This window comes from Amblyomma maculatum, chromosome 7, assembly GCF_055883805.1.
Source record: "Amblyomma maculatum isolate TAMU_Amacu chromosome 7, ASM5588380v1, whole genome shotgun sequence".
In the NCBI taxonomy this organism is placed as follows: domain Eukaryota; kingdom Metazoa; phylum Arthropoda; class Arachnida; order Ixodida; family Ixodidae; genus Amblyomma; species Amblyomma maculatum.
Genome location: NC_139350.1, coordinates 51,878,227 through 51,939,174, shown reverse-complemented (window position 1 = coordinate 51,939,174; position 60,948 = coordinate 51,878,227). Strand labels below are relative to the sequence as shown.

The following is a 60,948-nucleotide window of genomic DNA, read 5'->3' as shown; positions in this document are numbered from 1 at the left end:
TAAGCATGCCAACTACGTCCATTGCCATATTCTGTTACCATTAAGAATTCCAATAGGAGAACATTTTGCCAGCTAGCAAAACCAATTGGGCAAGCTGTTGACAATTGGAACCCACAAATTCCATTTGGCTCCAGTTAAAACCAGCTGGAATTCCAACTGGAACCAATGAACTTTTTCAGCTGGGGAGCGCTTTGCGATACGCCTCCGCGACAATGCTGCAATGCGTGAGCGACGAACGGCACATGCAGATGCTGTTAACCGCCGCTTCTGCGTCCCCATGCTTCACCTATCACTTCAAACTACGTTTAACCGAAGCCAACGTCTCTAACAACTTTGACCGAAGCTAAACCACAGCCAGTTTTTTATCCAATACACTGGTTGCATGTTTATTTGTTTACGCAGTACGATGCGCCATACTGGGGAACGCTTCAAGGCCATGTTGTTGGCACAGCGTAGGGCCGGCGTCTCTCATTTAATGTATCTGCTTTTTCCCAATTATGCTTCGTCACACGGTGACTCTTCGCCAGCGTCAAATAAACGTAAGTCTCGGCTGTCCGAAGGTTGTTGCCAGGAGGTGCGTAACAGGAGCGCTGTGCTAGCGCGTTTGAGCTATAGTGACTATGAAATTGGTACTATATAGCGCGTTGCACAATTAGAGGCGCGATGTAGAATGCTTCTCACAGCTAAACTGTGGAATCCTCGCAGTTAAAAATTTGCACAGAAAGGGCATTTTGTCGCTAGTATTTTTGAATACGAAATTTGTTTGGGGTACTTGCCTGATTCGATCAAAAGAAGTCAAATGTTCCTATCTTAAGCGGGAAACGCATGTGAGCGAAAAAGTGAGCGAAGCGACAAGGCGGCGCGGCGAAAGCGATCATGGTTCGCTCCGTCGCCTACTGGGGAAGACGCATGCACGCGACAGCGCGAACCGAGCGAAACGGCGACAACGCTCTGTGTAGGTTGTGTGGCTGGCATTTGGCTGGCATAGTGGCTTAGTACACCGCAAAACTATTGCCAAATCTAACAACAGTCATAACGATTGCAAGAATTACCGTTATTTTGCGACAACATGGCAAAGTAAAATGTATTTACAGCAAACCGTATCGAATGTGTGTGAACTTGCACTGTAATCGGCACGAATAGTCACGTGACCCCTTGGTGTTCTATTGTTGTTTCGGTTGCGATTAGACGCTCTTTGAATGCTTGGCTATCCACCATTGTTCGTACAAAGCGAAATGTTTACGCGGTAGTGCACAATCACAATGCAACACAGCAAAATAAAGAAAGCGCGCAAAATGAGCGGCAGTGACGTACGCTCACTTCCGGGCGAACGAGCGAAATTTTCTATTTCGGCAGATCCGAGCGACGAGCCAAGCGACACATGCATTTCTGTTCGCGCGACGCGTGCCGCCGTCGCGTTCGCGTTCGCGTGAGTTTTCGCGTGCATGCTGCTACAACTCTGTGACAAGAAAAAAGGGGGCGAACGTTTCTGGCAGAAGGTTTGAGTTGTAGCAGCATGAGGTGGCGCCATTAGTACCATCGCTGGGGCAGCGGCTCGTCTGGCGTCGTCGCCACCGCATAAGATATGAACATTTGACTTCTTTTGATCGAATCAGGCAAGTACCCCAAACAAATTTGGTATTAAAACATACTGGCAACAAAATACCATTTCTGTGCAAAATTTGAACTGCGAGTATTCCGCGGTTTAGCGGGGAGAAGCACATCGCGCCTCCAATTCTGCAACACGCTACATATATAGCGCTGCATGGTGTGAAGCTACTGTCTCATTAATTAAAAAGAACAAGTGGAGGTTGGAGAGGTAATACTACGCATTTTATTCGTTACGTATATCTGAGCGACAGGCGAATGACAAACTCTGCATTAAACTGGCGCATGCACTCGGTTTTCAAAATGGACCTGTGCAGGGCGCAGATATGACGAGCACAATCCAGGTTCCGCGAGGAAGCTTCAAACGCCTGCCTGAACAGCAACACAGCGAGTCTGCGTTGATCAGCATCTTGGCACCGCAAATCACTACATGACGATGGTTGACTTGGAGGTCGACGTGCAGGGACTGCATGGCCACGCTGGAAGGTAGCATCCAGGTGTTAGTCGCTGTGGTCTTTCACCAGCCGCCCCGAGAACATCTGATCTTCCATGAATCTGTTCATCCGCCCGCGTGTGCCAAACGAGACGGACAGCAGATCGACGTCTCGATCGACCGGGTGAGTGGCCAGAGGAAAGGCCTCCGTAGAACTGCACATCAACTATTGGAAAAGCCATCTCCCTGCTTACTTTTCTCTCACACCTCGCCTGTCCCACCTGCCGGTACTTGTGCGACAAGTTGAACCATATAGTAAGACGGCAACGCGATCGTGCATTGCACCTGGAAGTCGTAGCGGTTCTTCTCTGGATCGGTGAGCACAAACGCGACGACGACGTCCAGCAGAGGTGCCTCCTCCGAGAAGGCTTGAGAGGTAGCAAGCAGCCATTCGTGCCTCTGCTCGTCATCCGGGATTAGCCACGAGAGCGGCTTCACCTGGGAAAGGGTCCTTTTGAATTCACCGGCCGTAGCATCCTCTATATTGTTCATCTCCAAAATGGCTTTCACCGCTGCCGTCATCGTTCGTCCTTGTGACAGGGAGATGGAATGTGGACACGCGCAGCCCGTACAGGCAGTTTCGTTAGCAGGGTGCACGCTGATGATGATGGTGCTGATGCGGCCATTCCCCTTTGTATTGGGGGATCAAGTCAAAGATAGGTAACCCGCCGCATAAAGCCCCAAACCCTGCTAAAAACCACTCAATTCAGTTTTTGCACCAAAAGCACATTTTACGTGTTTTGTTCTGTTTTTGGTCTGCAAGCAATATATTTTTACCATTTTGAATGGAAACACTACATGAATAATTTCATTCTCGCCTTTTTTTTTTAATCTTTAACTGGGTTGGAAGTACTTCAATTGACCTTGGTACTTCGTCGAAAGGTAGACAAGCCATTTACAGTTCCTGTCCTCCTCTCCTTTGGTGCAACCGTCAAAGGGTATGCCCTAAAACCGGTGTGTGAATTACTTCATAATTATAATATTGCTACTGGAAGATTTGTGTGTTAGCGCTGAGCTGTCTGAATTGTATTTTTTCTTATTATTTTTAGTAATTTACAATTTTATTCCTTTTTTTCATTGCTTTCTATTACATCGCCTCAAAATTTCAAGTTATTTCAGCAACACTAGCTCCTAATTATTAGGCTATTTATATCATATAGTCAAATCGACATTATCAAAAATAGTATGTCACCTACAACGAATTCTGGCCAATCCCCCACTGTGGGTATGTGCCATTACAACGAGGGAGAAGAAGAAGAAGAAGGTAGACAAGCCAGACGGGCCGAGCATCGTGTGAATACGACACAATACGTTATTTATACGGCCTTATACTAACAAGCTTCTCGGTCACAGACTACCTGCAGGAGCGAAAATTCCCGAGGGCCTATATCGCTAGAGAACGAGTTTATGGTATCCGATAACGTAGACTTAAATACACAAGCGAAAGAGGCGATTCAGCACGCAGGCTTTTCGAAGGTATCACTTATCATGCTCGCACTCTCAAGGAAAACAAATGCATACGCGCACGGCACAGACAGTCGGCGTAGCGACATAACAGGCAAACGACAGACACATGCGTGCTGAAAATGACACCGAGCAATGCAAGCGGCGCGCCATCAATCACGGAAGAATTGTTGCACTAGTTTAGTGAATCTTGCGCAAGCCATACCTCATCAAAAACCGCATTAAAAAAAATAATCGTAATGACTTTTCTCGCCACGAATAGCTTCATATTGATACGGGGCAGAAGGCTAGCACAACCACAGCAGGTGAAGGGCAAGCGTCCACAGCACAGTAGAGCAAGTGTTCAGGCAAGTCCCAACGGTTTCTTCAGCTTCGTCTTCCTTTCGCGTCACTACTGTTTATCGTCCTCTTCTTCAACATCCAGCAACGCGCAGGGCATATATGTAACATTACCCCCCCCCCCCCCCCCCCCACGAAAAGCACAGTCTCGGTGCGCATTATGTCGAACTACTGCAGGTGTAGTACGGCTTCATTCGGGCAACATGAACGATCTCGGTACGGTGCATAGCGGACTGTTGCAGCGGATGCACAGGGGTGATTTCATATGTCACAGGAGTGACTGGCCGTAAGACACGGTAGGGTCCTGCGTAGCGTGGCAAGAGCTTCTCACACAGCCCAACTCTACGAGCGGGAGTCCAGAGCAAGACGAGAGAACCCGGAGAGTAGTGGACGTCGCGGTGACGAGAATCATGGCGGCGTTTCTGGGAATTTTGGTAGGAAGCTAGTCGGCGGCGAGCAATAACCCGGGCGGCGTCAGCTCGAGATATGGCGTCACGAACATAGGAGCTGACATTTACGATGGGAGGCAGTACGCTGTCAAACGGAAGGGGAGGGTCGCGGCCGTATAGGAGATAGAAGAGGGAGTAGCCCATTGTGTCGTGACGGGAGGAATTATATGCGAACGTTACAAACGGCAAAGTAACATCCCAGTCACGGTGATCATCCGATACATACATTGACAACATGTCCGTGAGCGTGCGGTTGAGGCGTTCGGTGAGGCCGTTCGTTTGTGGATGGTAAGCGGTGGTGAAATAGTGCTTAATGGAGCAGAACCGGAGAATTTCGTCGGCTACCCGAGCAAGAAAGCAACGGCCACGGTCAGTGAGCAGCTGGCTTGGAACACCATGGAGCAGGATGACGTCGTGGAGAAGAAACGCAGCCACGTCAGTTGCACAGCTGGTAGGTATCGCTCGGGTGACAGCGTAGCGCGTAGTATAATCCGTGGCCACTGCAATCCATTTATTCCCCGACGAAGAGAGTGGGAAAGGCCCGAGGAGATCAAGGCCAACTCGGGAAAACGGGTCTACTGGTATGTCGATCGGCTGCAGGTGTCCAGCAGGCACCACCGATGGCTTCTTCCGTCGCTGACACGGGTCACAAGAAGCCACGTAACGACGAACAGAGCGATAGAGGTCCGGCCAAAAGAAACGGCGGCGGATGCTGTCGTACGTGCGAGATAGACCAAGATGACCCGCAGTGGGCACGTCGTGCAGTTGCTGTAGAACGGTGGCGTGCAGGTGTTCGGGGACTACGAGCAGAAGCTCGGCGCCATCTGGTCGCATATTCCGCCGGTATAAGGTGCCGTTGTGGAGCACGAACAAAGCAAGGGTTGCATCAAGGTGATTAGTGCTGAGGCGATTGATAATACTGCAAAGCTTGGGGTCTAAGCGCTGTTCATAGCGAATGTTTAAAAGGTTAGAGATGGCCAATACACATGTGTCATCGTCACACTCGCTGGTGGGTGGTGGATCTACCGGGTTGCGGGAGAGGCAGTCGGCGTCAGCGTGCAATCGGCCGGACTTGTGGACGACAGAAAAAGTATTCCTGAAGGCGGAGGGCCCAACGCCCCAGGCGACCAGTAGGGTCCTTCAGCGTAGAAAGCCAACATAAGGCGTGGTGGTCGGTGATGACGGAGAACGGGCGGCCAAACAAGTAAGGGCGAAACTTTGTGATGGCCCACACGAGGGCTAAGCACTCACGTTCTGTGATCGAGTAATTCCTCTCAGCCGCAGAAAGGAGGCGACTGGCTTAAGCAATGACGCGAGTGCGACCCATCTGCTGTTGGGCAAGAATGGCACCAATACCGTGACCACTGGCGTCGGTGCGTACCTCCGTTGGTGCTGAGGGATTGAAGTGTGCCAGGATGGGTGGGTTGGTGAGGGCCGCAATGAGCGCAGAAAATGCTTGAGACAGTTCTTGGTTCCAGCAAAATGGAGCGTCGTTCTTCAGAAGATTGGTGAGTGGGCGAGCAGTCTCCGCAAAGTTGGGGACAAACCGCCGAAAATATGAGCAAAGGCCTAGAAAACTACGCACGTCACTGGTACAGCGGGGTGTAGGAAATGCTCTTACAGCACGTATTTTGTCTGGGTCGGGTCGAACGCCACGTGCGTCGACCACGTGACCGAGCACCTTGAGTTCATGTCGGCCGAAGCTACACTTCTTCAAGTTAAGCTGAAGGCCAGCTCTTCGGAAGACTCCAAGAATGGCCTCAAGGCGATGGAGATGGCTCTCGAAGGTCGAGGAAAAGATAATAACGTCATCGAGATAACATAAACACGTCGTCCATTTGAAACCGCGCTAAAGAGAATCCATCATGCGCTCGAATGTTGCGGGCGCATTACACAGACCAAATGGCATCACCTTGAATTGGTACAGGCCATCAGGTGTGACGAAAGCGGTCTTCTCTCGATCCCGTTCGTCAACAGCGATCTGCCAATAACCAGAACGGAGATCAATCGAAGAAAAATAGCTGGCACCGTGCAAGCAGTCAAGGGCATCATCTATCCTGGGGAGCGGGTAAATGTCATTTGTAATTTTGTTGAGATGTCGGTAATCAACGCAGAACCTCCAGGTATTGTCCTTCTTTTTAACAAGCACGACAGGTGATGCCCAGGGACTGCTGGAAGGCTCTATAATGTTCCTTGCCAACATCTTGACTTCATCTTGCATGAGGCGACGTTCAGAAATGGCGATTCGGTAAGGTCGTCTGTGAATTGGGCTGGCGTCTCCGGTATCGATGCGATGTGTAACGAGGGACGTTTGACCCAAGGGTCGGTCACCAAAATCAAAAATATCTCTGTACGATGTCAGTAGGGTCGTAAGTGCTTTAGCACGATCAGGGCGCAAGTCAGGAGCAACCATGCCGGATATACGGACCCCCTGAGGTGGGAACGGTGCAGGTCGTGTCGGCACTGCGGCAATAGGGTCACGTAAAAGAGCAGCCACAATAAACTCTGTCAATGGGGTCAGTTCGGCGAGAGAAATGCCCTCAGGAAGAACTTGCACAAAAGAGCTGAAGTTAAGGACTGGAATACAAGTGCTGTTATTCGCTACATGCACTATATTGTGAGGTAGAGCGATGCTACGCTCAAGTGTCACGTCAGTTATGGGGCAAACAACGTAGTCGCCATCCGGAACGGAGGGAAAAGGCGACATCTGCACATACACTGCGGCTTCTGGTGGTAGGCGACATGTAGCGGAGCGAAGACGTAGCGTTGAAGTTTCAGGAGCTTTGTTAATTGTCAGGGCAGAGCGGCAGGTCTAGATGAATCAGTCCAGAATAACAGTCAATGAGAGCGGAGTGTTCTGTTAAAAAGTCGAGTCCTAATATAACTTCATGATGGCAACTGGTGAGGACTGTAAATAGCACAGGGATGTGGCGGTCGGCAGTGGTAACTCTCGCAGTACACATACCAATGACAGTAGTTGTGTTGCCATCAGCAACACGAACGGTAGACGAGGAAGCAGGTCTGAGGACTTTGTTGAGGCGTCGACGGAGCGAGGAGCTGAGAACAGAAATGTGGGCTCCAGTATCAATAAGGGCAGAAACGGAGACTCCGTCCACAAGAATATCAACGAGGTTTCGTCTAGGTGCGGGGGTCAGTTCCGAGTTGACAGTCCGGGTCGGGAATGCAGCGTCACTCCAGGGCGCTGCACTCGCTAGTTTCCCGAGTAGGTACCGGCGTGTGATGGGGAGGAGTTGCGGCGAGATACCGGTGAACGGGATCGACGAGCCAGTGGGGATGGAGATCGGCTGGTGCGACGGGCAGGGGGGACGGTTTCGTTTCAAGTCTCATCTTGGTGAGAAAGATAATGTCCTGGTCCATCGTAGACGGGACGGAGCTCCTCTGGTTGGGCAGGGAAGCGTCGAGGTCCTTGGTCGTATCGGCGGTCGGCGTTGTAATAGGAGCGAGGAGCGAAGAAGGTACGGCTACGGCAATAACGCGATGTGTGACCGGCGCGACAGCAAATGAAGCAAATTGGCCTGTCGTCTGAGGTGCGCCACTCTGCAGGATTGCGACTAAGGTAGCGACGTGGGGAAGGCGGGCTGGCAGTAGCAGCAGCCTCTACAGGAACAGAGTGGGATGGTGGTGTGGGCTACACGGGGCTGGAGGACAGGCCGACGTTTGCAAGTTCTTGGCGAACTACGGCCTGTATCATGGCCACGGTGTCGGGTAGCGGAGACATGAATGGTGTAGGAGCTAAGGCCCCGAGTTCTCTCCGGACGATACGAGTCATGTTCGTGGGATGAGAAGGCTGTTGCAAAGGGGCCAGATCATAGCAGGATAATGTAGCTGCGGTGTTTGGAAGGCGCTCAAAGCGATGTACGAGGCGTCGTTGTTTAGCCTGCTCGAATTACAGACTTGAAGCACTGAGTCGACGGTGGAGCAATTCATGCAGAACAGGATGTTGAACGCATCATCCGCAATGCCCTTGAGGATATGGCCTACCTTGTCATTTTCCGTCATTGAGCAGTTGACCTTGCGACACAACGCAAGCACGTCTTGAATATACGCAAGGTAGGACTCCGTGGAGGATTGGATGCGAGATGAAAGTTCTGTTTTTGCTGCGACAGCTCGACCAATGGGCTTCCCGAACAGGTCCTGAAGCTTTTGCTTACAGATTGCCCACGCCACCAGCTCTTGTTCGTGATTTTGGAACCACGTGCGAGCGGTTCCCGCCAAATAGAAAATGATGTTGGCCAGCATAATGGTCGTGTCCCAGTGGTTGTTCTTGCTGCAACGCTCGTACTCATCCAGCCAATCTTCCACATCTGTCTTGTCTTCGCCATTAAATATGGGAGGGTGGCGGATTTTTGTGAGCACGACTGGCTGAGCCGAAGTTGCCGCGGTAGTAGGAGCTGCCTCGGAGGTCATAGTGGTAGTTGTTGACGTCGTTGAAAGCAGGTAGATGACGGCCACTGCGCAAATCCAGGTTTTGGCAGCGCAAGGGGTAATCTGTGCGCACGGGGATCTTTGGTCACCTCCACCAAGATGATACGGGGCAGAAGGCTAGCACAGGAAACCACAGCAGGTGAAGGGCAAGCGTCCACAGCACAGTAGAGCAAGTGTTGTTGTTGTTGTTGTCGAAATAACTTATGGCACATACCCACAGAGGGGGATCGGCCAAGAATTGGGTAGCAAAGAGGTTTTCTTTTTTTAAAATATACTTGCATAAAAAAAAATGAGCAAGTGTTCAGGAAGTCCCAACGGTTTCTTCAGCTTCGTCTTCCTTTCGCGTCACTACTGTTTATCGTCCTCTTCAACATCCAGCAACGCGCAGGGCATATATGTAACAATATTATCCTCGGAAACAAAAACATACTGCAGACTGGAAGAAAAAAAAAAGTTCTACAGCTGCTCCCTAACAAATAGCGCATACAAGCACGACGACCGGAGGCTCGCATGACGAGCGCGGCACCTTTCCATTCACGATGAATAATAGCGAAATTGTTGAAATCATTACCTGTAGCAATATAGGGTGTTGCACAATTAGAGGCGCGATGTAGAATGCTTCTCCCAGATAAACCGCGGAATCCTTGCAGTTCAAATTTCGCACAGAAATCACATTTTGTCGCTAGTATTTTTTAATACGAAATTTGTTTGGGGTACTTGCCTGATTCGATCAGAAGAAGTCAGATGTTCCCATCGCTGGGGCAGCGGTTCGTCTGGCGTCGCCGCCGCCGCAGGCGATGGGAACATCTGACTTCTTCTGATCGAATCAGGCAAGTACCCCAAACAAATTTAGTATTAAAAAATACTAGCGACAAAATGTGATTTCTGTGCGAAATTTGAACTGCAAGGATTCCGCGGTTTAGCTGGGAGAAGCATTCTACATCGCGCCTCTAATTCTGCAACACGCTGTATGTAAACACACTGCAGTGCCAACGTGCTTCCGTTTCTCAGAAGCGTCGGCTACACGTTCGTCAACTGATCACGATTTCTAGAGGATCTTCAGCGACGCCGACGCCTGAACTTTGGTCTGAAAGTCCCCATTTCTCTTGGAGCATGTCAAAATGAAGCGTGAACCGTCACAAACACGGCCACTTTTCACAAAACAACACAAATTTCGTCACAAACAAGAACCAGAAATACATTTTCAAGGGACGAGTTACGCGGGATTTTATATCCATGATGTATAACAAGGAAACAGCAGAGGCGAGAGGCCATGGAATGAATGAATGAATGAATGAATGAATGAATGAATGAATGAATGAATGAATGAATGAAAACTTTATTTCCACCGAAAAGGAGCCCTTAATTCTCCCGCCCCGGCAGCGTATTTGGGTTTGCTTGGGACGGTGGCTCCGCGAGAGACAAATGACAGAAGAGACGAAGAAAGCGGGCTGTTCCGGCCAGCGGCTATCACTCCCCGCACCTCTCGCTCATTGGGTGCTGCGCGCGCGCCCCTTTTGTCGCCGCGCTTCTGGACGTCCTGCTCCCTGCACCTCTCGCTTGTTGGGTGTTGCGCGCGCGCGCCTTTTGTCGCCGCGCTTCTGGACGTTCTGCTGCTGAACGTTTTTTGCCCTGTAACGTCGTTTGTGCGCTTCACTGCCTACCTGCCGGGTAACGTCGCGTGTGCACGCTTCGGGCTGCTGCTGAATTTTTCGTTCGTGTAGCGCCGTACGCGCGCTCTTGGCTTCTGCTGAACTTTTTGCCTGCATTACCGGCTTCATTGTCGTAGTGCGCTGCAGCAGAAGAGAACGTCAAATGCTTTCGTGTCGCCCTCAACACTGATGGGGACGCGTACGAGTGGCTGAGCAGCTACAGCAATGCTACGAGTACGTCGTGGGTAGTCGACTGGGAAGTGGCCGATCCTAAAAGGTATTTTACTACCTGACTTGGCATTGCTCGTTCCTTGTAGTTTTCTCTTGATTAACTAATTTTGCTTACACCCAATGTTCTCTCTACTGAACTGAAAGTTTTTGGTTGTTTCATTTTGTGTGATAGTATCTGTGCATTCAATTTGTTGATGGCCCAGCATCATAATGCACAAGTTAATGTGGCTTCTTAAATGAAGAATAAATGAGTATAGTGTAATTTCAATGTATCATTTTTCTAATATATGAATTGAAACAAAAGTCTGCTTAGTTATGCTGGAATGTAAATTTATATTTTTAGATTGTAAGCTCTACTTCTTGGGATGCAACTTTGAATTCGCCTGGCATCATCCAAATGACCTTGAGTGGACATACCGCACTTTTCTTACGCCAAAAACTAATCTTTATTTTTAGGTGTCCACAGAAAAAGACAAATACTGCAACTTTCTTTTCCCATAAACCACTTATTATTATTAACAATCGCAGAATGAAACGGCAGTATGACCTGGTGCAGATGCCCACCGAAAACCTGCACCTTACTTTCCCCCAAAACACACTTAAAGTAAAAATATATAAAAAGCATAATAAAAAGTGGTGGGGCATTCTACTTTCCAATTTATTTCCAACCTACAAGTCCCCCATGGAAAAAGCTACCACAGACAGCTTGACTGGGCCTACAGGCAGCATCTCGCAGTGCATTTCACAGCACAATAAAAGTGGACATGAGAGCAAAAGCAGCGTTTACACTTCCTAAAGAATTATATCAGATATCATAAATGAATATGAACATCACATTGCCTCATCATAAAATTTGTTGATTCGTAGCTAGGTGGAGCAGTAAAGTCAATGTGGGCTTTATTATAAAGTGATGGTATGCGGTAGTCAAGAGTGGCCCGGCCATAATTTTTTTTCGTCTATGTGGCACTGGTTTTACTTCCCTACGTAAGCTGTAAGCATGCAAGGGATGTGTGTATCATTTGGAGGGGTACATTTATGCATATAGAAAGACAGTTTGTAATCATATAATTTAGTTGCTTTAAGCATATGATGTTTAGTAAACAAGCGATCAGTAAATAGCTGGCTAGGGTTTCCATAAAAGTTGTCAAGAATTCGTAGCACCTTTTTTTGTAGCCGCTCTAGTTTATTATAATTATGGATGGTTGTAGCTCCTCAAACTAAAATGCAATATGAAAGACTAGAGTAGAAATTAGCAAAACATATTGCTTTTTTGAGCTTTACTGGAAGTAATCCTCTCAGCTTATAGAGACAGCCAACTGTTTTGCTTAATTCTATCGCCAACTTGCTAGCATGTGTGTTCCACGACATGGTTTCTTCAAACCAGACGCCTACAAATTTTTCTGAAGTCACACACTGCAATGCTGCACCTTGAAAGTGTAGGACTAGCTCAGTGTCACAGACTTTGTTATGAGGCTCGAAATAATACATTTAGGATTTTTAACATTCAAAGTTTGCTCAAATAACTATTTATGACAGTGTTCAATTTGGTAAAGGTTTGTGCGGAGAAAAAAATATTTGTGTCATCAGCGTACATGACCAGTTTCGGTGAAAGAGGCAAATTGCACGTCATTAATACATGTCGGGATACATGTAAAAACTGGGATGTGGTCACTGATATAAAGGGAAAGCACACCTGATAAGCACTGGTCACAATGTACAATTGGTAATGCAGATATCTAGAAGTGTGGCACCGGTATCGGTAACATGGGTAGGCAAGGAAATTATATTCGAACAAGTGGAAGCGCGAAGTATGGTTTCTAGGCACTCAGAAGATGAATCTTCACCAAGCATATTGATATTCACATCACCCATAACTAAGAAGGCTCCTTGCATTGAATGGAGGCTTGACAACAAAGTTTTCATTAATTCAAAAAATTAGGTTTTGTATCCTAATAGTGGCCTATGGACAGCTGCTATAAGAATATTTTTTAACCGTACCATAAAGCACTCAACACTGGTGTAATGCATGGTTATTCGCCGAGAACTTCGCAGGCAATTGAGGCTTTGCTTTTTACCTCTTAAGGTGAAGCTTGAGCATCCCCCTAATGCAAACCCCCTCTACAACCTTGCTAAAGCATGTCAAACCATACTTCCCATAGCTTTTGCTTGTGACTATTTTGAAGCCATTCTTATAGCCCCCCATTTTTTCCCTAGGATTGTATTCCACAAAAGGTGGAGATGCCAGCATAGCAGTCGCAACAAGACTGCTGGCCGGAACGCTACAAACTGCCCAGCCTTCGTTGACATAAAAGTCAAGAAAGTCACAAAGGACACAAAGAAGAGGGATGGCTTCTTGAAGCGAACTGTGCCGCTGCCTGCTGTCATCAGGGTCATGGATGACCATAATCATGCTACTGACTGCGCGGATGGCCTGCGGTTGCTGCGGAGCACGTCTGACACTCGGGCAGCATTTCATTCCTACTTTAATGATGGCCACAGCCCAGCAGAGGCCATAGCACTACACCAACGAAAGCTGGAAGTAGAGGATGACGGGCTAGAAAAACTGGCGAGTGGTGCTGTAAACCCGAGTGCCAACACAGTCTACAACTGGTACCGGGTCTGGCGGAAGGAACACTTTGGCAGTACTGCAGATCCTTTGACTAAGCTGGCTGAAAAGGCACCAGCCTATCTTCATAACGGTAAGTTGCAATATGCTCAACAGTACTATGTGATGGAGAAATTTTTTTTTTGCGATTTTATAGCCTCAGGGCATAAATCCATAACGTTGTTGCAGCCTGGAAAGGCCGACATCTGAGGTTGCATTACAGTTTTCTTTTCCCTTCTAGAGGCCACGTCAGGCTTTAACCATAAAGCTTCGGAGCAATGGCCATGTTAGTCTCCACTTTTCAATACCTGGAACTTTGAGATTTGCAGGCCAAACAGTCAGTTCTCTGTCTCGTGAACATTGTGCCTGCCACAGGAGCCGCTAACATAGTAATAGGCCTGGTGCATGAAAATGCAATGTAGACAAATCCCACTGGTTTCATGTGGTATTTAATGTTTTAGCGTTACAAGCTGCAGTGAATATTTTCATATCTTAAACTTGTCATGAGCATGCATCTAGCCTGTGAGAGTTGATAGTGGGTATAACATGTTAAGTTGGCAGGAGCAATATAAAGTGACATGTCTGTGTTTGTACTGCGTCACATAAAATACCCCAGAAAAAAGATTGAATGGCTAAGATTCAAAACCATGAATTTCTCACAGCCTCATAGACACCATATGATTGCCATGTTACTTGCTGGATAAGGTGAACATGGCTTATACTAAGTGAAATGCAAAATCTCGTGATATGAAGGTGAAAAAAAGGGTGAATGCACCATAAGAATGATACGGTGCAAACAAGGCATAAAAGAAAGTGTACAATAGCCTATAAAAGGTGTTTGCAGTCATTAGCTTGATAACTGTTTGCCAGCAGTGAAACCTTACTTCTGGATAGCACAAACAGTAATTATTTCGTCTTTTTTGTGTCCTGTTTAATGATCCGACATCTAAAATATCATTTATGAAAAACTTCCCAATTCAATCAACCATACTATCAAAATAAAAAAAGAAATTCCTCTGCGTGTTTTCCATGATTCCAGAGACTTCTGACTTTTGTTACATGCACAGCTCTACAAAGCCCTCAATTATATACGCATATCTGCTCAGCAAGGGCGCGCTATTAAAAATCGGTTTTAAAAATTATGTGTGGAAAGCCATGATAAACAGTAAACTGTATTGGGTGAGTTAAAAGTAGTTCACATTGTGGAAAAGTGCAAAAGAGACAAAGGACAGAGAAAGGAGAGGACGACACGGGTGCTGTCTAACAACTTAAGATTTATTAGAAAGTATATACGGTGAAATGTGCGAAACCAAAACAAAACATCAAGGATTATGCTGCAATGAAAGGCACTTATCAATGAAGGCTATCTCATTTCCTTGTAACACAAAAGACTGTTATGCTACACATGTGACCGGCTTCTTAGCAATGCAGTAAGCTTCAAAAATATCCCTGCCTATCTGGTTGTTGCTGTAGTAATGGGTCGTAGTGTTATGCAAAGCCAGATAGCAATTATGCTTCCTGGTAGGCTGGAGTCTTTCTTACACACGGAATTGAAGCTTACAGGTTTGTCATGTAGTATAACAGCAATGTTTTGTGTCTCAGGATATTTGCATAATTTTCTTTTCATGCTGTATTTACTACTGCTTTCATGAAAGTTTGAGAATCCGAAATAAAATTTCTCATTACCACCTATTATTTACACTTGAAATGTATACAAAATATAGTGCATTCACTTCATTCTATTTTCATGTGTTAATTTAATGCAGGCACCACATTATTTCCGGTCAAAAATAAGTAAATAACCTAAACGGAGGCCATTTGCTACACAACAAGGGTGGGACCAAAGAGGGTCTTACTGCTCCTGATATCACAGAAGCACAGGCGGTTCTCGCACAATTGCTGCCTTCCCCATATAGTCATTTGTGAACACATTTCTACTCTCTAATAAATTATCTTTCAGGCAAAAGAAATAATTGCATTGATCAACACCACAAATTAGGAGATGATATATTCTCCCTAATGCTTTCCTTCATTTCAGTGACTGTCAGCCTTACCCTTTCTCCACAATGAAATCATGCCATACTAGGCATCTCTCTTGGCCTGTATATACCTACCTAAAGGTTTAGAAAAATTCAGAAATTGTTGTCATCATAATCACAGATGAACACCACACTTAATGCATACTAATGCTCTGAAGTTTCACTTTCTAAGAACAATTTCCGAGTGGCAAGCTCTACCTCTACAAATGGTATTGATTACCATTGGCAACAAACTTTATAGCATATTTTAGAAAATGCATTTGTCGTATACTGCAATTTTATTTCATGTTTTTAATTAATGTTTGCCTTCTCATTGCATTTTGCTTTTATTTTCTACCTCCCTGCTTGGATCTAAAGAAAGGTCTCTATTATTTTGTACGAAAATAGTGTTCTGGTTACGTCACATGAAGCATTGACACAGTCGATAGTACAAGGTTAAAAGCACGTGTCACCTTTCGCAGGGATCGATGTCAGGATCACAAAATTTGAAGATGGTACCAGCTGGGCAGCTCTTATAGTCACCCAAATAATGAAGAGGACGCAAGGGCTGACTTCTGCCAAGGAGATTATATTCATCGACAGCACAGCCTCATGCGATGAGTCCCAAAGCAGCGTAACGCTGGTACTTGCAGCGACCGTGGTTGGAGCGCTGCCGCTAGCGGTCCTGCTGCACAGCTCTCAAAGCACCGAGAGCTACAAAGCTGCTTTTGGCCTGCTCAAGCAGAGCTACCCGACGTGCTTCGGTGGTGCTCATGTAAGCATTAATGTGCATAGTGTTCATAACGGACCAAGTCATAATTACAGTTAGGTGCACAATTGTGAATTGATCTTGCCTCTCTCCTGCTCTGTTGGAAAGGGGGAGAACAAAATGAAACGTTCTGCAAATTTAATCTGACCTGTTGCATACACAAATCAACTTATAAATTTTCACCACCACAGTTTTTAAATAATAATTCCCAAAGACTATGTAATAAAAATACAGCATTAGCTTCCAATTCATTTTATAAGGTAATAGGCAAAGGCTATAAAAATTCTACATATCGTGATCATCAGCCAGACTATACCCACTGTAGGGCGAGGACCTCTCCCATATTCCTCCAACTAACCCAGTTCTGTGCTAGCTGCATCCACTTGACACCTGCAAACTTCTTAACCTCATCTGCCCACCTAACTTTCTGCCTTTGGAATCCAGTTTGTTACCGTCAGCTACCATTGGTTGTAGCTAATATCGCTAATACAGTTTTCGCCTTCTTTCTTGATATGAAAAGTGCCAACCGCGTGTTTATTTTTGCTTCTGCCAAGAATCGTCGTCTCATGAAATCGCGGTGCACACTCGCAAGCAAGAATATGGGACACGAGATGAACACCTTTGTCATCTTTCTTAACATTTAGCGCATGCTCCCTCAGTCGCTTATTAATACAGCGGCCAGTCTGCCCGATGTACGTCTTCCCGCAGGAAAGTGGGATGGAATGGTGCAAAGAACATGAGTAGTTCGGTGCCTGATTTGGCAGCCAAGACGCCCATCACTGCACGTGCGGGAGCAGAGCTTAGGGATAGAATGCCTCTTTGCTATCTTCTTCATATGGTGTGACACATTATGAAAATAAGGGACCATCACCGGCCTGAACGTTTCACGTTTGGCCTCCAGGAGGTCTGAGGCCAAACGTGAAACATTCAGGCCGGTGGTGGTTCCTTCCGCAGAATCCGCAGCTTTTTTCTGTGTTATGAGCACAGCCCAGTCTCCAATATGGCAGTGCCCGTTGGCCAATTTTGAAAAGGTTAATAACAGGCTACACAAATACCTTCAATAGGTCTCTCTTGCCACTGGCCATTGATGAATGGAATTCGATTCCGAAATCTATAGTCCAGGAATGTCTGAACTTGAAATTTAGACTGTTAATATCTGTCCAAATTGCTAAATTAAAATGAGCAGCATTTTGACTTAAATTTTTCTTAACTACCTTACTGTAGCCTCAAAAGTGAGTTTTGCTTTGTTCGCTCTCTCAAATTTTACTAACATATACGACCTGTCATTTGTCTGCGTAGCCTCAAAAGTGAGTTTTGCTTTGTTCGCTCTCTCAAATTTTACTAACATATACGACCTGTCATTTGTCTGCGTACTACTTTGTGCATATTGTGCTTCTATAAACCGCCTTAATGTGTAAGCATATGCTGACATGAATGCACTGGTGCCCTTGACCATTTGGTTTTTGCATTGTTCTATTGTTATGCACTGTATTGCAATGTTGTTACCATGCCTTTTTGTTTGTTTTCCATTGTATAAAAAATCTACGACAATGAACATTCTCTACTAGTCCTTGCTTCCCCAAAAATAATGCCCGCTCAAGGTCTTTAAGGATCAATCAATGATGACGGTAACAGTCTGGAAGGTAGAAGAACGAAACAACCAGATGTTAACCGAGTAAAAAGCTAGTCTAACTGATCTGTGTGTGTGCCTGTGTATGTGTCAATAAATGTGAAATACCAATAAAATCTTGTAAATAATTGATTAGAAAGAAAAAAAACAACCACAGGTCACTGGTGGGATACAAACCTGTGAACCTCGAATATAGTGTCTGGTACTCTTATCAACTAAGCTACAATAGTGGTTATTCAGTGTTCAAGTTTGCTCAATATTTGTGTGGCGTGTAACCTACACTTGACGGTGCTCACCAGAACCACCCTTGTCGGTGGTCCTCAGCTGTCATGTGGAATGTCAACTTAAAGGAAGAGTGGGAGCTGGGCGCTACCTGCGACATCAAGGCTTTCAGAAACAAGGCCCATATGGCAAACATTAGGCTAATCAGCAAACAAATGCAGGGAGAACAAGGTGCTCATTACATTATAATATATATATATCTCGTGAGGCAGACAGTCGCACCAGCGAATTCACCTTTCTATTTCAGATAAGCCGAAGCAGCAGCTACTGACTAGCCCCAGCTCATCACCACTTCGTCTTTTTCCCACGACTTGATAATGATTACACTTAGATGAAGATGAAGTTCACTCACACTGCTTACAACCTTCCCCCTCCAAAACGAAAGCGACCATCCTGGTCGTAAATTATAGCTTAAGGTCGGCAGTTAGTGTTTAAAACGCGACATGTGCACTACTTCGGTGTCAGTGCCGCGACACCGGTGATCGCGAACAGGCGATGCAGGTGTGATGAGATAGTTGGAAAAGTTTGTTCTAGAACCGTGTACGAGCCAATAAAACGGCTCAGAAACCTTTCACACAGGCCGGGGATGCGAGTAGATGTCCAGAGTAGCACTTCGTCTCCAGGGCTGAAAGACACTGAGCGATGGGTTGTATCATATGTGCTTTCCCTGGAAGCTTGAGTGGCTTCAGTTTGAAGGCGGGCACAATCACGGCAGTGGGTGATACGAGACACAAACTGTTCATGGGAAGGTGCGGCAGAAGGAGTGGAAACTGAGAAGAAAGATGCTTTGAGTGAGAAGGTACGGTGGTGGCCATAAACAAGAAAAAATGGAGAGTAGGTGGTGGTTTGTTGAACGGCAGTGTTGTAGGCGAAGGTGACAAAGGGGAGTAAAGAGTCCCAGTTGTTGTGCTGAGGGTGAATATAGGTGGATAGAATATCAGAAAGGGTGCGATGAAAGTGTTCCGTGAGACCATTGGTCTGAGGGTGGTAAGGAGATGTAGTTTTGTGCACTGTGCCTGAAGCATGAAGCACTGCGGCAAGGACGGTGGAGAGGAACGACTTACCACGATTGCTAAGGAGGAGGCGAGGGCCGCCGTGGAGAAGTATGGTGTGGATGAAGAAGTTGACGATTTCGGAAGCGGAGGTGGAAGGAAGTGGTGCGACTTCAGCGTATCGGGTGAGGTGGTCAACGGCAGTAACGACTCGGCAGTTGCCAGCTGGAGTCAAGGGCAGGGGGCCATATAAGTCTATTCCGACGACTTGAGAGGCGTGAAAGGACATAGGAGAGGTTGTAAGAGACTGGCAGGAGGCGACGTAGACCGCTTGCAGCGTTGACAAGGGATGCAAGACACTACATATTTCAATAGTGAGGTTGAAAGGCCAGGCCAGAGGAAACGACTTTTGATGCGGTCGTAGGTTTTGTGGTATCTAAGGTGACCTGCGGTAAGGTCGTTGTGAAATCCTTGTAGAATTTGAGGACGCAGGGAAGAAGGAATTACGGGAACCCAGGTGTGGCCCAGTGGGCTGTAGTTGTGCCAAAATAATGTGCCATTCTGTAACTTGAAATGTTTGAGCCGAAAACAAAGACGGGCATTTGGAGGTCTCATAACACCGGTGAGACCATCAATCAGCTTTCGACAGTAAGGGTCAGCACTCTGGTGGTGAGCCAGATTACAGTCTATGTCTGGCATGGGAGCAATAGAGGCGGCGCTCAAATAAAGAGTGGATAACTGTAGAGTTTAAATCGCGTGACTCCGTTGGGACAGGAGAGGAATGTGAGGACATGTGTTGCGATGGCGAAGCAATAGGGCAACGAGAGAGAGCGTCGGCGTCCTTGTGCTTCTTGCCCGATTTGTAAGTGACAGTGAAGTCGTACTCTTGAAGGCAGAGGATCCACCGCCCGAGACGACCGGACAAATTTTTCAAAGAGGATAATCAGCATAGGGCGTGGTGGTCAGTGATGGCCGTGAAGTGACGGCCATACAGGTAAGGATGAAACTTCTGAACAGCCCAGATGAACATTCTTGCTCGGTAATAGTGCAGTTTTGTTCCGCAGTAGTCAGAGTTCGGTGTGCATAGGCAACAACATTTTCTGTAGAGATGTCTTGGCGTTGCAGAAGGACAGCGCCAATGCCATGGCTAGTGGCGTCGGTGTGTAAAATAGCCGGAGCTTTGTCATCAAAATCGCAGAGGATAGGACCCGAAGTCGGAGCACGCTTCAGAATTTCAAATGCTTCTTCGCAGCAAGAGACCAGACGAAAGGCATATCGGTGTGAAGAAGCGCATGTAAAGGTGAGGCAATAGAGGCTGAATCGCGGATGAATTTGTGGAAGTATGATGCCAAGCCGAGGAAACTGCGGAGATCTTTGACCCTAGTCGGGTGGGGAAAGTGCAGCGCAGCAGCGATTTTGTTCAGGGTCAGGCTTATTTCCTTCGCTGCCTACGAGATGGCCAAGAACTAATAGATTTTCAATGCAAAATGGCATTCCTTCGTGTTTAGCTGTAGGCCGGCACTGGAAAGAGCTGTCAAAACTTTATCGAGACGACTAAAATGATCAGAAAATGATGTCGCCTAAGTAACAGAGACATGTTTTCCATTTGAGGCCGCGGAGAACTGTGTCAATCATGCGCCCGAACGTAGCAGGAGTGTTGCAGAGTCCAAATGGCATTACATTGAATTCGTATAAACCGTTGGGTGTTGCAAAAGCGGTCTTCCTTTTATCATCTTCATGCATGGAGATCTGCCATTAGCCTGATCTTAAGTCAAGGCTGAAAAAAAATTGGGCACCTTGTAAAAAGTCGAGGGCGTTGTCAATTCGTGGGAGGGGATACACATCCTTGTGAGTGATTCTATTCAGAGCACGGAAATCTACACAAAACTGAACCGGCTTTTTTTTTTGCACTAGCACAACAACAACAGGCGGTGACCAAGAACTGGACAATGGGCATATGATGTTGCGTGCAAGCATGTCACGAACATTTTCCTGAATAACCTTGCGCTCAGTTGAAGGCATACGATATGGCTGGCGCCTAACTATGCCTGATCCGTCAGTGTGGATGCGATGCGTTGCTGCAGCGGGTTGACCCAATGCGCCGAAATTGACATCGAACGGGTCTGCGTGCTTGTTCAATATAGCGAGCAATGCGTCTGTCTGGTCTGCTGTCAGGTCGGTGCTGATTGTGTGGCGAAGTGCTGCACTGAGCGAGGCAGGGGATGAATCAGAGCGATCAGAGGTGGAAATGGGAAGAAGAGCGACAGGCTGGGCGGAAGCAACTGATGCAACAGTAGAGCCGCGGCACAGAAGAATGGGCTCCGATGTGGTGTTGAAGGCAGCAAGAAGAGAACCGCTACAAAATCGAAGAAGGGACACGATGATGATAACACCTCTTGACAGGAGATGAGGGCTGGGTGTACTCAGGACGTCACCATCGGTGACGGCGTCAGAAGTCACAGAAAGAATATCTTCGTTGTCCGGATAGAGGACGTTATCGGCAACCATAACTAAGCGGGAGGAAGGTCGTTCTCTATCGGCAACAACGCTGCCTGCAGTGACCTCAAGAGTGGGAGCGAAACACTTAATGTCTGCTGAGGCGTTTTGGAGGAAATCCCAGCCGAAGATGAGTTGATGGACACAGGAGGATACGACAGCAAACTCAATGAAGTGCAAGATACCGTCAATGATGACTCGGGCTGTGCACGCTTCACAAGGGTTAATATTCTCTCCATTTGCAGCACGTAAAGCAGGACTGTTGTAAGGAGTGCACACTTTTCGGAGTTTTAAACACAAGTCAAGCTGCATAACGGAAAAAGCGGCACCAGTATCAATTAAAGCTTCCAGTACATTTCCTTCAACGAATAGAGTCGACATGTTCGATTGGAGCAGTGGAGGAATTGGAGCGACGGCAGACAGTGCAGTTTTACCTCCGGAAACTGCACAGGCTAGTTTTCCGTGCGGCAGGCAGGAGCTGAAGATGGGGGTGAAGGGGAGACAAAGTCCGCTGAAAGGGTGATGGGGAGCGGCGAAGCGATGGCCGTGCTGTCATAGACAGGTCAGGGGAAGTCGACGGAGGTCATTGTTGGTGTAATATTGGTGAGGCGTAAGCTGGTACGCGTCGTCACGTCAAACGTACCTGTAGCTCGCACGCTCATCTCGCAGTCATCGGCGACAGACGCGTGTAACATGGCCGCGGATGCCGCAGTAGAAACAAACTGGACGAGGTGGGAGAGGCCGCCAATTACCACACACCGGTTGACGCGAGGACAGGGCGGCGAGGCTGGGTGACACAGGCCAGTGATGGGCAGGAAGACGAGGAGGTGCCGCAGTAACTTCAGCATACGTAGGGACTTAGGAAGGGGCTGGTGGTTCTGTAGCCATGGGACGAGTGAATGAAGCAAGGTCCTCCTTGATAATGCCATGCAACTCAGGAGATTGAACAGGTGGACGTGAGAAAGCAGGCACCGACGAAATATCATTGTGGAGCTCTTCCCGTATAATAGAGCGGATCATGGTGCGCAGATCGGCTTCGGGAGCTTGGCTCGGATCACAGGTGTTGTTGAGGCGGCGCGACTGTAGGTAGTCAAGTCGCTGGCAAGTGGCACGAATGTCTGCTACATATATATCTATATACACGTATTACACTAAGAGTGCCAACAGCCACTGACACCAAAATAAGCATGGGAACTTTTTGTATTGATCATTGTGAAATAAATATGTGATCATGGCAATAGTTGATTCATACGTAGAACCTCTGTCATTACTGTCATGATTAATAATACCTGTCATGAGTGTATTTTCAAAAGTGTTACCATAATCCATCTATTTCTGTTGTCTGCTTCACCAGCCGTGTTGGTCTGTATATCACAACCATATTTATGAAGTGAGCATACAACATAAAATATTGTCTTGTTTACACTCGCTCTTCATTTAGACATGACTGAAAAAACACTTTCAGCTTGCACATTCATACGAGACCAAATATATTTAGAAAACAAATGCGATAACTAAAAACACATTATTCTGCTGACTATATTCCACTGCTCTGAGTTTGAGTTGTTTAAACATCTGTGCTTGTTTATTTTCTCTCCGTAGATAAATACTCTACAACCATTTTTTATTCTTAGTTTAGTGATACTGCACAGCTTGTGTCCATCACTCCTGAAGTGTATAACTAAAATGAATAAACAAACTAAAGAAGCTGGCTGAGCACCCAAAGAGGTAAAGCAGAACAATGAATCTGAATTGAATTTGAGGAAACGAAAAGGAAGAACCGTTTATAACATGTAGCGCAGCATTGTTGCAGGTAATGGCAATAGATCTGGATCAAAAGAGGAAAATATGAAGTCAGGGGGAAAAATAAAGTGAAAAGCATTAGGCCGGTATTACCAGGTAATGAATATCAGTTTACCAGTACATCACTTCGGAGGAAACTACATTATAGTTGCATCACGAGTGCTTGCATATGGGACAAACTGTGAGGATACCAATACAGATGGGAATTAAATTGGGGTCAGCATAGTAGAAGTGAAGGACATGGTGTACAGCCAAGGAAGACGAGGCAGTAAGGGTGGGTCTGGGTACAAACGAGAGTTACTGATGCCGTTGCTGAACCTGAAAATAAGACGAGTGGCAAGGCATGTTTTATTAAGGGAATAAGCAATAGTGAACTCTAAGGAAAGAAAAATGCCAAAAGGCAGCAGAAATTCAGGTAGGTGAATGTGGTTTGGAAGTTCGTCGGCCCAAGGCAGGCACATCTGATGCAGGACACAGTTAGGCGATTGAAGTTCCAAGATAAAGGTGCATGTCATGCAGTTTAGTTAGGTTACTACAAATTATAAACCTTTGCATATGCATGTTTTGTATGCTTCCTGCACTTATTGTTTTATTGTATTACATGGGTCATGTTCTACCCTCCTTATTTATCATTTATTATGCAAAAAAAGATTTCTGCTATTTACTTATGTGGAAAAATATCTTTATTGCGATTTGAACAATTTACTTGAAAAGCCCATTAAATAACTGCCAGCCTGTTATGAGACCGAACTGTAAATTGTTTAATCCACTTTTAGTTTGTTTTTTTTTTCGTCTGTGGACATGTTGAGGCCACTGTGTTTGCACCACATTTTGTATTTTGAGCAGGTTTATAATGTCTGCATAAGTGCGGTCCACAAACTTTCACTTCTTTCACCTGTATAGGCCCATAATTGTCATCCCCTGCATTTGTTCTTGGTTTGTGCAAATGCAGTATATAAATGTGTACTTTCTGTTTTTCAAAACGGATTCATATGCTGCAACATACTGCCTGTATTAAATTTCTGTTTCACCCCTTAAAATAATACCTGCTATTTAATTAAATAATGTTGTATATACCAAAATAAATATTCACTTTGCCATCCTGTGTAGCAGATAAAGAGGTACCATCTTGAATTGTTGCCCACTTAACTTGATGCAAAGAAGGCTGGAAATAAGCTGTAAAAATGAGCGCTTCCACTTATGTTCAGGAAACAAGAAGTTTCAGTCAGAACACTCTACACATGGCTGGCACTGAAGGATAATAGTTGTGCTGACTCCTCAAAAATAAACGCCTTTTGAATAGAGTCCAAACTTCGTTCCACTTGACCACATGAAAATTTCATGTCATTCGGGTGTTTCTTCGTCCTGCAAGAATGGCTAGAAGAATACTGTGCAGGGACTGGGCAGTAAAGTTGGTAAGGAAATTGAAACCAGGTGTTCTTTCTAAAAGCAGAACAGGTGGAATTAAGCCACCGACGTTGAGGCTGAAGCCGACAGTTAGACGGAAGCTCCTCTGATTGGGAACAGATGTACATAACATACTGACACGTGAAAATGGAACGCAGACTAAACAATAACAAAAAAAAAAAAAAAACATTTCGGTACCCGTGTGGTCTTAATTGGGATGACATCGAAAGGAAGGAACAGTTCGTGCATGACTCGTTTTAAACAATACAGGTACGCGGCATAGCCGCGCTCTGCTGCATTTTTAATAATTATAAAGGCACGCTTACATTCAAATAATTGAAAGTACATGTATGCAGACAGAATTGCGTTTCGTAAGCACTGTCAGTGCTGTTTTGAAGCTTCAAAATACATGCATACAATGCACGCTAAAAGGGAATGTATACGTACCTAAGTACACACTTAAAACAATTACCTCGGTAATCTCTCAGAGAAATAATGCTCACCACACACACACACACAAAAAAAATAATAATAATAAATTGAAAAAGCATACGCCTCGAATCGCTGGACCGCGGGGTCTCTCAAAGCATCGCGCCGCCTCGGGGGGTGCATTCATCAGCCGATGGCAACAAGCACAGGTGCTGGAAAAGCTTTCCGGTATAAAAAAAAAAAAAAAGCGCTTAAATAGGTGCGCAGAAGCGCACTAAACGACACACGCCACAGGTTAAAAGCACGTAAATAGCTGGTCAAGTCCGCCAGCTGGACACTCATCCGTCGATGGCAACACAAGTTCGGTTGGAATAACGAATTTAAGCTTAATTAGGTGCGCAAAAGCGCACGAAACAACACACGCCACCAGTTAAAAACACGGAAATCGAAACCTCGGAAGTCAGCCAGCTGGAGCAGCGTGCTACCGCGGCCAACATGACGCCCATTGAAAAACCATACTCTGAATAGCTGGGCCGCTCGGCCTGGCTCGGCTCTCTCAAGCTTGCGCCGCCTCGCGGTGGCCGACATGAACGCCCATCGAAAAAGCATACGCCTTGAATCGCTGGGCCGCTGGGCCCCGCTGGGCCGCTGGGCTCTGCTCTCTCAAGCTTCTTGCGTCGCCTTTGGGGGTGTAGATGGTAGTCGGAACAGCCGACTTTCTTCGTCTCTTCTGTCGTTTTCTCTCTTGCAGAGCCACCGTCCCGAGCAAACCCAAATACGCCCCCCGGCACGCAGGCCGGGGAGCGGGTCAGGAGGGCCCCGCAGGCTGAGGTCAGGTCAAGCACTCTTCACGTTGCTCTTCACGGCCTCAGTCGCCAGGCCCTAACAGGTGGCGCCACTAGGACGGCCGTCATTGCTGGCCTTCGGAACGCATCGGCGCGCAGTGCTAACTGCTGCTGTGTATCTTGTGTAAGAATACCAGCTGACTTTTAAACAGCGCTGCTTTGATGCAGGTGTCATCTGTATTGTCGAAGTATTCTGCGAGGAAGTAGAGCTAATGATCTGTTGTTTATTGGCGGAAGAACAGAAGACGCTTTCTACATAAGGTGCACATCATGGCCTAGGCAACCGTTTTTCTGGGAGATGTATAACGAGTTCATGTTCCTTTCTGGTACAACAAAGCGCCTGTGAATTGAAGAGGATGGCTATGCCTCACACCCCAGCTCGTTTTAGCACCGGCAATAGTCATGGCAATGCGAGAACGACCTTGACGTTGCTGTTAATGTCTATGCATGCAATTATACGAATTGATTGCGCAGAGAAGGAAAGTTAGTGTGGGTAGTGTGGGCATGTAAGTGAATCTGTTTACTTTAATTAGATTGGATTGGATCGAATCTCGGCCTCGGCGGCGGCATTTCGCTGGAGCCAAAAGCCCAGGCGCCCGTGTTTTGTGCGATATCAGTGCACATTAAAGCAATTAAAGAGCCCCAAGGGGATGGGAATTTCCGCAGTCCTCCACTCATAGCCTGAGTCGCTTTGGGACGTGTATGCAGGGGCGTAGCCAGGGGGAGGGCCTTCAGCCCCCCATGAAATTTTAAAACAACCACCAGAGCCGGAAATCAATCTTGACTTTGTCTTCAGTATGTCTTTTTCACGCTCAAAAGGGGATTTTGGCGGTAATAAAAAAGGCTGTGGCTAAAGGTACGTCGGACGGACCCGATCAATGGTCTTAAAGGTACGTCGGACCCGGTGCGTTTTTCTTCGGGATACGACGGACGGATCCGGGAAATATTTTTCAGAGGTACGGCGGACGGACCCGATCGGTAGGGTTCTTCCGACGGACCCAACGCATTTTTCTCCGATAAGGGCCTTGGGATCCGTCGGGAAAGCCGGACGGATCCGAGACATAAGCCTGCGTGTCGACTCTGAGCGAGGCTTTAGTTTCCCAGCGCCCCCTGCGAACTGTGAGGCACAACAAACACGTGACGTTGCTTGTGACGTCACAGTGACGTACTTTTGGCGGGGAATTTGATTGTCTTTTTACTTGTGAACGAAAAACAAGGCCAACAACAACGGAGACAGAACGATGCTCGGATAAGGCAGAAAAATGGACACCGTAACTGTTCAGTCAGCTTTACTTGACATGGATTTCTATTGTCGTTTTACGTTAACTGAAATGTTACGGCATCTTTAACCACCTTATCATAGCATCGTTCTGCCTAGTCTTTCGTCGCGCGTCATGTAAACGCATTCTGGGGCTTATTTGTTCGGGCACGTTTGTGAACAAGGGCCTTCAAGTGAATTCGGCAAGCACATGGATAGAACCACATGGCTTGAGGCATTTCACTAAGGGCATAAATGAGTGAAGCTGTGCTGCATATAAAGCCAGGCTTTATTAATTCACGATTACTTACATAGACGCTTCACGACAATGAAAAATAAGTGTAGGAGAGCGACCACCGCTCATTCGTCACGGTCTTCATGAAATCCTCGTGATAACAAAATGACCTGAGCGTAGGTCTCCAAACGAGACGCGTTGAGATTATAAAACGGTAAAAGATCTTGCTAACAAAGTACATATCAGCGTCAAAGAACAACAAAAACAAAAGAACGGAATAACTAACGCTAGCGCTAGAACGCCAACCTGTAAGAGCTTAGGTAAGCAATTCAAATTGGGATTGCTAGTATTTAGAAGTTATTGCGTCTGAGAAGTGAAAATATCTACGATATAGCTTCGCTCCAATAAATCTCGCCCTGTTCATGATTCCCATATTTTACTCGCGCTTCATTTGCCACTGAAAGGAGTCAATGTGAGGTTACAAATTTACAACTTAAGCATTTAACATGTTCATGAGAAAGATCCCATTGACAATAGGAACATCACTGTAATAACAGCTAAAGCACGTTCAGCGAACGTTGGTGCGGTAATACGACGCAGTAAGCAAAACACGCAGCAAAGGGAGCGGAACGGAAGGCTTTGAGCAATGCGACACGCGTCTTGGGGGCAATAAAATCTCACCTTCACCGCTCAATTAAAACATGCAGCGATACGCCGCTCATGCAGACGTGTATCCGTAAAACAAGCCACCACTTTTGCGACGTGCCTGGGAGGCCGAACCGAGCCGCCGAGCTGTGACGCAGCATTGTCCCATCGTCCGGAAATGCGCACATGCAGCGGCAATCAATTTCTCATCGAGCACACACAGTCTTCGCCTTGCTGTAAAGCTCTAGCACAACCAGCAGAATGAAATACTGACTGTTTGGTACAGATAACCCACTCTGTACGCAGCACGCAACGATGAACGTTGAAGTGGGGCCGATGACGCACCCATCCACGGATGAAAAAAGCTTTGGTCTGAGCCATTTCTGAGCAGTGTTGCCAAATGTCGGTGAGCAAAAGTAGCTAGATGGCAGCGTGAAAGTCGCTAAAAGTAGCTAAAAAATTTAGCAAGGAGCTAAAAGTAGCTAGATGTTTTCCCAAGAATTTTTATTTTATATTTTGCATATATAACGCATTTATGGGCAGCTCTATTATTGTAAAAAGTAAACACAGCTATCAAGACACGGTTTCCTGCAGGCGACTACGCATGACAAGTGCTAACTAACGAATAACGAATGATCATAGAGTTAATACAAATACAGTCTTTGTAGTAACTCCGTAACTCTATGCGAATGATAAATGTGCTCAGGTTTCGATTCCGATAATTTAGGCAGACGTAGTTTTCGTAAAGCGTTAAAACTTGCGCGCTAAGAAAAGACTAGCTATGAATGCATCACTGCTCTGTAAACATGTAAAGAATGGACTTTTATCTACTTTTAGCGCGTACACAGAGTCCTATGAACGGAGAGTAATGAAAGGTTTAATGACTGTCCAGGCGATATCTTCAGTCCGCGACTCGGCATAACTGTAGCATAACTCGGACCGGTAGGCCTCTTTCATCCGCTCGGTGCTGACCGTGCATGATCCGCAAAGAGAATCGAATCAGACAGTCGATTCCAGGCGCCTTATGGTCGCCTCGCAGGGAGCGTTAAGAGTTTAAGTAATAGGAATGCGTACACACATGCACAATAGTGTACAGCGAGCACGACTTCGATGCTCATCGGATTCCCCAAGCTGCGCGATAAACGACACCCGTCAGAAGCTGAGCCGCCACATCAGCCGCATCGCCTCGCCTCTCTTTACTTTGCGAGTTATTTTTTTCTTCTTTTTCCCGCTGAGGTAGACATGGAGGAATCTCCACGGAGGCAGAGGCGGCGGAGGCATACCAACACCCCCTAAGTGGCACCTTGTATTGCATCCTCCTCCTCTCTCTTTTCAAGTGTTTCCTTCTTTCTCGCATGATATCTTTGTCTGGTTTGCGTCTTGTATAAAAACTACCTGATGACGCTGTACGTGCCTGACGTCAGTTTCATGATGTGTAGCGTCTGCGGGAAAATGTTTCACGCCATAATAGTAATTTTCCGAAATATAGCCAGATTTAAGCTAAATTTAACCAAAATAGCTAGATTTGTAGCTAGATTTTGAAGAAAGGAGCTAAAACAGCTACTCGTAGCTAAACTAACTTTCTTGGTAGCTAGTTGAGTCCAAAAGTAGCTAAATCTAGCTACAAAGTAGCTAAATTGGCAACACTGTTTCTGAGCTTTGGGCAACTACTATGGTGGCTAGAAGGGGGCAGTGTGACGGGCGACGTATCCGCGCCTTGCGAGAGGGAGGCGCGATCCGCGATGAAATTTCCAGGCGCCGCAAGGGGCGCTGCAGCGCTCTGGTGTGCATGGGGAACCAGCCGCTGCCCCGCGATTGAGCGCAGCAGCGCGGGTGCGGGCGAGGTCTGGGACGCGTGGAGTGCGCTTTTTTTGCGCGTGGACCGCGAACGATTCGAAGCTGGTAGTCGCACATGCACCACAGTGATCCTTTTGAGATGCGAAGTGGGTGATTTTGTGCTGATCCTGTGTTATGCAGTAGATAACGCTGTGCGCACTCGTGGCGCAAAAGCGCGAACATGTTTTGTACCTGGGCGCAGAAGCGGGTACAAAGCGCGCAAAGTCGAAACCCCCTTTTCAGACCACCTAAATATGTAGCTTAACGCGAACTGGGATTGCGAAATATCAAACGTGCTGACAAGGAGCTGACGACTAATTGTGTCTCGTTTGCGAACGCATGGCATACAGGACAACTTTTTCGGTGTAGAATACCCGAGACAAATCTTCACCAAGGACCTGCGAAGTTGCTCGTAACTATCATCTGCCCCAGTTTCTATAACCTTGCCCGTCTACAGAAACAGAAGAATATTCAAGCCAAACTTAATTGTTACGATGCCTTGCTGATCAACAGCTGAAAATATTTTAATACGCTGGACATGTTTATATTTCAGGACATATGCTGGGAGCATTAATGTGATGCTGGCTCTCTTATTCAGCTGTGGCTCAGTTCAGGCCACAATAATGTGGGTGAAACAAGGGATAGCCAGCTTATCTTTTACATGGCAGGATATGTGTGACACAGAAGTTTAGCAGCACAATTTCTTGCCATAATTGTGATTCTGGCCTCAAAGTCACCAGAGCAGCAGCTGAATGCAATTAGGTTCGCTGAGCACGCAACAATTTGGTAGGTGAGGCTTATTTTACAGCCAGGAACAAAAGTTTGAGGGATGCTGGCTCGTGTAATTCTTTGTGTGTGTGTGCGTGTGTGTGTGTGGTCGGGCAATTATAAAGAAAGAAATTTGTGGAGTCACGAGGGGACGTGCACACTCCATTCAGAGAAAAAAAAATATCAGAATACAAACTTGCAAGGCAACGAAAAAATAAATTTTTCCCACAAATCCGGCCGCCCCCAAACGAAATTTGTTCCTGGCTGTAGCATATAGAACTATGCTGGCCGGCGTTAGTAGGGGACGCATTCACATTTTTTGTTAAAAAAAAAGAAAACGTTTTATGCTTTCAGTGTGCATAATTTCGCGCAGTTTCTCAACAGTCTAACAAACTCTACCAAGTGGGATGCGCGATGTTCATCATAAAGAGGTTATTGCAAAATGTTTCCAGTTTGTGGTGCTAACTATGGATTCATTTTTTTTTTTTACTCGTTGAATAAAGGACACTGATCTTCAAAATGACCGCCAGAAACATTCGAAGTTATAAACAAAGTGAATTCAAAGCAGAGCCATTCGTTGTTCGGTCGCTCTGACGTCTGCATTTGTATATTGTATTAATAAAATAAACGTCATTTATGCTCTTAATTGTGGACATTTTGTGCAAATGATTTCTTTACCTTATATGGTAATGAAGTGGTCTTGTGGATTTGTTCAGCAAAAGCAGTGATGGAAAATATTTAGTGCATGATATGAGATGCGCCAGATCATCCATAAGTTCACCTATTATTTATGAGCTACAACTTCCAAGTAACGTGATTCCATAAACGGCATGTTGCTGGCGCATGCAGCCCGACGAACAGACAGCGCTCTGTTCGTCGTCCTGTCTGTTTTAGGTTTGTCTGCTTCTTAGCGTGTCGTAGCGCGCTGAGAACTAATTTGCTAGTACGTCCCCCCCCCCCCCCTTTTTTTTTTTTCTGTGGCCACTCATTATATTTGCCGCGGCTGCATCCGAACTCCAAAGCTCCCAGTCAGAGTTCCGAATTGTCCGTGTTCGTTGTCCATGTTCACTTGTGCTATCAAGCTTTTAGTGAAAACTAAACGCGTAGAGTTAATATTCTGATATGCGTTCTATTAAAGCTTGCTTTTCCTAAATTGCGTCGCTAAACTCCATTTGCGCGCACTGATGGAGAAAACAATGCATCTTTTCATCTCCGATCTGCAAACATTTCGTCATGTTGGCATCGCACCAGAATAAAAATTCAAACGCGACGCAAAATTCACGCGACACGCCTGCCTGGTGCCCTGTGCCGCCCCCTCCAACCGCCGCGACGGCTGCACACCTGCTGCAAGTAGCGCCATCTATAGCTTTCATCGCTCGGCTGTGCGCTTCGCCGGCTCCCGCCCGTCACACTGCCCCCTTCTAGACACCATACAACTACGCAGCGGATAATAAGTGGCCGAGAGAGGCCGTTAGAAACAAGTTAAAATATTATTAAAAATGTGACACGTTTTTTCTTACGCAAGAAACAAAAACTGCATTCATTCCTGAGCGCGAATATTATGTTTGCTTTCTAGTACTTTGGAATTCTGGCAGATCTTATTTTCTGTGTGCTAGTAATTTGCCTCACAGTTCGCAGGAGCCCTCATCATCGAGTTGATGCCGCTGGCAGTGGGCAGCTGCACGCGTTTTCTTCCAAGTTGCGCGACCAGTTGTCCGAGATCCCCAGATGTGGTTGTAGCAACTAGTAACGTTGGTAGCAACAACATGGTAGCCATATGTAGCCAAATCGAAGTTGGTATGAGGTGTACCACGGCCGCTGAATGTCCATTGAGCGGCCGTGGGTGTACGTGCGAGGTGCAAGAAGTATGTACTACATACTGCATGCGTGAAATGTGAAATTACAAAGAATAGTAAAGTGGCAAGAATAGTGCCTAGAATGGGTGATATACTACGTGATGGCATGATGATAGGTTTACGTGAGTTGGACCGCGGCAGGGTGGCAAGCACGAGCGCAAGCGCATGTAATCGCGGTGTTGACGGCCAGCCCGGACGCCCGCTCATTTGGTCCTCGTTATCATGTGGATTAACGTCTACGACGGTCGTTATGTAGTTATGTAGTTTTGATTCTTCAAAGTTTCCTCACTTCCATCTGTGATGAGATGCCTCACGTAACGCATCGCTTTCTGCTCGCATTGAGGTTTGGTGCTGCAAGTTCTACGTAGTACATATACAAGCGGCGCTGAAAAAGCTGGGTGCCGCCGGCGTGTCTCTAGCCCAAGCATCGCGTCATTCGTGTTTGTTGGAGGTGTGGTTTGTGCTTACCGTGAGATCTTGTGATGTACGGATTACGTCCTACCCCTTCATGGATCACTGCCTTGTCGTGGCGGAGGGGCTTGCGAAACTCGATGAAGTCGTGAGCTCTGCTGTGTAGGGCCACCCAAGATAGACAGGTCACGGCAGAGAGTTCTGACAAAATGTGATTCACTGGAGAAGGTAATGGCAACCCACTCCAGTATTTCCTGCCAAGAAAACCCTATGGCCAGTCACAATACCATTATCGATATGGCGCCGGAAGATGAGCCCCCCAGGTTGGAAGGCGTCCCACATGTTACTGGGGATGAACAAAGGGCGATTCCTAGTAGCTCCAGGACGAATGAAGCGGCTGGGCTAAAGCCAAAAGGACGCTCAGTTGTGGATGTGTCGGGAAGCGACCGGAAAGTCCGATGTTGCAAGGAGATATGTCACATAGCAACATGGAATGTAAGATCTATGACGCAAGGTAAACTGGATATCGTCAAGCGAGAAATGGACAGATTGAACATTGATATCTTGGGTATCAGCGAGCTCAAGTGGACCGGAATGGGAGAATTTAACTCCGGCGACCATTATGTCTTTTATTGTGGGCACGAATCCAAGAGAAGGAATGGGGTCGCTCTCATAGTAAACAGAAGAATGGGCAAAGCAGTGCTAGGGTACAACCCCAAAAACGACCGAATGATTTCACTTCGGATCCAAGGTCACCCTTTCAACATAACAGTTATCCAAGTCTATGCACCGACCACTGCTGCTGAAGAAGCTGACGTTGAGAGATTTTATGCGGACCTACAATGCCTTTTAGACCGCGCCCCATCATCAGACGTCGTTTTTCTCATAGGAGACTGGAATGCTAAGGTCGGGAGTGAAGAAATATCCGGAATTACAGGCAAGTTCGGTCTTGGTGAGCCAAATGAAGCTGGGCAGAGGCTAGTAGAGTTCTGTCAAGAAAACAACCTGACCATAGCGAATACTCATTTTCAACAGCACAAGAGGCGCCTGTACACATGGATTTCACCGGACGGTCTGTACAGGAATCAGATCGATTATATTATTTGCCGGCAGAGATGGAGAAGCGCTATACAAGCAGTAAAAACAAGGCCTGGGGCCGATTGTGGCACCGATCATCAGCTTCTTGTTGCCAAAATTAAGCTTCGATTGAGGAAAACGCAGAAAACTAGAAGGCCTTTCAGGTATGATCTGGATCAGATTCCATTAGAATATGCTGTGGAAGTGAGGAATCGATTTCAAGAATTAGATCTAGAAGACAAAGAGCCCGAAGAGATGTGGACTGATGTTCGTGATATAATACAAGAAGTTGCTACTAAGGTAGTTCCAAAGCAAAAGAAATGCAAAAAAGCAAACTGGTTATCTGAAGAGGCTTTGCAAATAGCTGAGGAAAGGAGGATGGCAAAAGGTATGGGGGAAAGAGAAAGATACAAGGTTCTCAATGCGGATTTTCAGAAAATAGCAAGGAGAGATAAGAATGCCTTCCTGAACATACAGTGTCAAGCAGTTGAGGACAACAGCCAATTAAGAAACATAAGAGCTCTGTATAAGACAATCAAAGATATCAAAGGAAGCTTCTGTGCTAAGCTGGGCGTGATAAAGGACAAACGAGGCAAGGACCTCACTGAAGCCTCAGAGATAAAGAAGAGGTGGCAGGAATACACAGAAGAACTGTACAAGAAGGACCCGGATGTGCAATCCCAACATAGGACGGTTGTGATTACTGATCTCGAGCCGGGCATCCTGAAGAGTGAAGTTGAATGGGCCTTAGCCAGCCTTGCTAAGAACAAAGCAAGCGGAATTGATGGTATTCCAGCTGAGTTGCTTCAAAACCTCAACCACGACGCTGTTAACACACTGCATACATTATGTCAAAAGATTTGGACAACCCTGCAGTGGCCACAGGATTGGAGGAGGTCAGTTTACATCCCCATTCCAAAGAAAGGCAGTGCCAAAGATTGTTCCAACTACCGCACGATCGCGCTTATTTCGCATGCTAGCAAGGTGATGTTAAAAATCCTGCAAGGTAGGCTGCAGCAGTATGTGGATCGGGAGCTTCCGGACGTGCAAGCTGGGTTTCGCAAGGGCAGAGGAACTACAGACCAAATTGCCAACCTTCGCTGGATCATGGAAAAAGCAAGAGAGTTCCAGAAACCCATTTACTTCTGCTTTATTGATTATGCGAAAGCGTTTGACTGCGTAGATCACAGCAGATTGTGGCAAGCTCTCCGAGAGATGGGAGTTCCAATTCACCTCATCTGTCTCCTCAGGAACCTGTATGAAGGGCAAGAGGCCACAGTCAGAACTGGGCATGGTCTTACTGATTGGTTTCCGATTGAGAAAGGGGTGAGGCAAGGCTGCATACTATCGCCCTGCCTATTTAACCTATATGCAGAGTGCATCATGAGGAAGGCCAGTCTGGACGAGTCTTCAGCTGGAGTGAAGATTGCTGGAAAACGTATCAACAACCTTAGATATGCGGATGATACCACTTTAATGGCAGAAAGTGAAGTGGAACTCAAGAGACTTCTGATGCGCGTACAAGAAGAGAGTGAGAAGTTTGGGCTTAAACTGAACATTAAAAAGACGAAGATCATGGCGTCTTGCCCTATCAAGTCCTGGAGCATCAATGGACAAGAAGTGGAAGCTGTGACAGATTTTCTGTTCTTGGGCGCCAAGATTACCTCGGAAGGAGACTGCAGCCATGAAATTAGGAGACGCCTGCTTCTGGGAAAGGGAGCAATGGTTAGCCTTGACCGCCTAGTAAAGAGCAGAGACATTAGTCTGCCAACCAAGATCCGTATAACCCGTGCTATGGTCTTTCCAGTTGTGATGTATGGATGCGAGAGTTGGACTGTGAAAAAGGCTGACCGCCGAAGAATTGACGCGTTTGAATTGTGGTGCTGGCGAAGACTCTTAAGAGTTCCTTGGACTGCCAGAAGATCAAATCAGTCGATATTGTCGACCATAAACCCTGACTGCTCATTGGAGGGTCAAATTCTAAAGTTAAAGCTCAGCTACTTTGGTCATCTGATGAGAAGAGAGGAGTCGCTGGAGAAAGATTTGATGTTGGGAAAGGTTGAGGGTCGCCGGAGAAGGGGTAGGCAGCGAACGCGATGGTTAGATGGCATTCTCGAGGCATTGCAGATGAAGCTATGTGATGTTAAGAAGATAGTGAGAGACCGGAAAGCGTGGCGTGACATGGTCCATAGGGTCACGAAGAGTCGGACACGACTGAACGCCTGAACTGAACTGAGAGTGCTGTGTGAGACTACGAAGAGTGCTGTGATGAGTGCGCCGATGTCCGGACGGACATCAGTGTGTCCGTTTATGATCGGCGATGTTGCACGTGCATGGTGTTTATTAGGTGCAGTGGTAATTTATTTACACGCGCTGTGCAACAATCAGACCAAAATAAGTCATCGACAATTTGTTAGCCTGCACCACAGAGCTCAAAACTCGGAAAATGGGAATGCACATGATGCAGTTTTCGCATGTTAGAGTGGACCGAAAAATAAGTGCCCAGCCCATACCGCCGGGATGCGCATTACTACAGGTGAAATGGTTCAGGTTTCTGTAAAATAGCTGCCTGGCACAGCACCTTCCTAAATGTTCAGGCTTTGTACTATTTTTGAAGGCCACTTTATCATTAATAAAGGAACGAATATGTTTTATGTGTTAATGACTAGTGCTTTTTCAACATATGTTCATTTTTTTTTTCGTTTTTCCTTAGTTTCCTTTGTTTTTCATGCTAGACAAACACAAATAGTACACTTCTAAACTTGTCAGTCCAAAGCTGAACATGAATATCTGCCATGCATGTGACAGCTTTAATGCTAGAAAGGTTGACGTGTATAGCATGTACGTAGATGCTGCGACATCTTAGTGGCATGTTCAGCTACTTGCCCCAAGATCGTGATGTTTAATGCCAGTGATGGCAGTCACACTTTGGTGCAGGTGAAATACAAATGCTTCTGTTTCCTGCAAGATGTCAATGCAAAGTACAAAGCCAGGGCAGTCAAAGTAGCCTGGAGCTCTCCACTACGGTATTTTTCATAGCTACATATGTCACTTTAGGATGTGAAACCCTACATGCCACAGGTAGGCTGCATCGTTTTTTAGATTTTGTAACCTCTCATCTATGTTTTGCAACATTTGGCTAATCTTAGTTCTCAAACAGTTGTTAAAGATGAAACCGAAGCAGTTCTTGGCATGGTTTTCTGCTTGGATTAATTTGCTAATTGCAGTTCTTTGAAACTTGCATCAATGCTGGACAGTTAAAATAGCAGGCAGTTGAATTACAGAAATGATGTGGATCGTGCATTTCAGTTCTGACAAATGGAAAGTAACGGTCCCCTCCTTGCATGCATAGGTGCTCTTAGACAAATACATACTCGGGTGTGTGATTGTGACGCATATCAAGGGTCAACAGAAGGCCATGTGGAGCCATTGTACAGCAGCTGCTGTACCATGCAGAATAAAAATTGATGATTTAGTGTATGATTAACTGACCATGAATAGCATCTTACTCAGAGTATGATGTGATATATATCTGGTTTAGCATCCCAAAATAACTACGGCTATGAGGAACACAATAGTTGAGGGCTCCGGTATAATTTCGACTACCTGGGGTTCTTTTACATGCACTGACACCACACGGTGCATGACGGCCTATTGTTTCGCCTCTATTGAAATGCTCCTGCTCTGGCTGGAACCAAATCTGCATCTTTGGGTTCAGCAGCCAAGCACTCTAACTACTGAGCCAGCACAATGGGGCCAAGTATCAAAATGCATGCCATTACATTTCCTTCTACCCTGTGGTTTTCTTCACAGAACTAATGTATACAAGGAAAAGTAAATAGCAAGAAAACACTAGTTTTATTGCACATTATATTCACATTTCAGCAAACATTCTCTAGGAAAAAAATTCTCAATGTTTGCATGGAAACCATGAACATCTTACAAAAACACAACAATGCACTTACTCCACTCCAATTATTAATGGGCAAGGTTGCATCTATGCTACTACACTGCACTTATCACAAAACCACAAGCCCCATCTGCTTTGGCCAATCACTTGATGAAACTAACGGAGACAGATGTCGCACACCACAGACTGGTCGTCTCGCAACATATCTCTGCATATGTTGCATTTCAATTTCATGCCTTTCCACTTAGCTTCAACTGTTGCCAGCATTACTAGTCCCCCATCTTTTCTGAAATTTCTTTTTACGCTGTTGGGATCAGCATCCTTGTTAACGATGGTCTCTGGAATTTTCGATGCTATCATTTTCACATCTTCCTCATCTGGAAGAACGAAGGAAATGACAAGCTTTGAGCAGAAAAAAAATTAGGGAGACTCCTAATCTCCACATGTAAGGGTATGGTGTGCCAGTGTTAATGGTTCTTGTCTACAGATCCCACTGTGGATTCCCGTTAATTTACATGCCCTTTGCTACAAACATAATTACTAATTCCTTAATTCATGTCTCTGTTATCTCAGATATACTCATTAGCATACGGTCGTAGGCTGCCCTGTTAGGTGATAAGACAACCTGGCATAGACCTCTGTAAGCTTCAACCTTTCTTAATTGGAGCTGAAACGTCCCAGAACATATTTCAAATATAACTTTGTAAGCTTGACTTAACAGCTCCTGCCATGTCGTGTGGCCTCGTGACATTTGGCTCGTGGCACTTTTGGCTTGTGCACAGGGGTCATCTGTTAAATACTGGTTAACATGCATGAAAAATACATTTTCACACAAACTGGTGGCAAATGGTCAAGTGGTGCACTGCAGATTCTGAAATGTATACTTATATGCATGCAAGGATCGCATCATCACATAATATGATCAAGAGTTCTATCAGTACCTGTAGTTACATAGCATTTCAATGCCCATTAAAGGACCACCTCAGACAATGGTTGTTACCACAAGACCTGTTCTAACAGCGTACTGACACCATTCCACTGAGCGATGGACATGTATATGCATACCCTAGATAGCTCATGATTGTGGATCTCATTTATTTCTATTACTTCCAAGGAGTTCCTGTCGTCAGAAACCCTACACTTTATGAAATCGGGACAGTTGTCTTGAAAGGTGATGAAAAGAAATAACCAGGTTACCTTGACGCAATGCTAAATTACAGAGGGTGAATATGCTGCATGAAGATACCAAGAAGCTTGTACAAAGAAAAGTGAGAGTGAAATGGCAGGATTTTTGAAACATTGAAATAAACTACAAAGTATTCTTGTCAAACCTGTCATTAAGGAATGGAATCCATGCAGTAATCACAAACACAACATGGAGGCCATTTTAGGTCATCTTCACAAAACACATACCCACACCTCACACACAGCTTCATACTCGTGAAATAGGACAAACCAATATGCAAGGAGTGTGGAGATGAACTAACAATGAACCATATCTTACACTTGCGCCAGAGTCGAGAAAATAAGAGGAAACATTTTGTACAATTTTGCAACAGATCCCTTTCCATCCCAGCATGATCCTAGGAGAGACGTGCAAATTTCCTGCATTTTTGGTTTCGTAAAATGTTCCTAAACAAGCTACATCCTAAAGAACATTTTAGTCATTACACACAAAATAAATACATTAAACCTTGCTCTTGGTGCATGGCAGCATTAGTCGCTTATGCACCATAAAAAAATCAACACAATGCTGTAAGGTATACCTTGGTTAGCTATGCTATATGAGACAAGCTTTCGGTCTGGTGTGGTCCTTATTCACGTGAAAGCGCTATCATGAGGGTCTATGTCCCAGCGATCGGAAAGTGACCTATTCCAATAATTTTACAAACTGAAGGCGATTCTACAGATTTCTAAAGGCTGGAGTGCTCAACTGTTTTATCAATGTCCGCCTGCTTTGACAGCCTGGAGTGAAACTGTTGAAGAGAATACATTTTTGAACATTTAACGCATTTCTGAAGGCGTTGCTTTCAATTACGGGGCCCACAAAAAGCAGCTGAGTGTCAAACGCCGCCTAGGTAGGCTTTCTAGCAAGACAGCGGTGTAGCGTGGAAAATCGCTCCGTCGGTCCATCGCTGGCGCCGCTGACTTGACAGGCGAACTGTTCAAACTTATAGCTACTGACCACACCTGAAACACTGAATTGCGCATGATCAAGGCAGAATTTCTCTAACACTGAGCACTGGTAACTATCGATTTCGCGCCCAATATTGTGAAAATCTGTCATCTCTTCGATCATTGATACGTCCACGGTTGAACATTTATGCGCCTCGGGGTAGGCCAGCCGTTGGAACATGGATGCGTGGTTGTAGCAGCGATCACTTGCATGGCGCACTCTGCAAAATTCCAAGAGTCAGCTTCTGCAACGAAATGTGCAGCGCACATTTTCTACCGCGTACCTAAGTCCGGCGATGCATGCATATCGATCCCGATCGTTTCAAAGCTGCGCGGCCGTTCAGTCGGATCACGCTAACCTCGAGCATGCGGGGGTTTAAACTACATGTACGCAAAATTAAACGTCTAGAAAAAGATGCAGGCTAAGCACTTTAGTCTAGTCTTCCCCTAAATACCAAAGAACATTGCTGTTCACAGGGAATTCGGATCATTCACGCTTCCGGCTTTCCGGTTGTGCACTCTAGCTCTAGCGGTGCGGTGCAGTCGGTCTTTGCCTCGACGAGTCGATGTGCAGCTCGCCGCAGTAGCAGTGGTAGCAGCGCAGGCCTCTAGTAGATTCGGCATGTCTTCTGCCACGGCTTTGAGGTAGAACTTAAACGAAGAATTTAGCTAGAAACATCCTGTTTCCTCGGTCTGCATGTGAGGAACGAGCATAATGCAATTTCACATACATACTTTGGACTGCCGAATGTTCTGCACGGGGAGGTGTGTGTGTGTTGTGCCGGCGCTAGATCTTCGGAGGTCGATGCAGGACCTAAGACAGCGTAAATGCTAGGGATAGCTCGCTCGCATTACGGGCAGATCGAGGTGATAGTTTAGTGCGAAGCGAAAGCTGCTCGTGAATGTGCGTATCTCGATGCCAGCTGGTGGAGCTGGCGCAGTACGTAGCATCGCCTGCAGCTATGTGCGTGACAGCGATGCTTGCCGTACACAACCCTAAGTGAAGACCGTGATCTATGTTAGAACGGATGCAGCTAGCTGATATCATAGAGGATCATTCACGCGTAGCAAGCGGAATGTGGCCGCGTTCGACGTGCATATAGCCATGAGCCTGTATATCGACGTCCGCCGTATCTTTACGAGAATCGAATGGATACGTCGGACGTACCTTTAGACACTTCGAATAAAATATGCGGAAGCGCTGCGTGAGAGTAGTACGCGACAAGATGCAGGAATAATCTCTCCGGCAGCGGCTAGCGCGAAAGCGATCGGCGAGCTGAGCTACAGCTGAGGTCCGGTGACACTCCAGCGGTTGACCGCTCACGTTTTCGCGATCTCGCCGCAGGTTCCGCGCTTCGTGTGCGTGAAAAAAAGTGCTTAACACTTTCATGTCCACAGTCACGAACTCGGTATCGGCGTCGCATTTCTCGCTGACGCCGAGGTGAAACTCGCGTTAGGTCGTGGACTTTCCCGACTGAACGGACTTTGCGCCGACCACTCAGTGCGCCGGCTCCGCAGTAGAGTAGTACGCGGCGGCGGCGTCAAATCAGTCTACCGTGATCCGGGGCGGTGTCGTCATCAGGCAGCGTGGTTGATGTTCCATGCACGTCCAGCAAGTCTGGTATCGGCTGTAACTTAACTGTCCCGACTTCACGCTTGTGGCTGACGTCTTCTGGTTTTTGTTCCTGGCCTGCTCCTTACGGCTTCTAAAGGCTCGTTGCGTGCACGGCTACAATCTACTGTTTTCCGGCATCTCGATCGCAAGGACAAACTGCACAAAGCTGTGCATCGAGAAACACGAGCGCAAATTGAGACGCGCGTGAAGAGGCAGCGAGGCAGCCACGGCGGCGAACGCAAAACAGCAAGAAAAAGAAATGACGCGCCGATCACGGCATCCAATAAAGAGCGCCGCGTGAGAGCTAATCAGCCCATAAACGGCCTTCAGAAAACCGGCGCACGCAGCCAGTCCGCTTGAGTGAAGCCACTTTGAGACCAGCGCAAATTGCGCACAAAGAAAGCAGCTTTAAACTGCTTTAAACTACTGTATTTAAACCAAGCCTAAGATGGCGGCGATCGGCCAGCTGCAACGCCCGCGGCGCGCGCGGGAATTTCGAACAAAATTCCTCTTTTCGGGGGCATTTCTTGGTTGACGTGACGTTTTGAAAGGCGATTTTATCGCATTTCCTGGCCGAAATCAGCGGTAATAATTTGAGTGCAGGTGCTCGAAAGGATAAACGTTCCGAAAATGAGTGTCTCAAAATCGATTTTTGAACATTTCTGTCCGTTCTAAGACTCGCGTCTCCAAACTCTACGGCTGTGACGTTTTTGCCCGCCATTAACACTAATAACAGCCTTTCACTATTGTAAACTGCAGAATACGATTAATAAATAGGTTTTTGTTTGGAATTATTCGTCTATGCTCATTATCGTCAGCAACTACATTTTTGAGCCTCTTCTCTGGTCAGGGAATTTGAACTGAAATAATCGGAAAACCTGTAAAAGTCGGGCATTTTGAAAATAGGGGGTTTGCTAGACACAATGTGCATGTTGCGGAGTTGACCGCCCACCTCTGAGGTGGGCCCAGCGCCAAGAGTGTCGAAATCGACGAAACCGGGGGCCCTATATTCTCGACAATTCGCCATTTTTTTCAAATTGTGACGTACGCGTGACGTGTGCAGTAGGACGGTACCAGGTTACGTAAGCACACAATCGGGTTACGCATTCTGAAGAAAAAGAAAGATAAAGTGACAGGAAAAGCGCGTGTAGTCTGCTACGATATATTGACGCCAAGTATGAAAAAACGACGATGCTCCTGCAGGAACCGATACACTGCGGAACATTCCGTGATTCGGAAGCCTCGGGTGAAGTATGTGAAGTGAAGTGAAGTATGTTGTGGCGTTGCGGTATCAGTGTGTCATGACATACTTGCGGTCGATCATTCGGCATCAGCTACGCACAGAGAGGCTGCGCGATTTTCTGCTGAAGAGCAAGAACGGCAACGAAATATTCGCAGTGGTGAAAAATGGGAGCGGAAAGTAAAATAGCACTGCTTTTCATAAGCACCGATGACCTCTCACGTTCGCTTATCAGCGGCTTTTAAATGCAGGAACTAAAACGTTTAAGGACTTTGTCGTAAACAGAAGGAATCGACAGATTTCCAAAGTAGCTCCAGCACTGACGAAGAGGCGCCGGCGCAGCCGGTAATGTCCATCTCTGAGGACAACGCTCGCAGTCTCAAAGTATCAATTACTGCCGGGTGCTGGCTGTGCTACCCATTTTTTTTTCGAAAAGCCGCTTTATGACCAGCTACCGTCAGGTCACAGGTAGCCCCGAACGTTAGAATAACGTTATAAATTTGTTATCTAAGTTGCCTGAATGTTGCTTAAAATTCTGTGACATAAAAATAACATTAGTAGAACATCCAAAAGAAACATTTTATTAATATCGACTTTTTAATTTTATGGTAATGTTATTCAATGTTTACGTTGCATTGTAAACATTATTTTAATTTTACAAACAAATGTTCTAATTAATATTGTCTCCTAAATGTTGAAGTAATATTGGGATCATAACTACAAAACACCATAGCATATATATTTCAAACACTGAGTCCCAGCACTTTTGCCCTTTTTCTTCCAGTAACCATGTTTTTTTTTTCAATAACACTTCTTTGCAACTAGAGCTTTAAGATGATGCCCACCGTAGAATGCAAGCACAGCCCTAATATTTTGCAAGAAAGTATTATTATTCATTTGCCACTATCACTCATGGAACACCCATCGGCGATGGATATAAAAGCATGACTCTATGCTATTTGTTCAGAGGCGAGTGTAGGAATGGTGCGGTATTATGGAGTTGTGCTGCATTGTGGTCTTTGCAAAGCGTGGAAGCTGTGTACCATCACGAGCAGTGGGCTTACATGCTCGTGCAAGGTTGCTCTACTTTTTCACGAATGTTATATTTATGTTGCATGAACATTATATTTATGTTGTTGAAATGTTTATGGAAACATTATACAAATATTTATATGTAACATTGCTAAAACATTAGAAAAAAAGGACATTAACAACATCAAAATAACGTTCGACTAAAACAAAAATGTAAAATTGCAATGCTCTAATGTTTCGGTGCTATCTGGGTTAAGTATGCTTAAGTTTCTAACATATTAAGTCGGCTTGAGTTGTGTAGAGCGCGGAAAGCAGCGTAGGGAGAGAAATGGAGGGAGAGAGAGTCTTCCACACACACGAAGTGGAAGGCATACGCTGGGCCTTACACCTAGCACGGCCGCTCAATGGAGGCGCACTTGGTGCGGCCCGTCACGTCGCGCCTCAATGGCTGGGGAAGCGCGTATTGGGAGAAGTTACAGTTTCCGCCGTCATTCTCCGCGGGGGCGCCACCACTCCAGGACAAGGCGCCGCCGGCACGGACGAGCAGACGACGCGGAAGGAGCGCGCTGGCTGGGTTGGCGCGTGTTATCGTTTTGACTACTCAGCATAACCACGTGGTTCTGATAGTTCTGCATGCTTGCCATCGGTGCCTGTGTCAACAGCATCCTAAGCGTATGCAGCACATGCCAGTCAACTGCTGTGTGCCGCTGTGCACCACGAAAGCAAGAAATGATCGGTTACCATGGGTTCCCGTGCGATTCACAACGTCGAGCAGCATGGCTGAAAAACATATCTTGGGAAGGTTAAGACGGAAAAGGAAGCCAGTGGGAGCCGAGTGACAAGTCACTGGTATACTCACTGCACTTCACAGATGACGATTACAGGAAGAACATAAAACTGAAGATCCTGCTTCCTTCAGCTGTCCCCTCCGTGTTCCCGAACTGCCCACATTACAAGTTAAGTTACTCACGCGGGCTCATCTTGAGCCAAACAACCTTGAAAAAATTAATGTGCGCAGGTCAATAGCTTTATTTTCCCCACTTGTTATAGCTACACTTCATTTCCTCCTGGACAACCCCCCGTGTCATCCTGAAGCATGTGTGTTTCAAGATAGCTGTGCCACGATCACTTTTATGACGATGATATCAAAATGGTATGCCTTGCCCAACATCGCATAAGTGAAGCCATAGAGACACCAAGAGGAGCCGCTCTATTTGTCATATGACGAGTGACTCTCTTGGTTAGAGTTGGACTTTGCCATATCGAAAACATTCAGGTCCAAGGAGGCACGTCGAAGCAAAGGCTAACCAAACAAACGTACGAAGCAACAATCATGACAACCAGATCCACAGTGGCGCAAATTAAGTACCTTCTTGATCCCATCAAGTATCTTACAACAATATCTTCTGTGTGCCTTACTAGTGCATCGCATTTAACCGATTCTTATTTTCAGCTTCCGATACGCCCTAAAGCAGGCCCTCAACAGCGGGCCTGTAGTATCGCTTTTTAGCAGCCTAAGGCAATTCAAAGGCGGGGACGACAGAGTTGACGCAATGGCTGCAGTTTTCACCTGGGAGAAAATACTGAAGGTACAACTAGCGAAAAAAAAATATATCGACTGAGATTATACACATTTTGCCATGCTTTGTGCAGGTTGGCATCTTGCAAGCATCAGTCTGCAAATGCACCTATCAACAATAGACAGCTATAAAACTTGGCATTCGTGATTATGAAACTCGTACCTTGCCAACTGCCATATCACGTCTGCTGCGAGAGAGTTTTCGAGTCAGCTTGGATTCATTCATGTGTGGTGTGAACCAGCAGCTGACAGAGTTAGCACCGATTGAATTCTTGGCTGGTTACCTTGCACGTCCATTTGAAGAGAAAGTATGAATAGTTTTACAGAACCTCATGAAACATTTTTATTTATTCTGTTTTCAGTGCCTGCCCGTGTTTTCATTATTTATATATTACCAAAGTTTAAATAACTTCTAGTGCTTACTTTAGAGTGTCAATAATTTTATTTTATTAGTCCCCATCCATTTATTAACTTTGTGCCTTGTGATTCCTGCAAAACCCTGGGCTTATCAAATTTCTTGATGATGGACGCCTAAGGTATCTGAAAATCACCATGCACCTTTGTTAGCAAGGTGATGAAGTTCCTGCAGGTCATAAGAAGCAGCAAGCTATGCAACATGTTAATTTCATCCCTTCTTCCCTATTTTGTGCAATTTACGGAGTTGATTTGCGAGAGAGAAGACCGCAATCACACTAAGGACCTAAATAAACTAATGCGACCACTGCTGACCAACTGGACAGGCAACATCAATCAGACAGTGGAAAAAATCACGCTTGCACATAAACCTTTTTCGAGAAAAGTTCTTCGCTTGTAAAATAAGCTTACGTGTCTTCTGTGCATCACGCGGCTTCATAATCAAACGAGAAAAAAATTGCCAGAGCCTGCGGGCGTGTCGTTAAACTGGCTGTCTTGTGTTGTTTCTTTTGCAACAGTTTGTGTTAGCTAGTATGTTTTGGTGGTGGTACCCACTTGAATATTATTTCCAGTGAAAACGGAGGAACAGGCCTGAATTGTAAGTTTCCAGAAAAGTGCACGCTGAATAAATGGCCCCAAACCATGTCCCGATTTCAAGATTGCAATATCTAATACGTTATTACAGTGGTTGAAACGCAACTAAATGCACACGACTGCCCCGTTCTCGTTGTAAACGGAAGACCACGAATGACTTGGAAAAGCCTAGTGATGATAACTTGCCGCTATCACCTTATCAATAGCAAACTTGCACATAGCATCACATACTGAGTGAAACGCCGCTCATAATCCTAAATTGAGCAAGCGCCGACCACGCGGACGCCGAAACGAAAGCACAGCCACGGCTGCCACCATACGGCTGCTGCGCGCAGCTCTCCGCCCGGACTCGTCCCGGAGCGGTGGCGCCGCAGCGGTGGCGATGAGAACTAAGCGCAATACGGCTCTTCTGGGCGACGCGATGGGCCGCACCCAAGTGCTCCTCCATTGAGCGGCCGTGCACCTAGTCGGTTAAATTTTCATGCGCTGGCGCGCGAAAAGCTATTGCGAAACGCAAAAGATATCCGAGAAAGAGATCGAAACAGAAGAACAGAATAGCAGGAAGGTTAATTAGGCGATGCTCAGGCTACCGTACACGTGCAGAGGGGGATAAATGGACAATAAGGAAAGAAAGCGAAAGATGGCTGATGAAATCATAGTATGAAGCTAGGCGGCGCCGCGCGCACGTATTCCTTACTGTCGAAACGGTAAAATGCAAAATGCAATAAAGGGAGATTGTTTTCAGGCTGTATTAAAAAAGGCAAACAACACAAAATGTCACTCAACTACATCATATGATTAGAGCGTACCGTCATAGCGTGCTCCGGAGTACTTATTTTTTTCTCAGAAATAAGCAGGTGGTGAGCCCGCATGCATATTAAACGAAAATTTTATATATGAAACACATCACATGTGGCACGGCCGCTCGATTGAAGCGCACTAAGTGCGGCCTGCTACGTCGCCCGAAACCGGCGGGAGGCGCCTACTTCCAGTCGCCACTAGTCGCCACCGCCGCGGCGCCACCGTTCGGGGACAGCCGCGCGCGGAGAGCTGCGCTTGGCTGCGCTTTGAGGGAGGCGTCGGCGTGGTAGAAGCCTTTTATTTTAAGGATAGAAGAGCTCCGCTTCACACAATTTGGCAACAAGAATTAGTATATACTGTCATGTCTAGTATGACCATGTCAGCACTTAGCACTTGCTCGGCAAGGATGTATACTGGAGTGTACCCCGAAAAACTTAGTGACGGTGGTTCAACCGATTGGAGAGCTCGCATTACCATGATGTTGCATTCGGATCCAGTTGTTCGTCACAATAAAATGTGATCCGGCTGTGAACAATACTCGAAGCTTTTCAGCTGCCATGGTAGCCTAATGAATAACCACTTAATTAACTATGTCGCGAATTCCGTGTGTCATTTTCATACCATTTACTCATTCCTGCATACAGCTTTTATACACAAATTGGCGTCAACCTGTTCTAAGCTGCCAGCGCTATCCAATAAAAAAATGTCCTACTATGAGCAACCTCTGTGAAAATGCGACATGTAACCAACCCTTCTATCTCATTGTGACAAATTTTACTGTGGAAATATGAAGATGTTTATTAGGTTAGATCTAGATGATAACCTGGGATCTTCTACTCAGTTGGAGACATTAAACTTTGTACGCCAGAACGCTATCCGTCATGGCTTCCCGCATTTTGCATGAACGGACAAAGTAAGCGCGCTTGATAGAGCCGGTCTGCCTCAAGGTGCTACGTATATGCGCCGAAAGTTTTTATTACTATTTTTATTGGCTGCTCGCAAACCCATACAATTTTGCTTGTTCGTAATTTTCAATGAAAGAACGCGCATCGAGTGCTGCTGTTGTGAAACTCTTAGTTGTGATCACAAGAATGTTCACGCATCAGAGCGCAACTGCAGCCGAGATTCAGCGAGCAGCCGAGTACGCTTATATAAGGGCCCCACAAAAAAAGGAAGAAAATTACCAATCGCAGATGAAAAACTTTTCTTGAGAGAGGTTTATGCCATAGCTATAAACATCGCTCCACTGTTGAGTTGACATTTCCAGCCCAGCTCGCTATCGTGGGGGCAGCAACTTAACGGCATAGCGCCTAAGCATGGGCACCATCATTGTTATTATAGATTAGCTGCAGGTACTGTGTACAGTGAGAAAACAATGATGAAACCAAAAGTTCACACAGCTTGCTGCTTCACCGGACCTCTTCAGACTTCATCATCCTGTTAATGAAGGTGCTCGTAAGCTGACAAAGCTTGATTACTTCTTTTGCGGGGTACATCAAGCCTCCATTGTCCTTGGTTTTCATTAACCTGCAACTGGTCCAGTTGACTATATTTCCTGCAACAGGCTCTTGCTCGACTGACATGTCGCCTCAAAATTATTACCAAATATCGCATAAATTAAGCAACAACCTGGTAGTGATAAACAAAACTTGGGGTTCTTAAGTCTCCTTGAGGAGCCTCGTTAGAGTGCCCGCACTTTGCTACCTGCTTATTCACCGTATCCCGTAATTGCTGCCTCTGTCGCATATCATTAGAATGCAACCTTAAGCCACCGCATTATATGAAATAGCACCCTACACATAGCTATATAAAGCCCCTCTTTACCGAAGCCGTACGAACGTGCCCTATAGGAGTATAGTGTGCCTGACTTGGGATCTAAGGGTCCCGCTTTCAATAACTTCCCTTTCACCCTTACATCTTATTGACTCTCTCTGATTTGGCAGCTCCTGCCACATTCAACATGTCATGTGTTCTCATTGCGCCAAAGGTGTCTGGCCATGTCACCAACTAAAGTGCGTCTTACCAGAGAGGATTTTTCCGACTTTCCGCCGACAGAGCGGGCGCCGGATTTTCTGTGGAACGTGGCTTTTCATTTTATCGCATCGGCTCAAACAGTCTCAACAGTATAAACAAATGTTGTATGCACAGGCTCCTTTACTTGCAAGGCCACTCAGACTAGCGCGGCAAAATTTAGAACAAATTGCATGCTTATATAAAAAAAAAACAAAAAAAAAAAACATTCGTAGCTTTTTCTGATATGTCCTCGCAACATAAGCTGCGAGAAAAGCTTCTGGTGCTACCTAATCGTGTTCATCTGCTTCACAACACATCGTTAAAAATCCTAGTTCACTGGCTAGCTCCCTGGTAACTAAATAGGTTAAACAACGTGTCGGGAGCACAGGAGAAGAGGACGACACAACTAGTGCGGTTGTGCCGGTGCCGTCTTCTCCTGTGTTCCTGTCACGTTGTTTGTACGGTTAATCGATAATTAATCACCAACAAGTCCAATCTGCTGTCCCTTGTAGCAAATTCAATGGCAGCTGATAGGGCATTATGCTTCAGCATCTGGACTTTTTAACCTCAGCGCCGCTTTCATTTCAGAGGAAGCGAGTGAATTTCCACTCCTCGCTGCTGTCTTTGCCTGAAGCGAGCTCAGCGGATAAAATTAGAGGGTCTCTTAGATGTCTCTTAAGCGTAGGACGGCGAAAGCCTACCCTTCTCCTATCATTTGCCTCTCATCGTTTGCCACAGTTCGTCATTTCAAGACGTCGTTTGATATATTGGTCGTTTCTCAGTCATGATGAGTCTGCCTGCGTAGTCATTGTAGCCCTTATAGCTCATAACTAAGCAGGTTACTCATTTAGAATCAGCAGTTGTCATTACATGTCGTCGTTTCACATATTGGTCATTTCGTAGTCATTAACAGTAATGATGAGTCATGCCTAGCTATTATAGTCATTACCATAGATCGCTAAGCATTTTTACTAATTTCTAATCAATTGCGGTCATTACATGTTGTAGTTTGATATACTGGTCATTACAAATCATTTTAGTCATTATTAACCATTATTAGTCATTAGCATTAGTCATTACCTCTATCAATGTCTATTTATAACTTTTTTGATTGCCTATCACCATCAATCATATTCATTCTTAATCTCCCTCCTTGTACGTCCGCTTTGCGACTGGCACACCAGTGCACAGATGCGACGCACAGATAACAGGCACAGCTTCTGCGCATAGATTTTCGCTCCATGAGCCTAGAACGGCTTTCGCCTTAAAAAACAAACGCATCCAGTGTCAACGTTAACGTGCTTGCACACGCGCACACAAAAAAGTTTGCGTTTACCACGCAGACGCGAGGCGAAAGCGCCCAGAAAGGAAGCAGACCGCGCGCTCAAAGCCGGCGACCCCGGCGGCGACGTGTCCCCGAACAGTGGCGCCCTCAGCAGAAATAGCGGGCGCAACTGTAAACTCCCCAAGGACGCGCTTGCTCATTGACGGCGGCGCGACGCAGCAGGCCGCACCCAGTGCGCTTCCATCGAGCGGCCGTGCATGTGGCAAGCAAACGTGTCATGTACATGGAACATACATTCTTTTATTAAAATAGAAGTTGTGAGTATTTTTGCTTGCTTTGCCCATCGTGGAAAGGCTGTTCAATTCATTAACATTGCAGTGAGTGCATAGTGCAAGGCAAAAAAGGTTAGGGCCGACGTTTAAGAAAGTCTCTGATGATCCCTGGCTACCTGTCGCGCGAAGTTCCTGCACAGCCATCGAGCCATGACCTCTCAGGTTGTACTCACGAACCAATCAGACAGATAATTACAAAGCATCGCGGTGCTCTCTGAAATTCATGATGGCTTGGTGGGCGCTGTTTAACACATAGACAGAGCTTTCTTTGGCTCTTTGTTAAAGAGCGTCCACGAAACCATCATGAACAACCTACAACTCGCCCAAATTTCCCTTCTGTTGCTCTCTGAAATGTCTCGTCTCGCGCAGATCAACCGCTTGAGTTAGCGGACCGCATTGCTGCGCTTGGCAACGACGGTGCGGATCGATGGTTTCTCCATGAGAGCAAAGCATTTGCAACGGGACGGTAGTTACGACCTTCGTGTGGTTGTAAATCTGCGTCTTCATTATCAATCCTCTAAAAGATGACGCAGCTGAAAAGTTTCCTTATGACGTCGTTTCAGTGCTTTCTGCAATTACAACAAGATGTGTCAGCTTACTTCACCACCCACCAAACTCTCTACCAAACTGCGGTGAGCTAACAGCCGCCTATACTGCACATCGAATTCGCTACGTTGTTTTCGCGGCCGCCTCAAGTGGTTCAAATTGCGGCGCCAAACTTTGGTCATTTACAGCAATGGCAGAACATCCTTTGCGTAATGAAACGTCATTTGGACGTCATTATTAAATGTTTATGCATGACGTATTTCCCTCCACACAACGTCAGCCAATTAGATTTCAGGAGTCGGTTCTTGAGAGTTGGCGGTTCATTTTAGCCCATTCGTAATACAAGCGTAAGTGCTTCCCTTTCTATCATGCATACTTCTGTTTTCCCTCCACAGTTACTTATATATACCCTCCATGCATCATGAATACCACTGCTAAAAATCTGTTTTCATGCTCACGTCATTTTTACGTCACCACAAAAAGCCATTTCGACACACCAAAATTTCGCGCCACAAATGTGAAACACGTGACTGTTCTGAGAACCAATCAGAGAAAAAAAAATGGCGCCGAATGGCGGCCATGTGTGTCGAGAAAAGGGCCCCAGAGCGACCCATTGACGGCCTCATCTGATAATAGCAATAATGGGCCGATTAGTTTTGATTTCGCTTTTATGACAGCGCGCCATTCCGTGGCGGCGGCCATCGGCCATGCTTCAGCCGGCTCTGATGTAGCGTTGCGCGACATTTCAGACGGTCACTGGCGTACTGGGCGTTTTCCGCGCTTCCACCCATGTGGTTCTTCCTCTGCTTCGAAAATGAGCGCCCAAGTTCCGTTCCGCGTAGTGTTCCTGTATATGCTCCCATATACAGACACTATAGTTAGCAAGGTGAAGCCTCAAAAGCGACGCAGGCTTGTATGGGGTATCGCCACTACCGCGCGTCGCATCGTAAAGGATGCAGAGGAGGCCCGTCCATTTTCGAGACGTCCTGCTTGATGCATTGATGGAAGTGCGAAAAATAGTCGCATTTGTGCTGTTCTCGTTTGAAAAGGCGAACGTCGCACGGCCTTTCGCGAAATAAATTTACCGCAGTGCAAACAAGTGGTTGTTTTCTTTTTTTTTTTGGCCTGGGGGGGGGGGGGGCAGGATATTCAATAATTCGAATTCGTTTTTCGGTCCCATAACGTTGTTCGAATGAACAAACCTTTACTGTAATTTCTGCATTAATAGCGCGGAAGTTACACGAGCATACTTGAGTTGTTCTGCATTAGCCTGACCTGGCCATTGTGCGCGGTCATTACCAGCCGCCACGGAGCTTTCGCTGTCTCTCATGTTCGAGAGCACGAGTCTTTTGTAGGCTTTGTCCTTTGTTTTCCTGCAGTCCTTTGGGACCAGGGTGCGGAAGTTCATGAGCTGCTGCTGCATCTGTTGATGCATCTGTTGTAAGATCTGTTGATGCTGCTTCGTCTCCTCATGAGATTATAGGGATACCCTCATCATGTTGAATTCCTGTCAGGGGCGGGTTAGATGCAAAATTGAATACACCACGACGAAAGCTGCGCTGTGCTCGCTACCCGGGAGGAAGTCCACATAAAGACAAGACAAAAATAATAGCAATGCGTACCAACACGTGGTGATTAAATGATGTAAGAGGTGAAGCGCAGTTGTGCGCAGATAAAAAAACTTTCGCTTCGAATAATGCCATTTTCTTTTCCCACGCGCTTCTGTGCTACCTTTTTGTGTGTTTAGACGAGAGAAAATTATTTTATTGTTATTGCACAACAAGGAAATTTCTCAAATTAGGTGGTTGCCATCCATCCGACCTTTTAACGGTTGGGATGCCGGTGGCGTGCGCTGCTTCGCGGAACCGTCGAAGTGGATGGATGTACAAAACCTTATTTAAAGCGGAGGAGTTGAGGACTGGCAAATCCCTGTGTTCCCGCAGAGCCCCACTGTAAAACGTCCATTCCGCGAAGGTCCATATATGACGCTGGCAATCCAGCCTGTGACAATGGGCTCGTCAGACGGGTCCTTACTACCGTGGCTATATTCTTACAGCGCACCAGTAACTCCCAGTCCTCACAGATGATGAGGTGTTCCAAGCCCCGCGAAGGAGGGTCCGCCGGGCAGAGGATAAGATGTGGAGGATGTTGGTATGGGGTTCGGCACAGAGGGCATAGGCGGATGTGGGATAGATGGGATGATAGCAGCTATGAGTCGAGAAGATATATGTTAGATTTCTCTAAAGAGTGGCACGTGCGTCTACTTTCTAGGCGTGAGTGAGGCGGAGCTAGAGCTGCCTAGTAACTAAAGGCCTTTGCCAGCTCCCTGGAAGTGTACACGCACTCGTGAACCCCAGATAGTGGGTCTGTGCCAGGTGCATATAGGTACCTCGGGCTGAATAGTCGGTCGCCTCGTTGCCGCGATTCTCCACTGCGTAGGAACCCAGATCAGCTCCACTTAGCTAGTGGGATTTGCGCAAAGGAGCTTGAATGCCAAGCCAGGACTATGGACTCTGCCTCGCGCAAAATTTTGAATGGCAGATTTGATTTTGTATACGTATTATCGGCTGTTATAGTTTCCTCCATTTCAGAGGAGATGTTTGGGAGAAGAGGGATCTCGAAAATTGGGAAGAGGGAGGAACTTACTGCGGAAGCCGTGGCGCATATGCCTGTGCATGCTGCGTACGTCTTGTGCTGATTCGGTGTATGAGCCTCTGAGCCGTACTGTCGGGCTATACGGCGCTTTACGTGGAGGTGCGGGTGCATATTTTGGGGAAGGGGCTTGGGGATAAGAAAGATGAGCTGGGCCATTAACCCCGGCAACACGAATTATGGGCCAAGTATTGGTACTGTATTGTCAATGTCCGGCCCTTCATAGGACTCGCCCAAAATCGGAGTGTACGTACACTCCGATTTTGGGCGAGTTATTTGCTGCCGGGGTAGCGGGTATTCTGACTTCGAGATGAGAGAGGGTGTAGCAACTTCCTGATGTGCGTGCGAATGGTATGTACTGGGCATGTTTATGGGCTTCAATGAGCTCCTCAATGTTGTGAATGTTATATAAACGTTCATTGGGTGTGTTGCAGGACAATTTGAGTGCGGCTTTGTAGGCTTTGTAAACGAGTATATTTTAGAGTGTTGATGTGTTTGAGAAGTGAGAGGAAGGGGTGTAGAGCACACGACTGGGACAAATGCATGGAAGACGTGACATAAGTAGCATTCTCTCATTCCTTTGTGTCTCACCGTTGAGGCACGATATGGTGCCAGCAATGTTCTGGAGGTTCTTGAAGTGGGTGTTCTTACCATCAGATATATGATATGGATTCTCCTGCATCCTGAGAAGGGGGCATCAGGGACAGGCCGGCCTTCAATTTTGACTCAAATAGGGGCGCATGAAGAGATTCGGCTGGGGTAGGATGATCAGCAGCTCCTTCTCCATTGAGCACGAAAGTCGGCCCTATATGCCGTTTTCATACGTTTTATTGAATCTGCGGTTTCAAGGGCTTTCTCTGTGTCGCCTTCGTTGTCATATGCATGTGATCCATATTGTTATGTCGGCGGAGCAAAGGTCAGGTTCATTGTTTTTTTTTTCCTACTTGAGCTTTGACACGTACGTGTTGAACAAAAAGGGGAGATGGGCGACAATGAATCTGAAGCAACAGATGAAATACTTCATAAACAGTAACAAGGAAACAATACAGAGACGTATTTACAAAAGAGAGATGGCTACACTTGTACAATGAAAGTTTGCTCAAATACGAGCAGCTTCACGAGCTGGCACGCTGAACGACACTTGAGCTCACAACTTTCTCAACCGGCGTCTGACTGCTACCGCTGTCGCAGCCTCATCCAGAACCAATTAACGGTCACGGCGAGCTCTCAATAACCGTGTGCGAATTTTCCAGAAGCGGGAAGGGGCGCTGAGAGGATGCGCAAGCACCGGAGCACGCACAAAGCTATGCTCCTTCTCCGGCCCGCTAGATGCATGGCTCTCGAATTTCCCGATGCCGTGGTCCACTCGCGTGGTCTTCTCAAGAACACAATAGAGAGATTTAGCTTACCGGAGACGTACAGACGTAGACGTATCGGACGCCTACTGCGCATGCGTGAAAACTGCCGATACGTACAGGCGCTGGAGACGTACTCTAGGGTGCCTCGATGTAGCATCGAGGCACCCTAACGTACTCCGGAGACGTATGCCGCGTGACGTCCAGCTTGCCGTAATCTCGCGAGATCTCACGAGATTTCAGCAGCCATGGATCCAAGCCGCCAAGCTAAGCCAAGCGCCGATGGGATGGTGCTACGAGTGCTTGTAGAGTGCTGCTGTGCGCAACGGGCCACATAGTTCTCCCGTTTTCACATTGGTGTCATTAAATGCTGTAATACCCTTGCCCCGGCCGTGCCAAGAAAACATCATGCGCAAGCGTTTCAGTGCGGCGGACGACCAGCAAGTAGCTCGAGATCGCCATCATCCTGTACATACATACACTGTACAGCGCAGGGAGAAGGCGCCGTCGAAAGAAGTTGCAACGATTTCTAGGGATCCGCCGACGGCGAACGAGCGCTCGCTCCGCTGCGCAATGAAGGCGTTCGCAAAGGCCTTTGCAAGCCATCCAGCGTCAGAGAAAAAAAAAAAAAATGATTCTGGTAAGTCACTACTCACTACCTTCTCTGTTCAGACGATCGGACTGGACAGCGGACTGTCCGAGCGGAACAATTAGTTATCATATGTGGCGAAAACGGCACTTTCGAGTAGCTCGGAATGGCAGTGACTCGGCGCCTGCCGATCGCGTGCGCTCCGAGTAGGAGTGGTGGTGGATGATGCTTTCCCACGATACATACGGCCCGCCCGTCTGAACACCGCCTAGTCGATTGCTGGGGAATAGCAGCGCAAAGTAAAAAGCCACTTACGTTGTGCGAATTAGATACTTGATATTTCAGCATTTTTGCTAAGCATGGCTCGAGTTGCATAATATAATACACGTCGTGTAGCTGCTTTTGTTTACATGTGCATGTAAATGTGCACAGCCACCAGGAGCCGCAATAAATGAAAATTGTTTGCAAGATGATTTACTTTATCTTCTCAGACAATTGTCTGGCACCATTAGCTAACAGCACATGCTGAATGCAGTGCCAAAGCCAAATATTGCAAGAGGTCATTTATTTTATTATTTTTTTTTTTGCCCCAAGCTTATGAACTTGTGTCCCTGTGTCAGCACGTGAAATGAAGTGCGCCAATATTTTATGCTGTTGGACAAAACATTCAGGCACTGGAATCTTGGTAATAGGCCCTGTATGGCTTTCCAACACTCTTGAGACGCTTCCTAGTGAGTGACATCTTTGGAGTACCAACCCATAACGATTCAAGTATGATTTTGTCTGCCGTAGGCCCGACAAGCTTGTTACTGAAAAAGAGGCTCGATAAGTGCCTGCTTGTTCTTAGACCACAACCATTAGAATAACTCATGTGGTTTTTCCAGTCGGACAAGTTTCCTTCCGAACGACTCACAGTAGTTTGCGCCTATCTGCTTCACTTGCTGCTCTTGCTTCTTCCTCCACCGGCGATTCAAAAGGCTGAGAGGAGGTGCTACGGCACATGCACAGTGCATTTTTTTTACAATTATCTCCAATCACCAGTGACTCATATTAAATTTACTTGCAAACAAATATTTATTATGCCACATGCTTCCTTCCCTTACAAAAATTTCGTTTGTATTAAGGCCAGTGCTAGATGCGTTATATCTTTGCCACTGGTGCAAAGACATTGTTTGCGTGTTGCACTAAATTTGATGGTAGAACATTAAAACAGCCAGTTTGGAGCAGTTTTGGAGCAATATTGCATTTTGGAGCAGGATAGAGCAGGAAAAGCAGTTTGGGAGCAGAATGGAGCAAATGGAGCGGCAATTCCACCCCCGATAGGTGCATTCACAAGAGGAGACTGCTGCACTTCTGTGCCATGATATAGGGGTATGCCATATGCCCAGACATTTCATGAATAATCATGTGCGTAGTTATTCACTGCAATACCAGCTGGAGAGCAATATTAAACAACCTCCAGCTTTCTCATAACAGCTTTAATTTTACAGTAATTTCTGTGAACACTGCACCTTTTCATTCCAGGAAGGTAGAAGAATACAACACGGATTTTTTATGCAGCACATGGTGAAGAACACTGCCCCGTGTGAAGATGGACATGTGAAGATCAGCTGGTGAAATCTTGGCAATCAGTTGACAAGATGCTGATTGCGCTGATGAAAGAATGAAAGTTATTTATGTTGGCACTATATCACATTGCAGATAGCACCAGTTTATTTTCTCCAAAACTCTCTCGACCATGTTCACTTTGCCAAATAAATCCCAAATACATTTTTGCAACACAAATGCTGTCGGTGTGTTTCTGTTCTTGCATTTTATGGTGCATAAGTAGCTAAGGCTACAGTTTCGCAAATACAGGTCCAAAATTATCTGCAAAGGGCATTACACTAATTTTAAATTGCATATTTTAAGAAATATTTGCATTGTTAGAATTGTAAACATATGCAATGACTCGAAAAAAAAAAATATGTGCACAACCTCTCTCAAGTGAGCCTCAGCTACAACGTTGAAAACACTGTTAGTGGCCTGTGGTCACTTCACCAAAGGAAATTCAAAATGTCCCGTCACATAGTGGTAATTGCTAAAAGCATATCATAGGTCAGTGTTTCTCAAATAAGGGCTCACGAAGTGATTTTCAGGGTCCACGAAACCTACAGCTGCAAAAAAAAGAAAAGAAAGATATGCGTGATAGCTTTGGCCTGACTAGACACAGTTTTGCAGGGTTAAAATCTAGGAGATTCAAAGGCGACTTTAGTTTATGAAAAAAAAAAAAAAAAGAGTGCGGAAACAGAGGGAGAGGGCATCTGCGGCATTCGTTGATGCCAACGTTGGTAAAACTCGAGCTCTGGCTGCACTACTGGATGGGGCTACAATGCAAAGCGTCTCGGACATGATGACATGACAGCTCAATGAGAGTACAATTAATTCAGTAGTGTACAGAAAACTCTGAATAATGACTCTAGCAGCACATGCGATCAATGAATATATGAGCTGTGAATTAGCGGCATAAAGTGAAAAACCATAAAATGGCATCATCACTTTTTGCATCTGGTAGCACAGGTTCTCACTGAAGCCGTCAGACGGCCTGACAAAGACAAGCTGTGGTGGTTCGCCAAAGCAGATGGCACTTCACACATACACTTTTATAACTCAGATGCCACCTTTCCTTAATCTAGACAATACACAAATGCACACACAACCGTTCGGGTGAAACACTAGAGACGGCCCACGCAGCACAACTCAAGTACAGCGTCCAGACTGGTGGTCTAGTGCATATTTGTGGTCACAAGCATCTCGTGCCACTAACAGTTCGAAGTTAGCGTTGGGAACAAGTGAAGCCGTTGGTCCGGAGCGCAGCTGTCGGGTGTTCACCGGTAGACGGTCACGCAGTCAAAGGAGCATGGGAGACAACGCCGAACCAAAGTCATCGCGTCTTTTCAGTTCGCCAAGTAGCGAGATGGCAAACCGAAGCTGTCATATCGCTGCACACAACACTCAGGCAAAAACCCCTGCATTTGAACACGAACACTATCACACGCCACCCGAAACACCACCACGCACACACCATGTCATGTTGAACACTGCGAGACGAGAACAACGAGAAAGTAGTCATGCACTGCTGCAATCAATCGAGATAAATATTGCCGCATCTCGCATAAAAAAAAAATTCATAAAGCTGCATCTCGGCATAACAGCGTCAACAAATGAACAGCATAAATCTTTGGGTAGCATTGTTGCATGCAGTGATGCTCATCTTGGAAATGGAGTAACTGTTCTAGAAAACACGGACAACAGAAACAGAAGTGGACATGGACGTACATAGGCTCACAACTGTATTTTACTAACCGAAAGGACATATATACAGCAAGCAAAAGTATAGCGTTGAGCATGCGGTTTTGTGCACTTTATATGTGTCATCTTTACTTAGTAAACCCAGTTGTGAGTCTGCAAGCCTCCTGCCCACTTGTTTCTGATGTCCAAGTTTCCTAGTGCACTTACCCTATTTACAAGATATGCACCACTGCATGCTGCAATTATTGCTGTAAGGAATACGGAGATGAATTCTGCGACTGTTGACAAATGCCTCAACTATGAAGGTCACTGCTTGCCATGCTTGTCTATATTTTACTGAGAAAGGCAGCCTAAAAAAAAAAAAAAAAATGTTCCAAATTTTTTGACCGCAGGACGTAGGCCGACACATGTCTGAAAAGGCACAAGGTACTGACTAACTGAGGCAGACACAAGACAAAGTACATAGACACATGACAGCTGTACAAAGATGTTTGGCAGTTCATTGCGCAACTTTATACATGCGCCCTACCTGTTACCATCTCAAAGTTTGGTTCTTGAAATAGTCAATAAAAGCAAAATCCCGTGCTACGCTGCCAAACCCTTCCTCTACAGCTTTCCTAACACTGCTCATTGCCTTGTTGAAGGCAACATGATGAGGCTGCAGTACGGCACCTCCAAACAGCTTGTAGAGTAGAGGCCATCGGGGGTAGGCTGCATCACTATAGATCACATATTTATGACCCATGGTGATCTTCTGCAGGTTCTCAAAGCGCACCGTCTCCTTGAGGATCCCTAAAAGATAGCAAGAATTAAAAATATAACCAATGCGGGTCTACACAGGTGCCTCTGTTCTTTTTGTATAATGAGATGTAATTACAGTTGCAAGTTTTTAGATACAATTTTTTCCTACAAATTTATAAAATGCCACATGCTAACACAATCTTGCATCACATACTTAAGTGCCACGTTTCTTTACAGATGAAAAGCTGTTTTTCATGAGGTGGGTCATTGAGTACCCTTTCCCAAAAACCAACTCAAAAAATATAAAAGTACTTGTGGAATTTTCGCAGCAGAGATGTTAGGCTTTAATTTGGAAATGCACTCCCCTGAATATGAAAAACATATTACAGCTAGTTACTGCAATGAAGACATGACTGAACAGGCTTACCTGCATCGTGACGCCTGCCTTTAAATGGCCCACTGGCAGACTATGGCACTGGTACACATTAGTGCCTGATATTTCTGCACAGGCTCCACTTGTGCCCAGAGAAGTCCTCCTTCTGAGCCACAGACGGTCGACAAATTTGCCTTGCTGTGCCATGATGAAACCCCAGCAGTTGAGCACGGGGGCCTTCCTTTGCATGTACCGCCTGAGGAGGAAAAATTGAAGCGGCTGCACGCAACGATCGCTTATAGAGTCCCTATAAAGTGGTCATCTTTCAGTGTGCACCTTCTTTACTGTGCCGTAGCATAATACTTAT

At 46.1% G+C, this 60,948-nt stretch overlaps 2 protein-coding genes and 1 long non-coding RNA gene across 4 annotated transcripts in view; 1 reads left to right on the top strand and 2 right to left on the bottom strand.

Moving 5' to 3' along the window:
* Window positions 1-2,078: 2,078 nt before the first annotated feature.
* On the top strand, window positions 2,079-14,126 carry LOC146183183 (uncharacterized). The gene is made up of 3 exons (XM_084608346.1): window positions 2,079-2,225; window positions 10,589-10,728; window positions 12,897-14,126. The coding sequence occupies exons 1-3, from the start codon at window positions 2,079-2,081 to the stop codon at window positions 13,495-13,497; spliced, it is 888 nt and encodes a 295-aa protein (XP_084464472.1). The 3' UTR covers window positions 13,498-14,126.
* Window positions 14,127-23,937: 9,811 nt separating this feature from the next.
* Window positions 23,938-25,635, bottom strand: LOC146183182 (uncharacterized). The gene is made up of 2 exons (XR_014708745.1): window positions 25,238-25,635; window positions 23,938-24,676 (listed from the first exon to the last, which is right to left on the bottom strand). It is a non-coding gene; the product is annotated as an uncharacterized LOC146183182 (long non-coding RNA).
* Window positions 25,636-58,425: 32,790 nt separating this feature from the next.
* The window catches only part of LOC146183181 (uncharacterized), a 5,368-nt gene continuing 2,845 nt past the window's right edge, over window positions 58,426-60,948 (bottom strand). Inside the window, exons 2-3 of one of the 2 annotated variants that reach the window (XM_084609068.1) lie at window positions 60,636-60,837; window positions 58,426-60,259 (exon numbers count right to left, since the gene is read on the bottom strand). In XM_084609068.1, the coding sequence (XP_084465194.1) occupies window positions 60,194-60,259; window positions 60,636-60,837 (268 nt within the window). In that variant the 3' untranslated portion in view covers window positions 58,426-60,193. The remainder of the gene's footprint in view (window positions 60,260-60,635; window positions 60,838-60,948) is intronic. The other variant, XM_084609069.1, reaches the window with a different exon arrangement.

What these genes read in the sequence shown, in the direction of transcription:
- LOC146183183 (XM_084608346.1), top strand. Translation starts at nt 2,079, where the DNA reads ATGGCCACGCTGGAAGGTAGCATCCAGGTGTTAGTCGCTGTGGTCTTT. An exon ending in TCGACGTCTCGATCGACCGG is followed by an intron (nt 2,226 to 10,588) that starts GTGAGTGGCCAG and finishes TCATTGTCGTAG; the next exon opens with TGCGCTGCAGCAGAAGAGAA. An exon ending in GAAGTGGCCGATCCTAAAAG is followed by an intron (nt 10,729 to 12,896) that starts GTATTTTACTAC and finishes TTTTTTCCCTAG; the next exon opens with GATTGTATTCCACAAAAGGT.